General features: G+C 45.6%; 1 protein-coding gene across 1 annotated transcript in view; it reads left to right on the forward strand.

The window, feature by feature from the left end:
• Positions 1–71,673: 71,673 nt before the first annotated feature.
• The window catches only part of LOC146762975 (alpha-ketoglutarate dehydrogenase component 4-like), a 4,706-nt gene continuing 4,290 nt past the window's right edge, over positions 71,674–72,089 (forward strand). Inside the window, exon 1 of the mRNA XM_085571121.1 lies at positions 71,674–71,753. Coding sequence (XP_085427247.1) covers positions 71,715–71,753 — 39 coding nt within the window. The 5' untranslated portion in view covers positions 71,674–71,714. The remainder of the gene's footprint in view (positions 71,754–72,089) is intronic.

Below are 72,089 nucleotides of genomic sequence, written 5' to 3' on the forward strand. Positions count from 1 at the left end.
TTTTCTCTGACTGGTTGGGTGGCCTCACTTTTAAAAAGTATAATTGTGAACATAGTAATAATTTCTGTTATGATGCTTGCTTTAAGCTGCATAAAAAACATGATTGCTAATGCAACATGAGGAACTTATGTTAGTAAAAAAGCAAAGTGAGGCTTATGAAGGCTTGAAGGGAAGACAAGCTTCACAAGTCTCAAGGTGGGGGAAGGAATGCTGCCAGATGAAAAATTTTCTGTACCTGGTGGGCTAACACAATGCTTATTTTTCAAAAAACACTGATCTATGGAACTGCACAATGCCCATTGTGTAAGAAGGAGAATTAGAAAGCAACCAGCCCAGTTGTGCCAACTTTTAGCAGTTCACTGGGTAGTCAAGTATGACTTTGGGGTCACCAACCACCAGGACCCACCAAAGAGACCCCCAGCGCAGAAAAACATGTGTAAAGGGGAGGGAACATATGTTAATTATTTTGGGGAAATGATTATTGTGAAAAATGTTTTTGTGATCCATGTCAATTGGCAATGGAATCAGCAACTGAAACTTTCTGACTCAGTAGCCAAATAAAGCATCAAAATAGAAAAAGTATAGCAAAGAGATGAGGTAGCAAAATGACTGATGCTTAGAATAAAATAGAGGAAGTTGTGGTAAAGCTAAAGGGATATTGCAACAAAGCTACTAAAATGCTTATGTATAATAAAAAGCTTGATGCACTTGACAAAATCATGTAGCAGACACCGGTAAGGCTTCCCTCCAGACGACCACACGATGGACAGGAAGCCAATGACCACCTGGAGAGATTATGAAATTGCTGATTCCAGCTTATTGATATTTGCTGATTTGGACTAACCAAGCACATTGGAAAATGCTTTGTAGGGTTAAAAACAGTATATATACTTTGCCGAACTTGTAAGTGGTGTGTGCCATTAGTGGAGCGGTGACTCCCCGGCCACCCAGCACTGCTCGCTTGGTTTCTTTAAAAGAAAAGATATAGAAATAAAATTCAGTTTGGCTATCAAAATTTTATATCAGTTATATGTATATTTATTCTAGGAAAATCAAAGAATATGTGTGTAAAATACAGTATAGAAGCAGGAGTTTTTCTGTACTCAGCATGCACAGTATTTCAGAGGAAATATCCCCTCATGCATGCAGCTGTTACCAGATTTCTGAGAGAGACAGGACATGATTTATATTTAGAGTGAAGGGTTGAGCTACCCTGAAACTAGGCCTCTGATAAGCGGCCTTGGTGAGGCCTGGAAGCCTTTGACGCAGTAAGAAAATAGTTGTGGCACAGTTAGAAATTATGTTAAGGTGACCACAAAGTAATGAGCTATCTGAGTATGAATTAGTGTAAGTCTACAGTGTGAGGCTCTAACCACCTTAAGGCAAAAGTAAACAGTGTTTGCTGACCAATGATAGTGTGCTCACAATCTGTAAACTATATTGAAGTGTATATAAACTGCCATCTTATAGACAATAAATGGAGAACGTAGCTTTAACCATATTGTCTCGACCTGCATTTGTCCTGTCCAGCACTCCCTATTTTATAAGAAGTCCCTAGCTTCTTACAGCCAAATAAAGAATGCCTACTTCTTAATGCTACACTGGTGTTAAGGAATTTTTTAACTTTTACCGAATTTTTGGTAACAGTATTACACTGAAATCTTGACTGTAAGTCTCCTTTTTAATGCTTTAAAGAAAGCTTTGATGTCTGCACCAGCATTGGGATTGCTGGACTTAATGAAACACTTTGAGCTCTTTTTACATGAGTGGCTTTGTTTAGTCATGGGGGTGTTGACCCAAAAGTTAGGGTCATAGAAACAAGCTGTGGGATACTTTTCCAAACAATTGGACAATGTCAGTATGCCTTAAGGCAGTGGCAGCTACAGTTTTGTTGATTCAAGAAGCCAAAAAAAAATTACTCTGGAAAAAAGATCACTGTCTATGTGCTACACATGCTTACAGCTGTTTTAGAACAAAAATGGAAATAAATAATTGGTTGTCTGCTAACAGAATGCTAAAATATCAAGCTATTTTGGAACAAGACAATGTTGAATTCAAAGTAACTTCTGCTCTTAATCCATCTATGTTTTTAGAACCTTAGAAAACAGAAGGACACTGCCCTAGGGTGATGTTATGGTGTTTGTATCCCAAATCATGTTCTGTTTATGTTTGATATTATGTTCTGTGCTTTCAGAACTGACTCTGAAAGTGAAGGTTTGTTTTGTCTTTTTATCAGCCAGCTCACCTCCCCCCATGGTCTGTTGTCTAGAAGAGACTAGTGCTGGCTGGCTTGCTTGCTTTGCTTTGCTTGCTTGCTTTGCTTGCTTGCTTTTGCTTTTGCATTTGCTTTTGCTTTTGCTTGTTAGTTAGTTTAGCTGAACAGTCCAATTTTTTCCTGGACTGTTTTTTTTTTTTTTTCCTTTCCCTTTCCTGAATATCATTCCAACCTGCTCTGGACTGGGACCTGCGAAACACTGAGGAACACCGAGAGCCTGCTCTTTGTGATCTTCAGCAGCCATCCCCAGTGCCCAGAGCAATCCCCAGCACCCAGACCCGGACGACCACACCCAGGAGAGACTTTTCTGGATTTGTCATCGCTTCAGAGTGGTGAAAGAGTTTTTTTTGCCATCTGGTGTTGTTCATTTTTTGGTGCTGGGGAGTGTTTTGTTTGTTAAATAAACAGGTTTTTTTCCACTTCTCTTTAAGAAAATTCTTCCTGAACCAGGTGGGAGGGAGGGGCCATGGGGGTTTGTTTACTGGGGGCTCCTTCCAGAGGTTTTCTCCCAAATTTGCCCTAAACTAGGACAGAGAGTAATTACAACATAACTGTTTACAAACCATTGAACAAGGTTACTCCAACAGAAAGGATTTACAGAATGTTCCCAGAACAAATCCATATACTCTAGTAACTCATCGGTAAAATCTTGTCCCTTGCCTGCTTCTGTACAGACAACTGAACTTATTGTTTTACAGAAGGCATTGGAATTGTCAGAAGGAAAAATAACTCCTAGAAAATAATAAATTACCACCTCCAGGAATTACAAAGAAAGAAAATGGTTGAGGAGATTACTGGCAAATAGATTTCTCTGTATTGCCTCAACAGGAGGGATATAGGTATTTACTGGTGTTAGTGGATGCCATTTCAGGTTGGCCTGAAGCTTTCCCCTGTCACACCAATAAAGCTAAAGAGGTAGCTAAAATATTGTTAAAATAAATAATACCCAGATTTGGGAGCTCATTAGGAATGTCATCAGACAGAGGATTCCAGTTTGAAGCTGAAATTGTACAAACTTTGTCCAAAACATTAAGAATAGGGTGGTACATACATATTCCATAGTCACCACAACCTAGTGGGAATGCTGAGATAATGAATCAGAGCATAAATAGGCAAATGAGTAAAATTTGTCAGGAAGCATCACTTAAGTGGCCACAGGCTCTTCCCCTGGCATTGCTGAGAATTAGAATTCATCCAAGCTCTAAGGAAAAGGTAAGCCCATATGAAAGACTCCATGGGAGATCATATCAGGCTGTGATTATACCCAGGAAAGTCACATAACAGGCAACCACAATTTGTGGGAGTATATAATATCTTTGGGGAAAAAACTCTTATCTTTGCATAGGTTTACTGTTTTAGGATCACCTGTTACCTTGGATGCCCAAGTGCATCCCTTTCAACCTGGAGATTGGGTGTATCTTCTAACATGGAATGATGAATCTTTAAATGAAAGGTGGAAAGAACCATTTCAAGGTTTGTTAACCACCCATACAGCAGCCAAGCTTGTCAGAATCTGTCCATGGATTCATTACAGCAGACTTGAAGCGGCACCAAAGTCTGAATGGAAAGTAAATCAACTGGACCTCTACAATTAATGTCAATTAAGATCCCACATGAACTGTAGGTGGGAGAACTTTATGAGTCATTGGGAAATAACATGTTATGTTGGTTTTACACAGCCTGGTTTTTGGTAGCAGAGGGGCCACGGAGGTTGCTTCTGTGAGAAGCTGCTAGAAGCTTCTACTATGTCCAGCAGAGTCAGTCCCCAATGGCTCTGAGGATGGACATTCCACTGGCCAAGGCTGGGCCAGTTAGAGATGATGGCAATGTCTCTGTGATGACATATTTAAGAAGAAAATCAAAACAAAGTGGGGGTACAGGTTTTTTATTTTTTTTTCCTAGACAAAGAAGAGGAGGTGAGAACATGTGAGAGAAACAACATGGAGACACTAAGGTTAGTTGTGAGTTTGTGGGCCCCAAGTTGGGCAACTCCCTGGGGGCTCCCCTGGCAGGTGAGACCCTCCTGGAGCAGTTCTGTGTCAGGAACGAAAGACGCATTGGACTTTTTCAGTCTTCAGCTTCTGTTTATTGTTATCTTATCAAAACTTCAACACACTGTCTGCGCCCAGACTCTGCATGAAGGAAAAACAGCACAAAAATGGCTAACAATCTCTTGTTACAAGGCCTCTTAAGTTTAATCAAAATCTAAGCTACCCAATTAAGAAGTGACACCTAAATTATTTTCCTTTCTAACCAAATAACTGACCTTTAAAGACTCACAATGAAGATTTTTCTACCCAATTACAAGATACCACCTAAACCCAAGAAGACGAAGGAAGAAGAAAGAAGAAAGGAACTCAAGACAACACCCTGTACCCTCCATCTTTTGTCCATCTATAACATACTAAAAATCCTAAAACCTAAATTTCTCATCCATGTGACATACTCTCACCCACGTGACTACTGTCTACAATCTCTACAATCTATTTCACACTTTTGTGGTTTCTAGTTTACCTTGAGGCTTTGGAAGTTTTCTCCATGAATGAGGGTCAAAGTCAGTGCTCCCCTGGGGGTCAGGACACCCCAGAGCACACAGAGAAATATTCCCAGTGCCCTGGGTTTCCACATCTCCCCCTTCTCTTTGAACCATAAACACTCCTTTGACAACCTCATCAGTCATCCGTTGGATACATTGAAGTAGACATGGCACAAATATTAAAAGGACTACAACACCAATCAGTATGAATATACCTATCTTCACGAATTCTCTCCATGCTGGAGCAAGATTAAACCAATTGAACATGCCATCCAGCCATGACCCATTCTCTTCCCCGAGTTTGGCCACTCCATCCTCCAATTATTGTATACTTTCATGAATAGATTTTGAATAATCAGAAAAATTCATGCAACACATTCCTTCAAATTCTTCACATACATGTCCATGCACTAACAAAAGATAATTGATTGCTGCTCTGTTTTACAGAGTCACCTGTCTCACACCTTGAACATTAGCTAATAAATTGCTCAGTGCGAGAGAGGTAGCATGAGAATGCTTACTCAACCAACACCCCAATTGGTCCAATTGCTTCAAGGCCACTCTTGCAGCTGCCTGTGGCTGAAGCAGAGCTGTTATAAATCTTTGGCCTTTTTCCCACGCACTAAAACTGTCATCACATTTGGAGTCATATCAACTGACAGATCTTTTCCCTCTACATCTTTGTTCTCTGATCATTGTCATGTTGGGTATTAGCAAAGAAAGTTTCCCAATGCTGCATGGACCACCTTTGACATTGGATGGGATGGCGGGCCAAATTCTGTCCCCACAAATGAAAAAGATTCCCTGCGGTAATTGTAATGGAACCTTGTTGGACGGTGTGACCATCACTGTTGTGAAATTGCACCAAGATGTCACATTTCCATATATAATGAAATTCAGGGCTACATCTGTTATCTCATCCTTATTTTGTTTTGACCCAGGAAGACTAAATACTATACAAAAATCCATCTTCACTGAGCCGAGAATTTCCAATTCTTGAGGTTCATGAGGTGCCTCAGGGAGAAATTTCATCCAAACACCCCATTGACTGGATTCAAAATTAATTGTAACAGTCTTGAAGGGATGTTTTTTTTGGAATTGGCCATTTGTCTACCGGTAAACCGACTAAACATGTGGAGAATGGCTTCCTCGGCCTTGAGTGAGTCAAAGAAATGATGTCCAGACCTGATGCATTGGCCAGAGTCTCCCAAACATTTTCCCTTGTGTGGGAACTCAAAATGTCTCTCAGACATTTTTAGAGGTTCCAGGCCTTGGTCAGAAGCATTTTAGACCCTGGCAGACAGCTGAAAAACAACTGTGATTTTGAGTTTGAGCCATGGAATGAATTACCAACTTTGGAGGTGGAACAAGCAATCACAAAAGGTTAGATAGTATAGTGTAAGTAGTTACGAAGTAGAGGGGAAATTTTTTTAGTACTGTACAGGAGGGTTTTAACACATGTACAGGGGGGTTTTCACTTTGTACATGGGGGTCAGAAGTTCTAAGATGGAGGAAAGTGGGCTGATCCTGTTCTTCCTCCTTCTTCTTCCTTACCTCCATGTTCTTGGTGATGTTGGCACTCACAGATTGGTTTAGAGTAGAAAAACACTTGGCAACGTAGGTAGTAGGTATTGGGGAATAATTGTAAACATGTTATACGTAATATATCTTATAAAAGATAGCAGCAGCCCTGGGCGGAGAGAGAGACGAAGAGGACAGCAGATAGAGAGGATGTCAGGGTGTGTGTGCGCCTATACCCAGGCCGCTGATCAAATAGCCGCAGTCCAAGAACATAATCTGTTAGATAACTAGCAATAAACTGCCTTGAGACCGAACAGCTAAGCCTGCGGAGTTTTTCTTTGGAAGCACGGGTTGGAGGAGGAATTTCACCACCACATGAGGCCCCAAAGCAAGGCTGGGGTTCTCACATTTGGCGTCCCTGGTCGAGCATCAGCAAAAAGAAGAAAAAGAAATATCAAACAACTTCCAACCTTCATCGGCAGAAAAAGAAAGAAGAGGAAATAAAAAAAAAGGAAGAGCAGTACACACTCTCCGCATTTTCAAGAAGAGAGGGAGCGGAAAGCTCAAGATAAGAACCTGACCTTCACCAAGGCATTTCGTCTGGAGGACAGCCAGGAGGAGAGAAACTAGAAGCGCGCCTGGGATTCCTCGCCTGTGGCCTGCTGGACGATGGACAGTGCCATCTCCGGACTGACTTCATGCTGACTCAGCTTTTGGTGAGAATGGTCGAAATTAAGAGCATGGGGAGGGAAAGATTTTTCCCAAGGACACACCAAAGGTTTTTTTTTTTTTAGCCCTATAGGGCGAAACTTCTACCCATCAGGTAGAGATAGCCCAAATGAAATGAAAGCTTTGTTATCATAGGTGCGGTGTAGTCACTCGCACACAGATGTATATTTTTTCTTGGGATTGAATTTTTGGCAAAGGATCAATAAGTAACTTTATTACTGAGCCACAAAAGGACAAAAAGATAAGACTGCTGCAAAACTTTTGCTTTTAACAAGGACAATATTACAGCCAGCTCTACGGCACGTCCGGCCGGACAGCTGGGGTTTCTATGGGAGCACAAAGGGGGAAGATCGCCCAGCCAGCAGCTTGGGGCAGTTTTCCTCACCACAGATCCAGGGGAAGCAGGACTGCCTTCCATGGACAATCAGGGGATGGTCTGTCATCATGCCCTGTGTGTCCGGGTTCCCACTGTTCCTCAGTTTCCCTCGAACCTCAATCCCTGAGCTCCTCCAATGCAAACCCCCCGGACAGAGAGATAAGCCAAGCACAGCTGCAGCCCCCGGTGGGGGAAGGGTCCAAGTGCTGCTCGAGTCCAAATCCACGGTGAGAGGGGCAGCGGCGGCAGCGTCTTCGCGGGGGAGGGTGCAGAGGGAGTGCAGAGCAGAGAGGGAAGAGGAGGGGAGAGGAGAAATCTTTCGTGGCTGTTCGGGCTGGGAATTCAAAACAGCCCGCGGTGCAGGCGAGAGTTGGGGCAGCGGGAACAGCGCAGACACGGGGCGGAGGGGGCGCGGGTGCAGTGGCCAGGTGTCCTGAGCGTCCCGTGACGCGTTCGGTGTTGAGAATCCGTGAAGCCGCAAGAGCGGCCACCCAAGAGGCGGGGGGGCAGCTCCCGGACCGCGGCAGCCAGACCCGCTGAGGAAATAGCAGAGGGACAGCGAGAGGCGTCCTTCGCTGCAACTCAGGCGGCGGGCACGCGCGTGAAGGTTGAGCAAAGCCCGAGAGCCACGGGTGCAAGGAATTTCTCGCATCTGGAACGCGTGGGACGGGCGCAGGCGGGGCGGGGCCAGTGCGCGCGGGCTGTGGGTGCTGGGACAGTCAGGAGAGGGGCAAAGCGAAATGGGAGACATCAGGGCCGAAATGGGAACAGGAAGGTGATTACGTCAGCCCGGGGGGGACGGCGGTGGCTCTGAACCTGGCGCTGCGAGCTGGAGTTAGGTGAAAGCACGGCCGGGACCAGAGCAGGAGCGTCCACACCCCCGGGGTGACACAGGCAGGGACGGAGCGTGGCCAGGATGACTCAGAGCACGGGTCTGTCGCAGTTCCCATGGCAACAGCCAGCACAAACCCACAGCCACCCCTGTCAGTTTCAGACGGCCAGAAAAGAATAGTTATTGCATCAAGAATCAGTTACACATGGATCGGTTGTTAGAAGAAATGTTAGACTGAAAGTTTATCAGGAATTAATACCGGTTTTGCGAATATAAATCAATTGTCAGTAGTACATATTGGAGGGCGGAGTGCATGGAACCATGGCGCGGGGTCTTTCGCATCTCGAGCGGGGCACAGGCACTGACAGCGTCAGCGGCGCCGGCGGCCGCCAGCCAGCCAAGTGCCCACAGGCTGCGCGGTGACCGCGCGGGGGGGGAATCCCGAGCGCGGGACGCGGCGCGGGGCGCGGCAGTGGCGAGGAGCGGCGGTCGCGCGCTGATGACGTCAGCAGAGCGCCTAACCACGCTGAGCAGGGACAGACACCGGGGCCGAGCGGTACGACCCGAGCGGGACTGGAACGGTGCCAGGTTCAGTCGGGCGTGAGAGGGGACATTCCCGAGCTCACGGCCGTGGCCGGGGTCGGCGCGGCGGGGCACAGTCGGGGCTGGTGTTCCTTCTCTCGTTCCCATGGTGACACAGACAGAGATGGGTGAATCCAGAATGCACACTGCGTTTGCAGAAGTTAAAGCGAACGCAGAAGTGTCTGAGGGACAGGTTTCAGGCACGGGTCCAGCACAGCCGACACTGGGTGTGAACGGGGACTGGGCAGAGCCAAGGCAGGGATTTCTTTGGTCACTGCCTCTCCACAGCAGAGCTGCGGTGTGACAGATGCCGAGGCTTTTTCCACTGCAGTGCACATCCAAACATTAACAACAAATACACGGCACAGCTCAGAAACCACAGCAGTCAAAGTAAACAACTTTTTGCAATCACATCTATTACACCAAATGTCCCACAGCAATGATGAGATGGAATTCCAACATTCACCCGAAAAATAAGATACAGCTAAGTCGCCACTTGAAATCAAGGGTCTCCTTCAAACTTCTCCAATGTTTCTAAACCCTAACCCCAGATTTTTTATTTAGGTGACAGAATTTATCAGCACATGCACCCATCCGGTGTGGTGAAGAATATTGTTTATAGAACATAATGTGAAAAAGAGATATCATAATGAGAATTGAGATAGAGAATTGAATAGTATGAAACTTTAGTAATTTATTATGTTAAGGTTTAAGTTAAGTTGTATTTTAGCATTCTATTAATAATAGAATTGAATTTTATATATAGTTTAATTTAAGTTTAAGTTAAGTATTGTTTAATTAGAGTATATCACTTTAAGTTTATCTTAGTTTGGGCCCTGAAAAAGTTAAGTTTACAAGCGTTTAATTGATAATGGATTTATATATTGTTAATTCGATATATATATATAGGTTTCATAAAGTTAATATAATTTAGGGATTTTTTAACCAATATTTTATATGTTAAATTTAAGTAATGTTTAATTCAAAAAATTATTTTAAGTTTTTCAAAGGTTAAGTTTGTTTAATTAACAAAGTTTAGTTGTTTTTCTTTAAGGATAATAAGGTTTTAACTGAAAGAGTTTATGAGATGATAATGAATATTAAGTTAAAGGGAAAACAGTCTATCGGATTTTTGGTTTTATTTTAGTCTTTTCTGTTTTATTGTAAGTTTATCAGTGGATAAGAGTCTTGAAGAAATTTATTCTGAGTTTTTCTGAGATCGATTTCATTGTTTAATGATCACTTGTTTATTTTGTTATTTCTTTGTGTAATGATACAACGGATGGTTGTTTCCAAATTCTTTCTTTTGCATTTAACTATTTAAGTGTTTTATAAATGTTATTGTTAAGAAATTTTATCAAGTTATCAGGTGAAGCTCTGTTCTTTGTTCTTTCATAGCGAATTTTCGTATGTTTTATTGTTGTTTTTTTAATCTCATCCAGGTTACATGTCATTCTGAAGTTTCATTTTGGACTTTAACTATGTTGTGCATTTTTCTAGGTGAACTCTCTGGTTTGTTTTTATATTTCTTGTGAGTGGAATCATTGCATTTCTATTTTTTAACATTCTTGAATGTTTTTCAGAAAATCTCAAGAGACGGATGCCTGAAGCATTCTGACAATGTTTTGTTAATGTTTATCTTATGGTTTCTTTCAACTGAAAAAACATCTGTTTCCTTCAAAGGAGTTTCAAGAAGAATGAATCCTCGTGTCATTTGATCAATTTATCAGTTTGAACTTTGAGTGTTTATTTTATACAAAAATGTTATAATAAGTTGTTATGTTTTAGGTATCATATATGTAATGTTAGTATAAGCTTTGTTTAAGATAGTATGTTAAAGAGCATCACTCCAATTTAAAGTTTGGGTTTTGGCCAGGCCCTGACTTTAACTTGGACGGATGAGTTTGCCAGCAAAATTCAGAGGTTTTTGCACAAAAATGAATGTTATATAGATCATTTTGATCCATCAATTCGATCCTACGCATGTGACAGCTGACACAGCTTTGGGGTGAGACTTGTCAGCCCTGCCCGGGAAGGGATGTCAATTTTCACTGGAAACAAGTGTTTCAGCTGTTTGCAGACTCTGAACCACCGGCACAATGTTTCTGATAATTATGTTTTGTTCAATTTTATATATGTTATTTAGAATCTTTCTTTTGAACTCTTTTGAATTGTTACTGATTTTGATAAGTTTTCTGCATTTTATTATTAAGATATTTTGTCTTGTTCTATATTATGTTTTATATTTTAACCTTCTTGTTTCAAAAGAGAACAAGAGAAGGAGAGAAAAAAGAAAAATGGTGTAAAGAGAAAAAAGAAAAGAAGTGAAGAAGTGCCTGAAATAAGGCTGGAATAAGCAATGAAAATTTTGTATATTTTAATCTTTTGAGATTGTTCTTTTGTAGATTTAATTTTACTGATTGTCGAGGAAAATATGAGGAGAGTGCCAGACATTGGACAGATCAAACTGAAAAAATCAGTCAAGTTAATAACTTTGAGCAAGGATCGTGGTAATGTTTTCATAACGTTTAAAGTAGGTATTGTTTTTATCTTACAGGCCCTCAAAATGTGTTCTTACAGATTTATAGATAATGGCTCAGATCATTGTTAAGGCAAACACCAGATTGCTGACAATGTTAGGCAGAGATTTCTTAATCATTCATTTACATTTAAAGAAAGGAAAAATATTTTGAGTGGACAATCCAAAGTCACAAGATTTTTCAATCATGTTGTTAGAATACCCAGAAGTTTGCACAGTTCATTTTTTAGCTCACAATACGTTAATTGCAAAAAAAAGTTTTAGAGAAAAATCAAAAATAAGTTAAGAATTAATAGAAAAGATGACAGTGTTTACTGATAGTTCAAGGAAAGCTCACAAATCACATGGAAAATTCCAAAAATAGAGAAATGGGAATCAGATGCAAAAAATGGTAAAAGACTCACCACAAATTGTAAAATTAGTATCAATAGTCAGAGTTTCTCAGTTATTTCAAAAGCCATCAATCTGATCACAGATTCAGTGTATATTGCAAATGTGACCAAACAATTAGAGGAATCACTTTTAAAACATACGGACAATGAAATTTTATATTCATATCTATTATGTATGAAAATAATCCTGATAGACAGAGAACATTAATGTTTTGTTATGCACATCAGAATGCATTCTTCATTTCTGAGGTTTTTAGTAAAAGTAAATGTTCATGTAGACAGATTCACAGTGTCCATCTCACAAACACTGCCAGACATTTTTGAGCAAGAAAAATTGAGCCATGCATTTTTTCACAAAAGTATACAAACATTGATGGAATCCTTTCGCTTTCTAAAGGTCAGGCAAAGGAAATCATCAGTGCTTGTCAGAGTGTCAGTTTGTACAGCGTCCTGTATTTACAGGAGTGACCAATTTGAGAAGTTTGAAAAAGTCTTCAGCTGTGGCAAACTGATGTCACAAAATATGCATTTTTTGAGAAGCTTGAAAACATTTGTGTTTCAGTTGATATGTTTTCACATTTATGTTTCAGTTCACACATTTTCAAGAGCAATTTTTGGATCATGACATACAGGAGAAACCACAGAATATATCATACCTTGAAATCCATTTGGATAAACAGAAAAGGAGGAGGCAGGAGCAACATCTCACATGCAGTTGAACAAAGTTTTGTATGCGAATTGTCAGACATTTTACAAACAATGCACGAGCAGTGCTAAGGGAAAATACTTTAGTTTTGGTCAAAAACCCAGAGTCAGGACAAACTAAAAGTTCATTTACATTAATAACTTGGGGCAAAGGTTTTGTTTGTATTTCTATAGAACGAGGATCGAAGTGGGTGTCGGCAAGGCACGTGAAACCTTATCGGGTGCAGATGCCAGTGAACATGGACCAGAGAAGCAGAGAAGCAAGCACGCAGACAAAGATGGACAGCAACGCTGCAGACGTCTCGTCAGACAACGATTGGGAACTCAGAGACTTGGGGTTTTTCTGGGGAATCAAATGTTGTTTGGATGTTGCTGCATTGCGGGGTTTCTCACAGAGGTTGGGGACATGGACATGGGGTTCAGACAGATAGTGTTCATGTGCTTCATTCCTTTGCTTGTTGCCTTGGGCAATGGGACAGGCTTTCCCATGAGACAACCAAGGGAAAAGGTGTGGGAGACTTTGACAAAAGCAGCGGGTCTGGACAGCATTTGCCTGACCCATTCAGAACTGGGGAAACAATTTTTGACATGCTTGGTAGGTGTGCCAGTGAAGGAATGTCCAATTCCAGGGGACACCCCTCCAAAAAGGTGCTGAAGTCCTTTTCGGGTCCTGTGGAGGGATGGCATGTCTGGACACAGTTCCTTCCTGTGGCTCACTTTGAACCTCCAAAGTTGGAAAATTTTTGGATCGACAAAAATGGGATTTGGTACCGAATTAAATCCATTGAGAGTGGCAAAGATAGATGATCAGATAATAGATATCATTCCAAATCAGTTCTTTTATAGAAATGCCTGGTGCAATCACACCAAAGTGATGAGCAAACTATCCCTTCAACACCCAGCCAATTTACCGAAGGGAGTTTTTTTTTCATTTGCGGGGACAGAATTTGGCCTGCTATCCCTGCAAAAGTCAAAAGCAGTCCATGCAGCATTGAGGAGCTCTCATTGATAACACCTGATTTGAGAACTTTAAAGAAGCAGACACACAGGAAAGAGAAAAGATCCTTTGAACAATATAGCCAAATTGTGATAATGATGTTTGTACTTGGGACAAGGCTCGGAGAATTGCAGTTGCAATTTTCTCACCCCAAACAGCGTTGGGGGTGACCTTGACACAATTGGACCAAATAGCTTGCTGGTTGAGTAAACACAGTTGTACCATTTCGTCTGCACTGAGTGACATGTTAACAGATATCAGCAGTGCAAGACAAGCGGTGCTTCAGAACAAGGCAGCAGTTGGTTATTTGCTGCTGTCACATGGGCACAGACATGAAAAATTTGAGGGGACATGCTGCATGAACTTGCTTGATCATTCAAAATCTATTCATGAAAATATGAAACAGATGCAAAGTAGTATCAGCAAATTGAGAAAAAAGAAACTTACAAGATTCTGGAGAAATTATTTCATTGGCTTTTTAAATCTTTCACCATTGTGGAAAAACTTTTTAAAATAGTGTTATATATTCTTATAGGGTTTGTAGTTCTACTTGTTCTGCCATGCATTTTCATGTGCATTCGAAGGGCCTTGAACAAAGTGGCAAAGCAGGTGTTTTTGGTTCAAACAGGGAGGGGAGATGTGGGAACTCAAAATGTCTCTCAGACATTTTTAGAGGTTCCAGGCCTTGGTCAGAAGCATTCTAGACCCCGGCAGACAGCTGAAAAACAACTGTGATTTTGAGTTTGAGCCATGGAATGAATTACCAACTTTGGAGGTGGAACAAGCAATCACAAAAGGTTAGATAGTATAGTGTAAGTAGTTACGAAGTAGAGGGGAAATTTTTTTAGTACTGTACAGGGGGGTTTTAACACATGTACAGGGGGGTTTTCACTTTGTACATGGGGGTCAGAAGATCTAAGATAGAGGAAAGTGGGCTGATCCTGTTCTTCCTTCTTCTTCTTCCTTACCTCCATGTTCTTGGTGATGTTGGCACTCACAGATTGGTTTAGAGTAGAAAAACACTTGGCAACGTAGGTAGTAGGTATTGGGGAATGTCTTGGTTCGACAAGACAGGAGTCTGTGAAAGAGGGCAAAGCCTCCTGTGCAATGGAGAACGGCAACCCCCACTCCCTCTGAATTACCAGGATCTTTAAATTAAAAGGCTCTCAGGCAAAGATATGGGAATGGGAGTAACAATTCTTTACTAGGAGAAAACTAGACAACAATTTAAAAAGGCAAATGCAATCGGTACAAACAAAACCAGTGGAAAAGTCCAGAACCTGAGGATTCGGGGTGCCAGTATCAGTCCTGCTGGGATGATTGCTCCCCTTGCAGTGGTTGATGAATTGCAGCTGCAGTGGTGATCTTTAGAAGGGTATAGTTTTCCTCTGAAGATCTGGTGGCAGTGGGGCCGGTCTTCCTCTGCGCCGGGGTTGCCTCCGAGCTCCGCCGCCGTCGCCTCAGCGCGCTCCGGCTGCTTCGCTGCGAGTGCCGCCGAAGAGAGCTGCTTCTCTGGGAATCCCACGAAGAGAGAGAGCGAGCTGCCTCTCTCCCCAAAAGCTACCCCTTTATACAATAAAAGAGTGCTTGGCTTCCCCCTCTGGGTGGGACCCCTCACAATAGGATGGTGTTACATTTACCAGCCCGGCAGTGAGTCAGTCAATAGTGTATAAACAAACCATTGCCTCTACGGGGCAAAACATTGTCTTTGGGAGAGATAGCAAAACCTGCTCAACAGGTTTGCCTTCAACAGATGGCAAATAGAATACAAGCTTATCTTACAACCCAGGACAGGGAATAATTGTAAACATGTTATACGTAATATATCTTATAAAAGATAGCAGCAGCCCTGGGCGGAGAGAGAGACAAAGACGACAGCAGATAGAGAGGATGTCAGGGTGTGTGTGTGCCTCTACCCAGGCCGCTGATCAAATAGCCGCAGTCTAAGAACACAATCTGTTAGATAACTAGCAATAAACTGCCTTGAGACCGAACAGCTAAGCCTGCGGAGTTTTTCTTTGGAAGCACGGGTTGGAGGAGGAATTTCACCACCACATGAAGCCCCAAAGCAAGGCTGGGGTTCTCACACCCTTGGATGACTCACGGTCAAGGCCACGTTGCTTAAAGCAACCAGCGAAGAGATAAGGGAGAAGCACAATACCTGCTCAAGCTTCATGCTTATCCCCCGCAAAAAATCAAACTCACAACCTGTAGCAGTCAGAGGCCCTGCAAGGCCTCCCTGGCAGTCACTCACCTAAGATAAGAAATGCACCAAAGAAGCCCCTCTTACGCATTCAGAACCTTGTTATCTTTCTGTAAGGCTATAGGTCATATTCTCCTCAACCCTGACCATTGGACAATTTCCAATACCCCTGTACCCTATATCAACCCCCATCTCTGCCCAATTCGGCAGAAGAGCTGTCACTGCCCCCTTCACAGGAGCTCAAATTAAAGGACATCGCTGTGGAACTGCATACAGCCTTCTCCTCTCTCTACCCCTATGCATCTGCCCGAGGCACTGGTGAGCACAGAGCTGAAATCACTAAGAGCTGAATTTACCACAGTTGAAATCACTCCAGAGTTGCTTGCTAAGTTTACCTGTGGTTGGGAGCTAGCCTGAGGGACCCAGATAGGCTGAGCCTAACAGCCTGGCGCTATCTGGGACACCTACAGCAGCAGCAGCCAGGGGTTGGACAGACCCCCGAGCACCAAGCCGCATTACGTGGCTGCCCGAACAGGAGTACTGGCAGCCTGGCACCCCTGAGAGCAGCATTCCTTGTGAATCATTACTGCCTTGGCTGGCCATGTCCCTTTGAAGATAAGTTCTCTCTTATTAAAGAAGTTTTCTGAAGAGATGTCCAATGAACCTGCATATCGCCATCTGGGATGAGGTCCTCAGGAGTTGGACGGCAGACCACTCACCCAGCGGTCCTTTTGACTCATATTTGGCTGAAGAAGTGTAAATTTAAAGCAGCCTTTTTGCACGCTTTTACCTTGGTCCCTTTTTGGGTTTTTTTCTCATTTTTTTTCCTCCTATTTACTGCTGGGGGGGGCGGGGCAAGAGAACTATATTGCAATGGGATCAAAATTTAGCAAATTAAAACTGTGAAAAATGCATATTTTATGAATATCTTTTTGCAAATGTTACAATGATTATTATATGTGTAATGTTAGAAAGTTATGCTGTATTAATTCTCTTACGTAGTGTGTTAAATGTAGTATTAGGTTACAACATAATGTTAAAATAGAGACTATGTATGTGGGGGGAGTTTTTTTTTTAGGAATGAGTTACTCACTTGGAGAAACACCTAAATCTTCCAAAGGAGAGGAATTTATGGTTTCTTATCAGAAGAAGCTAATTTCTTCAGGCCTTGCTCAGACTCGAAGACGCCAGGGGATTAAAGGAAACAGTTGACATACAACAGACAGAGTTTCTTGTTTAGAATAGAATGTATGCATAACCATGAAGAATGTATGAATGTGAAACAGTGTATTGGTTTAAGGGTGATTCCTTTGTTCACAAGTCATGCTTTTCGTGACTTAGTGTCCGAGAGCATCTGGACGTCCATAATTCTTTGCTTTTTATTGTCTTGTAATTGTCCTAACTCTAAACTTTATTGCTTTAATTGTATTACTATTTTTATAACCATTTTATTATTATTAAACTTTTACAATTTTAAAAACCAAGTGACTGGTGTTTTTCACAATTATGGTAGCAGAGGATAGTTTCTAACACCTCTCTGCCAGTGCCTTAGGAGAGTCAGAGTGAAGAGACACGTCCTGCCCTGGTTAGGCAGCTTCGCTCTGTTCCCCTGGTGTTACCGACAGACACAGGTTTTGATGCAGGGACAAAAGGAGACAATAAAACAAAGAAAAAGGGAAAGGATTTCCTAAAACCGCGGTAATTAGCCCCTAAGATTAATGTGTACACAAAGAACAAAGACCCAAGGAAAGAGGATAGGTGAGTATTTGTTGGGATGGGGTGGATAAAGGGGGGATGAATGCGTGTGAATGAGAGGTGAGCTGGTTATCCCAGACTTGCCAAGTGAGAGCTGTAGTCTCCCATGCTGCATTTCCGTCTTTTTTGTGAGAAAAACGGCCAGTAAAGAGACGAAGCTAGTGAAAACAAGAGTGAGAGAACCCCCCCTAGGGAAACCGGGACTGGGTCTCCGGGAAGGAGTGGGACACTTTGGTGGGGGGGGGCGAATAGGAAATAAAAAATTAAAAAAATAAAAAGAGGGTTTTATTGACATAATTCATTGGGGAATTAAAAGTCAAAAAGAGGGTTTTCTTGGCATAATTAATTGAAGAAAAATAAAAGGGTAAAAAGAGAGGGTTTTCCTTGGAGGGGCATAAATTTGCTGGGTTGAGGGATTAACATCCTAAGAGCACTCAGAGTTGCCGGATTGAAGGATATCCAAGAGAATCTGGGATTACGGTTGGATTGAGGGATATCCAAGAGCACCGGAACTGGCCAGTAACACCTAAAAGTGTAATAGGTGTGTTAAAATTCTGCAGAATGGGGGGACATCCAAGATTAATAGAGAGACATCCTGGATGAAACCTGCTGGGTTGATGGATAAGGGTTACATTCCAAGAGCACTCCGTGGAACCAACCAGATTTCGAACAAAAAGACCAGAAATCCACAACAAGGAGAGGATAAAAACGGGCCCAGAGGTGTCAGAGCAGCAGCTGCATTTTTTTCACTCATAAAAAACTCCGTGCACGAAGAATCCACGTGGGAAAAGGAGCCATAAGTATCACATGGTTGAGTGGGTGTGACTGGCTGTGTGTGTGAGACGTGACCTAGTCACGAGGCATGAGCGGACCCCACGGCCGCAGTTCCACTATCCCAAGAGGCAAGTGGTCGGTTATGGGGGAAGCGAACGGAATTGGGCACATTGTAAAAAGCACGCACACAATCTCGGTTTGGAGAACCTTCAGGGAGCCAATCTCAAAGGGGATCGGTGAGGGGGATGCATTCCTGTGGGTTCGGGAGACCGGTAAACCCCTCCGATCAAGGACTCGGGGAGTCCAGGAAAAAACAGGTAAGAGAGCTCAAAACTTTACCAAGACTGAGCACCCACAGACTGGTTTGCTGTGGGATCAGTAGGTTGGTAAGGCACTGACCAAACTACGCGTGAAGGATCGATCACAGGAACACGGTAAGAAATATCTAGCAAAATATGGGACAAAGGAAAAGTAAACTTCAGGGAAAACCCCAAGAGAAAACCGAGGGAAAGTCCTTTGGGGTGGATGTTAGAACACTGGAATGATTGTTCTATGAGGCGGGAGAAATCTAAGGAGAAAATGATATATTATTGCATAGAGGCTTGGGGGAACATGGAAATAGGGAAATTTCAGTTTTGGCCTCCGCTTGGCACTTTTGAAACTACGCTCTGCCAGGCTTTATCGGACCATCTGTACGAGGAAGGTGGAATAGACAATGAGGAACTGGATTATGCCAGACTATGGGAATATGCCAGCACACGGCTATTCCCTGTTAAAACCTCTGGCAATAAGGTAAGTTCAAAAAAGACATGGGAACCCCTAGAACCCCTACCTCCCCCTTACCAGAACCCTCTCTCTCAAGCACAAGCCTCAGGGGCCGCCCCAACAGCACCCTTAGCTCCTTCAGCGCTACTGCCGAATGCACCACCGACAGCTACGGTAATATTAGACCCTCCGGGAACCTCTCAGTCCCTTCCCCACTGTCATGGTTTGACACTGGCACAATGCCAGTGCCTTCATGAAAATGTAATCTTTCTCTTGAATGCTGTGAAGTGGAATTGAGAACAGAGCAAAGCAGGCTTAAGCTTAATAATAGGGGAAAAAAAACTTTATTAAGCTACTATTATAAAAGAAAAAAAAAAGGAAAAAGGAAAAAAAAAAGTATACAAAGATGAAAGTGAAAACCTTGTAAAACATTCTTCTTTTCACTACTCAACTCTAACAAACTACAATGAGACACAATCTGGACCCCAATCAGGTTTCCACCCTCCAGACAATCGATACTCAGCCCATTGAGGAATACAGGAGTCTCTCTTGTGCCACAGACTCTTACAGAAACACAGCTAGAACATTCTGTGTTTCCATGTCACACATGGCACCGCCCGGAGAAAAGTTTGCCATGGTGATCCTCTCCTTTCCATGCACAGTGCTCTCACTAGTAATGTATGGATGGACAGACTGCTTTTAGGATTTTTCCTTTCAAGGATGCCCTGCCAAGAGGGGAGAAAACAACAGTTTAGTTTTTCATTTTTTGGGGCCACAGTCCCCCCCATTTTTCCTTTTTCCCCTGGGGCTGAGGGTCTAAGAACAGAGATCTTTTTCTCTTTTCTTTCTTTTGACGACAGGGGGCACCACCACAAACCCCCTAATTTTTTCTCTGTTCATTCTTCTTTTGTCTTTTTCCAGCTGAAGCAGGCCTCTTGATTCACTGGCATCCTCTCAAAATACAGTCTTTCTTGGAGGAGAAGATTGGTTCAGTTTGTGGCTAACACGGAAAAGTCTAGCTAAAAGCCACTCTTTGTCCCCCTCCCATCTAGAATTTTTCTTTCTAACATCCCAGGGTCTAAGGTGTCCCTCTTCCTCTTTTTTAAACTGAGGAGGGGAAAGGAAAATTCACAAAGCTTTCATTTTTTAAGGAAGGGTTAAAAGTTTAAATTCTCCAGATGGCTCGATGTCTAGACTCTGGCAACTCCCATGCAACTGGGCACCTTGCGCCCCCCCCTCCCCCCCCCCCCCTGCTGCTTCTCTACTGCTGCTGTCTCTTTCTCTCTCCCTCTCGGGAGAGAAACTCTGGGGGGGAACAGAGACATCTTAGATTTCTTCCACCCTTCCATCTGCAGGGGGCCAGCCTGGTTCCAGTCTTTCCACCCTTGGGCCTACCTCAGTCAGGCCATGGGCCTTCCCCTCCCCCACCCACCTACAGCTGGGCAGGGGAGAGGCTGCACTGCACGCTGACCGGAACCAAAAACAGCGAGTTCTCCTGAGAATTCTGCTTTTAACCCCTCTGTGTTCTCAGAGGCGTGTCCACCTTCAATTGGTCAATATCTAAATTGACCTCTTTATTCCGGAAAAAAATTTTTTTCCGTGTCAAACTACGACACCCACACACAGCACCCAGACACTCATGATCACACACTCCACGCAAAGGACCTCACATCTCCTCCTGCCAGTAGGACATGGCGGAAAACAAGGAGAGAAAACAGAGTAAAGCGATGATGACAAAGAAAGACCCAACCTGTACCCCTTAAGGGAAGTTCTGACCGCCCCTGGTGTTATCAGGTTCGTAAATGTCCCCATTAACACTGGAGATGTGAGAACCTTTAAAAAGGAAATGGGAAAATTGATGGATGACTCTTTAGGAGTGGCGGAAATGTTGGATGAATTTTTGGGAAACAGTATCTATTCATATGATGACATAACCGCTATAATGAGGTCCTTGTTTAATGCAGAGAAACAGGACATGATCAGACAAGCAGCCATAAAGGACTGGGAATTCAGGAATCCCCAGGGGGGGAGCGGGGCGGAGAGGTGGCCTGAGCAACGACCCTCCTGGGACGCACAGGCTGAGACAAACTGGACCAAGATGATTGGATTGCAGAACATGGTAATACAAGGTATTCGTGGGACAGTCCCAAAGGGACAAAATATCAGTAAAGCATTGGGAAAATGTCAGGGGAGGGATGAGACCCCCACGGAGTGGTTGGAAAGACTCAGAAAATGCCTTCAAATGTACTCAGGGATGGATCCTGATTCCCCGGTGGGGGGAAATCCTGTTAAAAACGCAATTTGTAGCAAAATCCTGGGATGATATCAGAAGGAAGTTAGAGAAAATAGAAAATTGGAAGGAGAAAAGTTTACAGAAATTCCTGAGGGAGGCCCAGAAGGTATACATGAGGAGGGAGGAGGAAAAACAAAAAACTCAGGCATGGGTACTGGTAGCGGCAGTAAGGGAAGTCCATAAGCAGGAACAAGCCAAAAAGACGGGAAAGCCGACACCGACCCAAAAGCAGGGACCTTCACAGAAGAAAAACAAACAGTTAAGTGCTCCTGAATGCTTTTACTGCAAACAGAAAGGTCGCTTCAAAAGGGATTGCAAAAAGAGGATGAAGGACAAGATCATGTTTCAGGAGGACTAGAGGTGTCAGGGGCTCTGTAATCTGAGGTCCAGAACATCCAGAGAGGCCTTGATAAAATTGAAGGTTGGACCCCAAAAACAGGAGGTAGTTTTCTTAGTAGATTCAGGAGCTGAAGAGACCACAGTTCAGCGACTGCCTCCTGGGTGTTCAAAAAGCAGGGAGTTTATGACAGTAATTGGGGCAAAGAGGGAGTCCTTTCAAGTCCCCATCCTAAAGGATATAGAAATTGAATCTTATAATAAAATTTCTTTGGGTGGTATTCTGCTGGTGGAAGAAGCTGATTATAACTTGTTGGGAAGGGACTTGATGGTGGCACTAGGGATAAGTGTGATTGCCAAAGAATCCCGGCTGATGGTAAGCCTATATACCTTAACCACTGAGGATGAGAAAAAAAATTGATCCCAGGGTCTGGCACACTCCAGGGGAAGCAGGAAAACTGGACATGGAACCTATACCTATAGAAATTGAGAAACCAGAGAATCCTATAGGGATTAAGCAGTACCCCATCCCTTTAGAAGGGAGAAGGGGGTTGAAACCAATAATTGAAGATTTATTAAAAAAGGGTACCTTAGAACCATGCATGTCCAGACATAATACCCCTATCCTGGCTGTACAAAAACAGGATGGCAATTATCGGTTGGTTCAAGACTTAAGGGCAGTGAACCAACGGACTAAAACCCTCTTCCCCATGGTGTCCAATCCATACACACTTTTGAATAATATCTCCCCGGAAGACACTTGGTAGTGTCATTGACTTAAAAGATGCTTTTTGGACTTGTCCTCTAGCCGAGGAAAGTCGAGACTTTTTTGCCTTTCAGTGGGAAGACCCGGAAATACAAAGAAAACAACAACTCAGATGGACCTCCCTCCCCCAAGGGTTTGTAGACTCACCTAATATTTTCGGTCAAGCCCTTGAGAAATTATTTAAGTGAGTTTGTGCCAGCTCCTAGGACCAAATTATTGCAATATGTAGATGATTTACTGGTAGCTGGTCCTAAGGAAGAGGATATCAGGGCAGGGACAATAGCTCTCCTAAACTTTCTCAGGGAGAAGGGTTTAAAGGTTTCAAAAGCTAAGTTGCAGTTCACTGAACCTGAGGTAAAGTATCTTGAGCACTGGTTAACAAAGGGAAGAAAGAAATTAGATCCTGATTGGGTGGCTGGTATAATCACCCTACCCCCACCAAAGACAAAGAGGGAAATTAGGCTGACCTTGGGGCTTTTGGGATACTGCCGGCAGTGGATTGAAGCCTACAGTGAGAAGGTAAGATTTCTATATGAAAAACTAACCACAGATAGACTGAAATGGACTGCCCAAGACGAGGAGAACTTTAAGAATTTAAAGGATACCCTAACAATGGTTCCTGTGCTAAGTCTCCCAGATGTAAAAAAACCCTTTCAATTGTTTATAGATGTCAGCAACCACACTGCCTATGGAGTCCTAACTCAGGACTGGGCAGGAACCAGGAAACCCATGGGATATTTGTCAAAGCTCCTTGATCCTGTCAGCAGGGGGTGGCCCACTTGCTTGCAAGTAATTGTGGCTGTAGCCTTATTGGTGGAGGAAGCCAAGAAAGTTACTTTTGGGGCCTCATTAATCGTCTATACCCCCCACAATGTAAGAAATATATTACAACAGAAAGCTGACAAATGGCTGACAGACGCAAGGCTCCTAAAATATGAAGCCATCTTGATTCACTCACACAAATTAGAACTGAGAACTACCTCTGCCCAAAACCCATCCCAGTTTCTATTTGGGGAACCCACAGGGACCCCCACCTACGACTGTGCCGAAATAGTCAAATTACAGACCAAAATAAGACCGGACTTAGAAGAAGAGGAACTCGAGGAGGGAGAGAAATGGTTTGTAGATGGGTCAGCAAGGGTCGTGAAAAGGAAAGGGAGATCTGGTTATGCAGTAATCAATGGAAAAACTGGGGAAGTGATAGAATCGGGACCTCTAGATGAAAATTGGTCAGCTCAGGCATGTGAACTATATGCAGTGTATAGAGCATTAGAAGGGCTGTAAGGGGAAAAGGGAACAATTTACACTGACTCAAAATATGTATTTGGGGTAGTACACACCTTTGAAAAAATCTGAGAAGAAAGGGGACTCCTAAATACCCAGGGAAAGGGATTAATACATGAAGAAATAATCAGAAAAATCCTAACAGCAATTAGGGGACCTAAAGCAATTGCCATTGTCCATGTAAGGGGACATCAAAGCAGGATGCAATTTAGAACCCGAGGGAATAACTTGGCAGATCAAGAAGCGAAGAAGGCTGCCTTATTTAAGGTAAGTACCCTGGAGATCGAGGAAAGGGAACCTCAGAAGTTTCCCCCCTCCCCTCCCAAAGGGAAATCAATGGCTATCAAGAAATTGGTGGATGTCTGGAGGATGGTAAGTGGAAGTTACCAGATGGGAGGGAATTATTATCAAATGAATATACACAGAAAGTACTAAAAAGATTGCACCAGCAGACACATTGGGGGGCTTGAGCACTCGCTGAACAATTTCTGAGGTTTTTTGGATGCAAGGGCATTTATGAGTTGGCAAAGCAAAAGGTACAAGGATGTTTAATATGCTGAAAGGTAAATAGGGTCAACTCCTGACAAGTAACTCTGGGGAGCTTCCCTGTGGCTTACCGACCCTTTGAAAGGATTCAAGTTGATTTTACCGATTTGCCAAAAGCAGGAAGATACAAATTTTTACTAGTAATAGTAGGCAAATTAACACGCTGACTGGAAGCTTACCCAAGCTCCCGGGCTACAGCCCAAACAGTATCTTGGCTTCTACTAGAAGAGATCATACCCCAATATGGGCTGGTAAATTACATCGACTCAGATCAGGGGACACATTTCACCTCAAAAATTATCAGAAATCTGGCTGATGCCCTGGGGATCCAGTGGGAATATCACACCCCATGGCACCCCCAAAGCTCTGGCTAGGTTGAGCGAATGAACCAAACTTAAAAAGCACAATTAGCGAAACTAATGTTAGAAACAAAAATGCCATGGATTAAATGCCTCCCCTTGGCTCTATTAAACATCCAGACCATGCCACACTCAGAGACAGGCATTTCTCCCTTTGAAATGCTGTACGGTATGCCCTATGCGCATGGGATGCCAGTTGGAAAGCCAAGATTGGAGGACAGGCAAATACAGCCATACCTAACCGCTTTGAACAAGAATCTCCAAGAATTACGGAGGCAATGAGTGATTACACAGAACAGTCCCCTCGGCTTTTCAATTCACAAAATACAGCCAGGAGACAAGGTACTCATAAAAACATGGAAAGTGTATCGGGGCGCGGCTCTCCGGTACGGAGGCTCCGCCGATACGGTGGTAATAAGAATGCGTACACCACGGCAGGTTGTCTCTCAGGCGCTGCTTTATTCGCTGAGGGCTGGGTGTCAGGGAGGATCCGCGACCCGTCCGCTCGGCAAGGGAGCAGGCTCCGAGAGCCCCGAATAAGGGGCGGGGTAGGGCTTATAACAGGTGGCAAATAGGAGGGACAGGGTACAAAGGGTCCAGTAGGAATGGGGTTCGGAGGAGGAGTTGGGATGGAATAATTGGGGTACAGCAAATGGGGATGAGGGAAGGGGGCGATAACCGGGGAAGAGCCAATTACAGACAGAGAACTTAGGAACATTCTGGAACTAAAGGCAAGTACAAAAATGATTGACATAAAGATGGACATAACTGACAGTTACATAACATAAGGGGAGTGGTAGATTCGATGGGCAGCTTGGAGGCGGGAATCTATACAACAGCCTCCTCCCAAGGCATATTCGGCGGGCTTTTCCCAAGTCCCCTACCACAGAAAGAGGCGACATTATCGCCTCATTGGAGGGTCCCTTTCTCATTCTTTTAACAACAGACACGGCCATCCAGACCCACGCCTCAAGAGCCAAGAAAATTGAACCGCAGGAGGAGACACCCAAGTGGAAGGTCACCTCCCCGCCTGGAGATCTGAAGATAAACCTGTGCCGGCCAAGTAAATTACTGAGAGCTTCTCCGTCAAGTGTACTGAGCCAGACTGCGATTTTTACCCCTTTGTACATTTTATTTGTGAATACTGTAATAAGGTGTGGGTTACACATTGTTGGGCAGGGATTCAACCCAGAGGGTTGTGTTTGAACCGTTTTGAACAGGTGCAGTGTGTGACTAACCGCTTTCTAAATCTAGCCACTAGGCTAGGATTAATTGAATTTGACTCACTAATCTGGTTTCGTCTATTTCAGAATGAGCTAAGGGGCAAACTGCAAGCTAAAGCCCAGATCATTACTGTTGAGTGCCGCAGATTAAATAAGGTACCTTGCAGTGTAGATCCTGTCGAGTTGTGCCGGTGGGGCATTTTTAAGCGGAGATATGCATCCAGGCCCTGGCATGAAACCACAGATGACGATTCCTGCTGCTGAGAAGATGGTCTGCCCTGCCACTGGCTGCACCCCAGTGGGTGTAGGGCTAGGCAGAGGGTTGTTAATGGTGGGAGCAGTCCTGAGGAGCCTGAATCTAGACATGTGCCTCAGTAATTTACCTGGCCCCGGGAGGCAGAATTCCGGCCATGAGCACGGTATACAACTCAATGAGGAGAGAATCAGGGGGTTAGAAGACCGTAACCTCTCTGACCCTAGGGACTGCAGCAATGGTAATCCTTGTGAGCTCGGGCTCGCGATTTACACTCAACGGGGGTTATCTAAATTGGGGAATAAAGTAAAAAGAAGCCCATTTCAGGCAAACTTTGAAAACAGTCAGTCCACACACTGAGTCCATAAAAGGGATGTTAACCCCGTGTCAATGCCAGGGTGTGATAAATGCAATTGCACAGTATGGATTGGGGGAAAAAGGGAATCAATTTTTGTTGCTTATTTCCAAGCAAATACGTTGTGTTATGACCCTGACAAATTAGAGATGTGTATGATGGGAGGGAAAACGTATTGGGTAGGAAACAATTTGAAATATGAAAAAAGAGACTCCCTCAGGAATGAGATTATCATCCTGAATCTTCTAGACGATCAGGATGACAGGGTTTGCTTACAGTATGAAAAGACATTTTGTTTATCAAGGGACAAGGAAGGAATGGACCCGGAAAATAAAATTAAACAGGTAACTCAAAAAATAAAAAGACAAGAAGCTGAAATGAGGAGGAAAAGGGTAGAACAAGAAAGATTAAAAATTCTAAGTGAACAATATGATCAATTGGAAAAAACAATATACAAATTGGGGCTTACCAGCCTCAGACCAAAACTTATTTGTGGATTTGATGCAGGAAATAGCTACCGAACTGGGTCTGTCTAACTGTTGGATCTGCAGCGGACTTAAGTCAGCCGAAAAGTAGCCCTGGAAGGGTGAGAGTTTAACCCCAGAACAATTACTAAATTGGAAAATTAACAAAGCCCCAAAAATTACCCAACGACCTGAAGGATGGGTTCTGGATACCAGAGTGATTGGGACTTTTTGTCTCAGCCAGGAGGGAAGGGAATATTCAGAGGTGGTGGGGCACACTCCGTGTGTCTCCACTTTATTTGTAAATTCTACTGGGAAAAGTAAAGTCTGGCAACCTGAAAGCCCCACTGGATACTGAAGTAAGGAGAGAAAGGACTAGTGTGAATGGAGTGAGAGGTTGGGACTTTGTTGGCATACAAGCCCTGGGGTAAATCCCTTCAAATCTTTAGGAGAATTAAGCAGGTACTGGGAAGAACCTGAAAGCATCAAAATGAAATGGGAAGCACCCAATGGTCTATACTGGATCTGCGGGGAAAAAGGCTTATGGCGAGCTTCCCCAGATCTGGAAGGGATCGTGTATGGTAGGACTGATAAGACCTGTTTTCTTCAGCTTGCCCTGGTCTGAAAGCAGCTCACTGGGGGCTCCCTTGTATGAATCCCTAAGCCGAGAAAAGAGGAGCTTAAAAAAGAAGTTCCCTCTCTTTGGCGAAGGACAAAATTGGGGTGGGGTACAATGGCCTGCTGAAAGAATAATTGAATATTATGGCCTGGCTACCTGGGCACAGGATGGGACGTGGGAGTATAGGACCCCGATTTACCTGCTAAATTGTCTCATCAGATTACAGGCTGTGCTATTGATTGTATCAAATCACACCTCTGACGCTCTCGAGTTATTATCTAAGCAACATTCTCAGATCAGAGTGTTCATCTATCAGAACAGAATAGCTCTCAACTATTTACTGGCTGAAGAGGGCGGAGTTTGTGGGAAATTCAATGAATCACAATGCTGTGTAGAAATAGATGATTATGGGGAAACTATCAGAAATTTGGCCACAGAAATTAAATGTGTAGCCCATGTTCCTGTACAAAAATGGAATTTGATTCTCCAGGCTTCCTGGTGGGATAATCTGTTTGACGGAGCCTGGTGGAAAAAGATTATATTCTTTATTCTATGTTCAATAGTGGGTCTCATTTTCCTACCCTGCATCATTCCTTGCTTCATCCAGCTGCTACACTCTGTGGTGCAGGGGATGCAAGTGGCGGCTATGCCTACAGATCCGGAATTGGCAATGGGGAAGACCACCCAAATATCAAAGATAATGAAATTAGGGGAAGGTAACCCCCACCACAGGGCAGCAGAAGCTCTGGCAAAATTTGAGGGTCAGATGAAGGAAGAAAAGACATATAAATTTTATCACAAAGTTTCAGACAAAGAAGGGGAAAATAAGATATGAATTTTTTTAACTTCTTATTGGTGGAGGGGAAAAAAAATCAAATGTAGTTATAGGTGCAAATTAAGGGATTAATGTAAAGAATTAATGTAAAAGGGAAGGGATTGATATAAATGGTTATAATTTGCACCTCTGAAATATTGTTATATTAAATAAGGAAAATATGATTCAATATATGTAATGTCTAGCTAGTATAAAAACACACGCCAGTACTGCAGCTAGCCATCGCCCCCCCATATTCGGGTTTCACCTAAGCCGAACAATGTCTCATTTGCAATCTAATACATGTGGCTTGCCCGGAGATGGGCTGTCCCAGGAGCTGATACTGGAACACCTGGAAGATGATCGTCCCAGTAACAACTCAAGATTGGGATTACTGGAAACCTCTGGGCTGATACATCTGAATGCCACTGTTCCAGTAACCTCATCAGTGAGATCGTCCACACCTGGACCTGGATTGTTCAAACTCAGCCTAGAGAAAAGAACTTTATGAATATGGGGGATTCTGAATGGAAAGAAAAGGCGGATGGCTGAAATCCTCGCCTAGGGCGGAAAATTTCCTATAAGAACTGAGGGGTCCAAGAGGCTGGTGTGGGTGTCCAGAGGAACCTCTACTGAGAAGCATCCTTTCTGTCACTCACCCAGCGTCGAACCTGGGCTTGACAATGACCTTTTTCCTTGTGGCTGGCGAGATAGAATTTGATCATAAATAAAATTCTTTTTATTTAATTTTTAATTTTGCCAGACAAATTTTCATTTATAACAACTTACTTCTAAAGTGACCCTGCCTGCACCAAAAAATTCAAAGCAATGCTAGTTAGCGCAATGCAATTTGCAACAAAACCAAGGTTTGATTTGGGAAGGGCATCTGAGGACACACAGTATGAGTTTTACCATTCTATATTTTGAAGAGGGAATGGACAAAATATGTATACAGTGGGGGGGACAACAAGCAAGGAATTTGTCTCTGTAATACTCTCTGTTAGCAAGCAGAGATCCCCCCCACCATCTTCTTCATATGTGTGTGTGTCCTGGGTTGTAAGATAAGCTTGTATTCCATTTGCCATCTGTTGAAGGCAAACCGGTTGGACAGGTTTTTTGTTATCTCTCTCAGAGACAATGGTTTGCCCCGTAGAGGCAATGGTTTGTTTATACACTATTGACTGACTCACTGCCGGGCTGGTAAATGTAACACTATCCCATTGTGAGGGGTCCCACCCAGAGGGGGAAGCCAAGCACTCTATTATTGTATAAAGGGGTAGCTTTTTGGGGAGAGAGGCAGCTGGCTCTCTCTCTTCGCGGGATTCCCAGAGAAGCAGCTCTCTTCGGCGGCACTCGCAGCGAAGCAGCCGGAGCGCGCTGAGGCGATGGCGGCGGAGCTCGGAGGCAACCCCGGCGCAGAGGAAGACCGGCCCCACTGCCACCAGATCTTCAGAGGAAAACTATACCCTTCTAAAGATCACCACTGCAGCTGCAATTCATCAACCACTGCAAGGGGAGCAATCATCCCAGCAGGACTGATACTGGCACCCCGAATCCTCAGGTTCTGGACTTTTTCACTGGTTTTGTTTGTACCGATTGCATTTGCCTTTTTAAATTGTTGTCTAGTTTTCTCCTAGTAAAGAATTGTTACTCCCATTCCCATATCTTTGCCTGAGAGACTTTTAATTTAAAGATCCTGGTAATTCAGAGGGAGGGGGGAGGGTTTTGCCTTCTCCATTGCACAGGAGGCTTTGCCCTCTTTCACAGACTCCTGTCTTGTCAAACCAAGACATGGTCACACGAGGGTCCCTGGTGGTCTCTGAGACTGAAGATCGTGGTCTTCCTCATGGTTGAACTTTTGATCTCTTCTTCTCTGCGCATGTGCTTTTGGTCTTTTGGTGCTTATCTGAGTACTGTCTGTTAATTTTGATAAGCTTGGAGACAGAGGAGCCTCTTTATCTGGGTTCTTTGTATTTTCAGTCCTTTTTGTTATTGTTCTTTATGCAAGAAGCTTCAATAATTTGCATTTTTTATGCCCTTTTGTACCTTGGCAGAGGTTTCTTAAGTAAAAGGTCAAAATTCAACATATAACTCTAAAAGCTAGAATTAACTTAAGTGAATTCCAAAAATCTCTTTTTCGGTCCCGTTACCATTCCTGCCTGCCTGCCCGCTGCAGCCCTCGCAAATCTCTCTGCACCCCCTGTGGTGCCTGCGGCAGCAGCTCTCCCCAACCCCACCACCTCTTCTCCCCCGCTTTTTCCTTACCTGCATTCCCAAGTGCTGCATCCACCCACCCACCCTCCATGCCCCTCTAACGACACCTCCAAGGCCCCCCACGGTGGCACCCTACTTCTCCACACACCACAGCCCTGTGTTGGCTGCATGACACGTGATGCTGCCATTACCCTCCCACTGCTGCCTCCCTCTAGCCAAGCCCATCCAGCCGCCCCCTCAGACTCTGTCCAGCCCCCCATACCCCTGAAAAATGTCACTCCAACATGCCTAAAAAAGCACAGTGAACCTCTTGCTCACTCTCACTGCTCATCTTAGGACAGTGAGTGAATCTGATAGTGACATAGAGGAAATTGACCCATAGGCCCTAATCAAAATGGAAGTGACTCGGGCAGGGGATTGGAAACTAGCTCAGAGAATTACTGCCTTCCCAGTAATTTATATAATGGGGAAAAGAGTGGAGGGGCACCACTAAAACAATGTGGGACCCTAACACAAATAAAGAACTGATACAATTATGAAATATAGCCAAAGAACATGGTAGAATCTCACATATTTTCAGAAATTTCCTGGAAGCCCTTTTTTCTGCACACGTCCTGGTACCTCACAACCTTAAAAACATTGACAACTGCCTTCTTTCCCCAGCAGAATATATGCAATGGGAAAGGCATTGGAAAAGACAATTAAAAACTTTATCAGACACTTATGCTCAAGATGCAAATAAGACAGATTTTACAGTCCAACAGCTGGCTGTAGAAGAGGATTTACAGAAACCCTCTGACCAAGCTAACACCTTACCTAAGGCAGCACTACAAGACTTGGCTATTGCAGCAAAAACCTTCTTGCTTCTTACCCCAGATGACTCTATCCCTACACAACACTTCTCTAATATTAAACAAGGAGTAGATTAAAGCTTTATCAAGTTTGTAGACAGAATTAAAGATGCTCTGGAAAAACAGATAGAGAGCATAGAGGCAAGAAAAGAACTGTTGTGCAAGCTTGCCTTGTCAAATGCAAACAAACAATGTAAAACAGTTCTGAGGGCTCTACCCTTGGATACAGAACCCACCATAGAGCAAATGGTGGAAAGCTGTACACATCATTTGTCCACTGAAAGCACAGTGGCCCAAGCAGTTGCTAAGGGTATTGCAGAAGGAGTTTCTGGTGCAGTTGCAGTTGTAGCTTCCAAAGACCAGGTCCGCTGCTATCACTGTGGGGAATTTGGACATTTTATAAAGGACTGTCCAGACAGGTCACCTAGCCAAAACCCCCATAACACCTACCAGAGACCCCAGAATCAGCAGCACTACCAACAGCATTCGGGAAACTTCCAGTGGAGCGCAGCCAGGCCCCACGCAAAGACAACAAATCAAAAGCCATCCAGATCTAGCCACGCATCATCCCAGGAGATTCCAGGCCACATGGAGAGGATCCAACCCACAGAGCAATACAGATGGGAACACAATGCCAGTTGGTAACTGCTTTGTCCATTGACTTTAATAATAAGGATGTTTATTGTGTTCCCACAGGCAAGCATGGGCCAAAAGGTGGTCCTTCGGACATCTTAATTATAGATGACACTCTCCATGGACCAGAGGAAATCTTTGTTGTTCCAGAAGTACAAACAGTGCACCCAGGACAAGAAATCTCTGTCCAGCTGTGCTGCACAGACTTTCCATTTTTCCTTTCACAGGGAACTCCAATCGCACAAGACTTTCTACTCCCAAAGAATCACAGGGAACAGCTTCTTCTCAACCCTACAGCAATGTAGGCACAAGTTGTGGGACCAAGTAAGCCTACCATCAAGTGCAGTCTATCCTACAGAGGAGAAAAGATCCACCTACCAGGGATGCTGGACACTGGTGTGGACATGACCATCATCGCTCACTCAGAATGGCCAGCACACTGGGAACTACAACCAGTAGCAGGCATGATTTCAGGGATTAGTGGATCCACAGTGTCTGTGCGAAGCAAGCACAACATCCTCGTCAAAGGGCCTGAAGGCAAGTTGGCAACCATCTTCCCATTTGCGGTAAGGGCCCCCATCACCCCAATGGGGAGCTTCCCTACGTATTCCCAGTCGGGATTTCTGACTGAGGACACTGAGGAGTGCGCATTACCAGATACCTCTCAGCTCACCTGGAAATGCCAAGACCCGATCTGGATTGACCAGTGGCCCCTCTCTAAAGTAAAACTGCATGCACTACAAGCCCTTGTGGAAGAACAGCTCACCAAAGGTCACATCATCGAGACCACCAGCCCTTGGAACTCCCCAGTCTTCGTACTGCAAAAACCTGGATCAGACAGGTGGAGGCTCCTCCACGACCTTCGCAAAATTAATGAGGTCATGGAGGACATGGGCCCCCTCCAGCCCTGCCTGCCTTCACCATTGATGCTGCCTTGAGACTGGACACATGCCATTATAGATATTAAAGACTGTTTCTTCAGCATTCCGCTGCACCCCCAGGATGCTCCACAGTTTGCTTTCTCCGTTCCCTCTCTTAACAGAGAGGCCCCACTCAAAAGATACCATTGGTTGTATCTTCCCCAAGGACTAAAAGTCTCGCCTACTATATGCCAGTGGTACGTTGCTCACATCCTGTCTCCTGTTCAGAACATATTTCCAGATGCAATCATCTACCACTATATGAATGATATCTTGGTCTGTGCATCAGAAAAAACTTACTTAGGAAAAGCAGTTAAAGGGACAATCGAAACCATAGAAAAAGCAGGGTTCGAGATCTGTGAGGATAAAATACAATATACCAATCCATGGACTTATCTTGGATTCCTGATCCAGGAAAGGACCATTGTACCCCAGCAGCTTGCCATCCGAGACGACCCAAAAACCTTGAGAAATTTACACAGTCTGTGCGGATCCATCAACTGGGTACGTCCCCTGCTAGGAATTACAACAGAAGACCTTGCTTCCCTGTTCAACCTTCTCCGTGGCAACGAAGACCTAGACTCTCCATGCACGCTCACAACAGAAGCCCGAGACGCCATCACCAAGGTCCAAGAAGCCCTGTCTGCACACCAAGCCCATCGCTTCGAGCCCAAGCCGCCTTTCCAGTTCGTCATTCTCAGAAAAGCACCCCGATTCTATGGACTGATTTTCCAATGGGATCTTCAACTCCAAGGCCCTCTATTGATACTGGAATGGATCTTTACAAACAACCAACCTTCAAAGACAATTTTCACCTTCCAGGAAATCATGGGACATTTAATACAAAAAGCCAGAACTTGCCTCCACTCCCTTTCTGGGTGTGAGCTCACATGCATATACTTGCCACTGACCACTGGGGACCTGGAGCATTTGCTCCAGACCAGTGAAAACCTCCAATTTGCCCTAGACAGCTATACAGGCCAAATTTACATCTATATCCCAAAACATAAACTTTTTAATGCAGTCTTTAATCTGACCCCAAAATTAGTCCAAAGTAAAACACCTCTCAAAGCTCTAACAATTTTTACAGATGGCTCAGGGTCATCCCACAAGTCTGTAATAACTTCAAAGCACCCTAAGACCCAAAAATGGGAATCTGACATCCAAATAGTGGAGGGATTCTCACAGATTGCAGAATTAGCAGCTGTTGTCAGACCCTTTGAGAAATTCAAAGAGGAACCCTTTAATCTGGTCACAGATTCTGCATATGTTGCAGGTATAACTATGAGAACAGAACATGCTCTTCTCAAAGAGGTTTCCAATCCAAAGTTGCACCAATTGATTTTGGCATTAACACACTTAATGTCTCACAGAAAGCAACCTTACCATATAATGCATGTGAAGTCACACACCGATCTCCCAGGTTTCATCACAGAAGGGAACAGGAAAGTGGATGCAGTGGCCATGACAATAGAAACTGCTAACATCCCTGACATCTTTGCCCAGGCAAAGTTGTCACACGCATTTTACCATCAAAATGCACCTGCCCTTATCAGAATGTTTGACCTTTCAAAAGATCAAGCAAAAACTATTGTTGCCAAATGCCCAAACTGCCAAAATTACCAGATACCATCCATGGGGACAGGAGCTAATCCCTGAGTCCTGAACAGCTGCCAGCTGTGGCAGACAGACGTAACTCACTTCTCACCTTTTGGAAGGTCAAAATATGTGCACGTATTGGTCAATACATTTTTGGGAGCAATATTTGCATCAGCTCATCCAGCAGAAACTACACAACACACCATAAAGCACTTCCTCCTTGCACTCGCTACTCTGGGAGTACCAAAACAAATCAAAACATGTTGGAACTCAAAATGTCTCTCAGACATTTTTAGAGGTTCCAGGCATTGGTCAGAAGCATTTTAGACCCTGACAGGCAGCTGGAAACAGCTGTGATTTTGAGTTTGAGCCATGGAATGAGTTACCAACTTTGGAGGTGGAACAAGCAGTCACAAAAGGTTAGATAGCATAGTAAAAGTAGTTACAAAACAGAAGGCGACATTTTTTGTATTGTACAGGGTGGGTTTAACACTTGTACAGGGGTTTTTTTACTTTGTACATGGGGGTCAGAAGTTCTAAGATGGAGGAAAGTGGGCCGATCCTGTTCTTCCTCCTTCTTCTTCCTTGCCTCCATGTTCTTGGTGATGTTGGCACTCACAGATTGGTTTAGAGTAGAAAAGCACTTTGTAATATAGGTAGTAGGTATTGGGGGAAAACTATAAACATGTAATACGTAATATATCATATAAAAGATAGCAGCAGCCCTGGGCGGGGGGAGAGAAGAAGAAGACAGCAGACAGAGAGGATGTCAGTGTGTGTGTGTGCCTCTGCCCGGGCCGCTGACCAAGCAGCCGCAGCCCGAGAAGACAATCTTTTAGATAACTGACAATAAACTGCCTTGAGACCAAACAGCAAGAGCCTGCACAGTTTTTCTTTGGAAGCACGGGTTGGAGAAGAAATTTCACCACCACATGAGACCCCAGAGTAAGCCTGGGGTTCCCACAAAAACAGACAATGGACCTGCCTATACCTCTCAAAAGTTAAAAGAGTTCTTCAAGGAATGGGGAATAGAACACAAGAAAGGCATATCAGCAAATCCCACAGGACAATCAGTTGTAGAAAGTACACATCAAACCCTCAGAAGAGTCCTCAATCAGCAGCAAAGAGAAACAAAAATCTTATCTCCAGTTGAAAGACTTTGCAATGCTCTCTACGTCATCAACTTCCTAAATTATACAACATCAGAGCCTGACCCACCAATACTTTGCCACTTCGCAAATACCACCCAAGCAAAGCTCACTGAGAAACCACCTGTGCTAGTGAAGGACCCAGAAACACATCAAATTTCTGGGCCTTTCCAGTTGATTACTTGGGGTAGAGGGTATGCGTGTGTTCTACTACCATCTCGTCCAAGATGCTACCCAGGAAAAAACATAAAAGCATACCTAGGCAATGCAAACAGGACTCCCACAAACAGTGACAAGAACTCCCCTGAGTCAAATACAAGACCTCCTCAAAATCAGACAAGTTCTGCCTGGAGACAAAGATATCGCCAAATGTCCACACACAGAAGAAAAACACGTCCCATCACACGACAGCAGACAAAACAGAAAGTGGAACAACATTCTGCTGTAGCAGTCAAGCCATAAGCTAGACACAGCCTGAACACAAATTGTTCTCTGAATGACTTTATTACCCTTTGTTTACCCTAAAAAACCCTATTGCTTTCCTTTCTTAATTCTTATTAAAAAACCCTAACCTTATACCCACTCCCCCATCCTTAGCTTGTATATAAAGAAAAAAAAAAGAAAAAAAAATGGGGAAGGGAGAGAAAGGAGGAAAGGAATAAGGGAGAGAAAGGAGGAAAGGAATAAGGGAGAAAACCCTCTCCTCCCACCATAAAGATATCAAATTTTGCTTATATTCCCTATCAGAAGCCCCATCTTTGTCCAAAGATGAAAATTATCTCCGTTGGTGCTGTCCTCACTGATGCCTGGATGCTCTTCACCGTACCGTATGCCTTCAGCTGGATTAGCCCACAGCCTAGACACAATGTCTGGGTAACCCTAGCAAAAACATTAAAACAGGATAACATGTGCTTATTCATGGGAAGCCTTGATAACCCACTTTCCACATGTTTGGTAAGGATTCCATTTGTAGCAGATGACTGGCCCATCTATAATTCAGAGCTCCTTCGCACCATAGGTAAGAGACCCAACCTGGTAGATATTTGGGACGAGTGGACAAAAATGTTGCCCAGTGCTCAAGAGGAACCCCAAGAATTGGACCTGTTGGGGTCCTCCAAGGCAACATACTGTGTCAAATTTTACTTTAGACGTCCAAAGAACAATTGGCCAGAAACTGACCAGACAAAAAACACATACAGAAAAGACATATCACCCATTAACAAAGCTTATAACTATCCAGATTGGTGCAATTACACTGCTCGGGTGATCTCTGTATCCTCTCTCCACCCCAAAGTATTACCCAAGCGAACATTTCTCATCTGTGGTGACTGAGTATGGGCTGGGATCCCCTCCCATCTTCAGGGAGATCCCTGTAGCCTTAGGAAACTTTCTACCCTCACTCTAAATATCACCTTGTTACATAATTAGAAAAAAGAAAGCTAATTAAAATGCCACAAAAGATCATACACAGAATTTGATGAAAATTGCAATCCAAAATTATATGATTGGAACAACCCAAAAAAGATTGTGGTCTCCCTATTCCTACACTGGGTAGCTGCAGCTAAAGCCCTTGGCGAAATAAATCACTTAGGGTGCTGGCTCAGTAAGCAAGCCAACGCTACCTCCGCTGCCCTAAGCGGTCTTTTAAAGGATGAAGAAACCACGAGACATGCATCACTTCAAAATCGAGCAGCGATCGACTTCCTACTGCTAGCCCATGGACATGGCTGAGAAGATTTTGAAGGGATGTGTTGCTTCAATCTCTCTTCACACTTGGAATCCATCCACGCAACCATCCAGAAACTGAAGGAACTTGTGAAGGACTTAAAAGTAGAAAACAACCCAGACGGGGTCAATGACCTTTTCGGTCAATGGGGATTAACAGGATGAGTTGCATCTTTGGTTAAGGGAATTTTGTGAATTTTCATTGTAATTGTAATTGTATTAGCAAGGTTCTCGTGCCTTGTCCACTGTTTCAAAAGAACTTTAGGGCATGCCTTTTTACTAAATACAGAAAGTGGAGTTGTAGCAGTCAGAGGCCCTGCAAGGCCTCCCTGGCGGTCACTCGCCTAAGATAAGAAATGCCTAGTTGTGGGAATCCAGGGCATCCCTCTGGCTGCTCTGGAATGTCTGGGACCCTGGCAAGGGGGTTAGGAAGCCCCCTGTACAGAGCCCCGAGAGACACTGTCTCTGATCTCTGTCCATGGAAAAGAGTTTTCAATCTTACAGGATGAATTACAAGCTCTGAGTGTTTGATATAAGTAATAATTAGTGTAGCACGGGTGCAAAAGCAGAACTTTAGGATTCTAGATAAGGGGTTCAAAGGAGGCAAGATGGAGGAAATTGGGCATGCCTTGTCCTTTTCTTCTTCTTCATGCCCTCCATGTTTCACTGTAGTGTTGGCATTTTTCTATTGGTTTAGACTGGGGACACATTGTTCAACATAGGTGATAGATATTGGCACGTTATTGTAAATATAGCACACTTAGTTTCTGGTATATAATGTTTGTAACATCCCACTGAGGGGCAGAGCCCCACACGGTGCCCTGCAGGACAGACCTGCTGCAGGTCAGACAGAACATGTTATAGATAAGCAAGAATAAACAACCTTGAAAACCAGCACAGATGAATTATGACTTCTTCTTTGGCAGTGGGGCTGAAAGACAGAGACTTTCTACAATCTTGGGATCATTTAAATATCACAGATTCCGACACCTAGTCATGATGACTGGACCAAAGAAGTCCCTCTTCTGCATTCAGAACCTTGTTATCTCTCTGTAAGGCTATAGGTCATATTCTCCTCAACCCTGACCATTGGACAATTTCCAATACCCCTGTACCCTATATCAACCCCCATCTCTGCCCAGTTCGGCAGAAGAGCTGTCACTGCCCCCTTCACAGGAGCTCAAATTAAAGAACACAGCTGTGGAACCGCATACAGCCTTCTCCTCTCTCTACCCCTATGCGCCTGCCCAAGGCACTGGTGAGCACAGAGCTGAAATCACTAAGAGCTGAATTTACCAGAGCTGAAATCACTCCAGAGTTGCTTGCTAAGTTTGCCTATGGCTGGGAGCTAGCCTGAGAGACCCAGATAGGCTGAGCCTAACAGCCTAGCACTATCCGGGACACCTCCGGCAGTGGCAGCCGGGGGTCAGATGGACCCCTGAGCACCAGGCCACATGAACAACCTTCAGATTATGAGGCTGATTTGGGAAAAAATCTGCAAACCTCAACACAAAACCCCAGTCCACAAATTCTGCATGCAAGATGAAAAGATGACTGATGTCTGGGATGTCAGCCGCAATCTTTGCACTGGTTCACATCTGCGTGCTCGCTTCTGTGCTCCCAAGGTCACCACCTGCTTGTTTCTGGACTCTATATGCTTTCACGCGTTTTGCCGGAATCCACTTTGGTCCCGCACCTGTGGAGACACAAGCACACCCCCCCCGCCCCCCCCTGCCCCAGGTCACCAGCCGGAATGGGCCCTCAATCTGCCCCATCTCCAGGTCTCTGATCAAAATAAAGGATTCTCCCTCACCTTTGCCTGTGTGCTATTCGAAAAATGCCTGACAACTGGTGCAGCAGGTTCTGTGAAGGAACTGTTCAGGAAGTTTAAAACATACAACGCTTTGTTCAACCGCATCTGAGGTGTATCCTCTACCTCCCCCCTTTTCTGTTTATCTAAAAAAGATTTTAAAGTGTGGTGTGTCCTCTCAATTATGGCCTGGCCCATAATAGAATGACGGATGTCGAAACTATGACAAACACCCCAATTTTTCAAGAATGTATCAAGGGTTTGTCCTTTATAAGTTGGGCCATTGTCTTTTTTGACTTCTTGAGGAACACCTAATGATGCAAATGCTGGCAAAAAATTTCTGACATGCATGCTTTGCTGTTTCACCTGTGTGCAGGGAGGCAAAGACTGCACCTGAGAAAGTGTCCACTGACACATGAATATTTTTGAATCTCCCAAAGCATGGGTATTTTGTGACATCTGTCTGCCACAACTGCAGACTCTGCAATCCTCTTGGATTGACTGCTCCTGTAAAAACAAGAGGCTGCATGAGCTGACACTCAGGGCAAGCACTTATGATGGCCCTCACTTGATCTTTAGAAATGTGAAATGTGCGCATGAGTGCTTGTGCATTCTGATGAAAGAACGTATGACTCAGTTTTGCCTGTTCAAAAATGTTCATCAAGGTGTTTGAAACTATCACGGTCAGTTCATCTGCTCATGTATTTCCCTCTGCTAGGAATCCTGGAAGGGAAGGGTGCGCTCTGATGTGGGACTCTCCGCATGTATTGGAAAGGATGGATAAATATAATTTCCTGGCAAAAGATTCACAATAGTACAGCCAGGATGAAAACAATTCCCCCTACTGGCTGGACAATACCCTTACCTACAGATAGGTCCAAAAGTCAAATGGACTGTTCCATCTCAACCCCCAAAATGTATGGTTCATCCCACACCTGTAACCCTCCCCTGAAGCATCAAGTGTCTGTGAGCCCATTGGCCTAAGTCTTGTTCCAGCCCACCTTGAAGCCCCCTGATAAGGGGTCTCAGAGGGGCCAGACGCCCTCTTGGATCTTCCCCTCTCTTGGATCTTCCCCTCTCTTAAATCTTCCCCTCTCTTGGATCTTCCCCTCTCTTGGAACCCCCACCCTCTTAGAATCCCCACTCTCTTAGAACTTCCACCCTCTCCTAGAGCATCCTCTCTACCCCTTGTCTCTGCCATCCCCCATCCCCTCAAGCCTTGCCACGTGCTGCGTCTGGCAGCTCCAAGCAAGACCTTTCTCCATCCCTAATAAACCTTATATTCTAAGAGCAGCCTTCAAAGATCTCTCATCTCCATTCATCAAAGCCGTCCTGGAGCACAGCCATCCCTACACGAATGCTTACAGATTAACAGTACAAATCCTCATTATCGACTTTTTTCAGAAGTGACCCTTCTATTCTTTTGACTATGCTTGCTTACAAAATGATTTGATAAAATAAACAAACACCTGAACAATTCAACAATGCAACCTGTGAATCCTCTGATCTTTGCAATGCCCAATCAAGATAATCTTTTTTCAAAGGCAGGTAAATTTTTGTGAATTCTTTGCCTGCCATTGCTAACAATCTGGCTCTGGCCCTGATTATAATCTGGGCTGTCATGTCTAATGAAAATAGTTTTGGGAGATCTGAAATTCTACAACATTACTGATTCCCACACCCATGAAAAAAACCAAAGTCCACAATCTTCTGTGGGTGAAACACAAGGGTTGGAATCTCTGTGCAGTCCACATCTGTGTGTCTTCTCTGCTTGTGGAGAGGTCAGAACTTTCTTGAATTTGGTAGATTCTTCACTGAAATCCACCTGGACTTTGTACCTGTTAAAACACAAACTCAACATCCCCAGAGGGGATTGGAGGATTTTCTCAAGATCCTGGAAGTGAAGAATGGATCCTGATGTGAAAATAAAACATTGGTCAGTTCTGCTTTGCAAAATTGCATAGAGAAATGTGAGATAACGACATAAGTTGCTATAGCTAACATTCTTTGTTTAGGAATGTGAGAAAACATCAAGAGCAAAACAATGCATGTAGTAAAGAAAAAACTAACAGCAATTAGGAATCAATCAGATAATACACATAATCAATATCACATATTAAATCACACAATTGTCAAGCACTACAACACTGAATTGCCATCTCAGAGTCTGCGGCAGCTGATAAACCTTAAAACAACAGAGAATTGGAGAAATCATGTCCACATTCATGTCTCTCCAAACTCCCTTTAAACATAGGCTCAGCTGTCATATATGGTCAAATTGCCAAGCCAAAAGGACTTGAATAGTTTTTGATGCAGAAAACATCTGGGTCAATCACTCCATCCAAGTAGAGCTAGAGCTTGGCCAGAGCCCGAACTCTAATTGGAGGATATCACTTAACACATTTTAAAACAAAACTCTTAAAAATAGCAGTTACGAGTAAGAAACCTTAGGGTTAAAAACCAATCAAACCATTAAGTAATTGAATCCATCAGAAATTTCCTTCAGGACAGAGATTCTTCAAAGACAGCAAACCTCTTCTTCAGAGATCTGAAAGTGGTTACAGTCAGGATTGTGAACCAGGATCTGGACACTAAGAGTGTGAAAGTGGAGGAAGTGCAGCGACATGAGAGACTGATTACCTAGTATGAAACTAAAACCCAAAAAAGAAGTTAATGTTACAACTGGACTCTGACGGAGTACTTCTGTAATAATAATTGAGGAAGGCCACGAGACTAGTAGTCTGGATAAAGAAAACATATGAGTAGTTAAGAAACAAAAAGCAGAATCCTGAAGAGACACGTGTCTTGTAGGTGATCACACAAAGAGATAGTAAAACACATGAAAGCCGTCTGTAAATACTACAACAATAATACCTTAATAATAATTCTTATCACAAAAATTAGAGAATTCACATTATATGATCAACTTATCAAAAGGAAGTGTTTGAAAGGGGATAAGACAATCTTTTTAAAGCGTTCATATAACATTAACAACAATCACTATTTATCAATATTACCTATAAAATCCCAAAATACCAAAGGTTACAAACTCGATACCAACAATCCCTAAAACTCTGAATCATTGTGGAATCAGCTGATTGTGGAGTTGCGTTATGTATATGTTTTATTATCCCTGTATTATGTATTGGTTTATTCCTTTGTACCCCCGTGTGCAACTTGGTTTATCCCCAGTTTTCCCGCCTTGTCCGCCCTTCCCGCCTTCCCAGTATCTATCCATCACCCTGAAAGAGGCATTTTACCCCCCCCCGGGTGCCTTGTCTATCACTCGGTGCCCCTTCCCATCCATCCAGAAGCTTCTACTCAGGGCACCGGGTGATTGGGCGAGGACCTGGGGCTCCCCCCATATCTTTCCCCCATTGGACCCCACCATATCCCCCCATCCCGGAGCCACCCCCTATCCCTATCCCCATTGGTCGTTAGATACCCCTCCCTTACGGTTTATAAGCCAGTGCAAGCACCTTGTGCTTGTTCTTGTTGGCTGGCACCGTTCTAGGATATTTGGCCCCGTTGGGCTACAATAAACTCGGACTTAGCCCCCAGCAGGATCCGCTCTTCATTTACCACCGCGAGGCTTGCTAGCGCTGCTCGGGACCCACAAAGGCACTCTCCAAACCCCAGCTGGGAGCGGCGGAGGGTGCCTCCATCGCCCGCCCTCGCCCCACAAGAGCTAGCCGGGGCTGAGAGAAAAGGGATTTGGGGCGGGAGCGCGGCAGCTGGCGCCCAACGTGGGGCCCCGTTTTTGCGGCGTTGGACCCTCGTTTGAGGATTTTAGGGTCGCGCAGACCTGAAGAATCGTCCTCCTGGCCGTCAGCTACCCCGGCGAGAGCAGACCCACGTTTTAGTGGGTGGCACTCTTGGGGACAGGATCGGCAGCTCTGGAAAGCACCTCCGGAGTCGATTCTCTCGCGAAGAAGCCCTGCGATTGGTTTTTCTTTTCCACCCTTCCCTCTCGGACCCCTGTGGTTTGTGAGTATAGGGGCCCCTGGGGCTTTCCCGGTCCTTTTTTTGGTTGGTTCCTTTCCCCTAGGTTTTAGGGGAAGGATCCCTTTTTGGTGGGTTTCTTTTTCCCCGGGGTTCGGGGAAAAAATTCCTGTTTTTGGTGCTTCCCTTTCCGGGCAAGAAGCTAAAGGACCGCGACAAAGCCGGAAGTGTGGTCTTTTGTTTTTCGTTCGTGTTTTCCCAATCGTAGGCGCTGCAGCACGATTTAACATCTAACAGCCATGGGTGCAAGGCTGTCCGTGCCGCAGAAGAGCATTTATTCCCAAGTTGTGGGTATCCTTTTAGTGGGGGGAATTAAGGTTAAAAAATCTGAAGTAAAACGGTTCGTTCAGTGGTTGTCGCAAACTTTCCCTGACATTTCGCCAGCTAAATTATACCAAGCCCCTTTTTGGGAACAAGTAGCGGAGAAGATCCTGCGACAGTCAGATCTCTCTCTCTCCATATTCACCCATTTGGCTCTCCAAATTCGCGATATAATTAAATATCGCTACGAAAGTCTGCCACAGCCAGCCGCAAACAAACCGATCCCCAGTTCGGCGGGTAGTTCATATAACCCTACTCCGCTTCCCTGTCCCTCAGCCCGGTCGCTGCAGTACGATGCGGCAGCCGCCGCTGCGGCAGAGCGCGGGGCGGCTGCTGTCGCTGCTCCCGAGGCTGCGGCTGCGGCAGGGCACGGGACGGCTGCTGTCGCTGCTCCCGCGGCTGCGGCTGCGGCGGGCGCTGCGGGAAAACTGCGGCAAAACTCTCCCTCTCTCCCGAAGTCGGGTATTATCAGACAGGCATCCCGGCATTGCCCGCAGGCAGATTCTGGCCCCTCTGAGAATACCCTAGACACCCCGCAGAGCGGTGCAGGCACTGTCTCTGCTTCTACCCGTTCCCCTTCTTCCCCGCGCTATACAGCCCCGTCCCGTAGAGACTCCGTTCGTTTTCAGTTATCCCAGACCCCCGAATATCCCTCATCCCCCATCCTCCATCCCCAAACCCCACGAAATGGCTCCCCTTCTTCCCCCTTCCCCAGGACACAAGATGGAGGTGACCGCGTAGATTTTCCCGCCACTCGTGCTCCTTCTTCCCATGATCCCTGTCCTCCCCCCTCCCATAATCCCTTCCGGCAGACCAACCCCTTCTGCTCCCCGGATTTCTCCGCCCACCTCCCTCCTCCACCCCCCGTCAACTCCCCCTCCCTTGAATTATTCAACACCCCACCCCTCAGCTCCACCCCCGGGGAGGGGAGTCCCCACCATACCACTCCTCCTGCTCCAGACCACGCCTCGTCCCCTGGTTCCCACGACCCCACTTCCAGTTCCCACGCTTTCGGTTCCGGGGAGGGGGAGCGTGGGAACCCCGATCCACCCCAGTCCCTACCTGCCTTCTCGGCCGCACCTGTCACCTGTACCCCGCGGCAGGGGGGTAGGCCCCTTGCACAGTGGTCCCCCATCCCCCAGCAGACCATCAAAGAGCTCTGCAAGGCCAAGAAGGGGTTCGGAATGGAAAGCGAATACTTCCGAGGCTTATTAAAAGCAACCCTCTCCTCCAAACAATATGTCCCAGCAGACATGCGAACTCTCTTCTCCTGTTTAATTACCCACGGAGAATTCCTCATCTGGGAGTCCGAGTGGAAGCGGGAGATCAGAGAGGTGTTACCTGACCTCTGGGCCAATGCAGATAGCTCTAGGGATGAAGATGGGGCTGTAATATCGCTAGACCACTTGTGCGGGGAGGGGGATTGGAAAATGGGGACCAAGCAGGCGGAAAAAATCCCCAGAGAGGCGCTGCAAGTCAGCACTAGGGCAGCAGAAAAGGCGTTTTTTAAGTTAAGACCCAGCGGTACGGTTATTAACTTCTTGTCCCTAAAGCAGGAATCCCTAGAACCTTTTGTCGCGTTCGTGGATCGCTTGCATCACGCGATGGAGGCTCAGGTCCCGGACGAGAGGCTGCGAGAGGGGATGCTTGCCACAGTTGCGAGGCAGAACGCTAACGACGCGTGCCGGCAAGCAATCCTCAGTCTGCCCCTGGACCCTGAGCCTACCCTTCAAAGCATGCTACAAGTCTGTGCGAGGAAGGTGACAGTTCCTGCTAAAGACATTCCAGAGACTCCTAAACCACCCACAAAGAGAGTAGCCTTCGTTGAAGCCGTGACACCGCCAGCCACCCCTTCTCCAGATCGCCGCCCTACAGGAGCACCCCCGAGGGGACAACAGCACCATCAGGCCTGCAATCTATGTAGGCAGAAGGGACATTGGGCTTCCCAATGCCCGCTGAGGGACGAGTTTTTTAAGTTTAAACAACAGCGACAAGAAAAGAGTGCCCCCAACTCGGGGGGAAAACAAAAAAACTGAGTCATCAGCGCAGTCCCTCCCTGCGCGAGGACATAAATATGGTGGGTTCTATAACATCAGAGGAGGGGAAGGACGACTACCTGCAATGCCCACCTGAGGACATTTCACTAGACTTGACACACCAGATTATGGCTGACAAACCAGCCTATATGAGAGAAGATGTGGATTTCATTCCCACTGCTTGGCTGGGTCGAGGCCCAAACCAGCCCAAGCCGATACTTAACATCGTATCTGGTTTCTCCCCATATAGGTTGGCCCTGACTGAGGCTCTGCACCTAAGGGACAGCGACTGGCACTCCATCGCTGTCGACACAGAGGACCCAAGAACCTGGAGGAACCTCCACAGTAAGTACATCGTTCTTGGGGACACAAAATTCACGCCTCTCGAAGTCACTATTGCACCATCCCTGACATCCAGGAACACCGAGCGATTAGTGGTGTGGCTGCACTGCCCCCATCCTCCAGTCTTCCTTCCCAAGGGCCAAATCATCGCCCAAGCCATTCCAGCATCTGGGCCTCTGGCACACCCTGAGGATCTATGGAAAAAGTCAGCGAAGAAGAGCTACCAGGTGTGCCAGGCCCAGGTCATAGGGAAGGAAAGACCAAAGCTCTCCTGCTATATGCGGAAGGATGGGGAGTACAAACACCTAAGCGGTCTCCTAGATACAGGAGCAGACGTAACAGTCATTCCCGAACGAGATTGGCCGTCACGCTGGGAATTGCAAAACGTGGCAGGGAAAATTCAAGGTGTAGGGGGTTCTCAATTGGCAAAGCAATCAAAAAACATCGTAAAATTTGAGGGGCCGAACGGACAATCGGCCTATTTACGCCCGTTCGTATTAGATTACACAGAACCCTTATGGGGGAGAGACCTGATGGCCCAGTGGGGGGTCACAATTAACATCCCGACCCCCCAGGTTTTTCGGGCAACAGTCACTGAGGAGCGTCCTACCCGAAAACTTAATTGGCTCACAGATACACCAGTGTGGGTAGAGCAGTGGCCGCTCAATAAACAGAAATTAAAAGCGCTTCGGGAGCTCGTGAAGGAGCAACTCGCCAAAGGGAATATCCAGGAAACAACATCCCCCTGGAATTCCCCCGTCTTTGTCCTGAAAAAACCTGGCAAAGACGAGTGGCGCCTCCTTCATGACCTTCGCACCATCAACAATGTAATAGAAGACATGGGTCCTCTCCAGCCAGGAATGCCGTCCCCCACGATGTTACCAGAAAATTGGGAATTAGCTGTCATTGACATCAAAAATTGTTTTTTCCAAATTCCCCTACACCCTGATGACGCACCACGGTTCGCCTTCTCGGTTCCTTCCATCAACCGAGAAGCCCCAATGGAGAGATACCACTGGAAAGTTCTTCCCCAAGGCATGAAAGTCAGCCCAAGCATTTGCCAGTGGTACGTCTCTTCATTGCTGTCCCCTGTGCGTGCAGCCACCGAGGGCGTGATCATCCAGCACTATATGGATGATATTCTTATTTGTGCCCCCAACAGCGATCTACTTACACACGCGCTTGAACTGACAACCAGTGCGTTGGTTGCTGTAGGGTTCGAGCTGCGAGAGGATAAGATTCAAAGAATGCCACCTTGGAAGTACCTGGGTTTGGAGATAAACAAGCGGACCATTGTTCCGCAGAAATTGGCCATAAAAAATTCAATTAGGACTCTAGCCGACGTGCAGCAGCTGTGTGGGTCTTTAAACTGGGTGAGACCCTGGTTAGGTATTAACAACGAAGACCTAGCCCCTCTTTTCAATTTATTGAAAGGGGGGGAAGAGCCTAGTTCTCCCAGAGAACTCACTCCAGAGGCCAAAGCTGCTTTGCAGAAGGTTCAGGAGGCAATGTCTGCCAGGCAGGCCCACAGGTACGATCCGGGCCTGCCCTTCCGATTCATCATATTGGGCAGACTGCCACACCTCCACGGTGTCATCTTCCAATGGGCAGACACCCTAGGAAAGGGCAAGGATCAGGACAAAAGGGACCCACTCTCCATCATAGAGTGGGTATTCCTGAGTCATTCACGATCCAAAAGGTTGACACGGCCACAAGAGCTGGTGGCAGAGCTAATCCGCAAAGCGAGAACGCGGATTCGGGAGCTGGCGGGGTGTGACTTTGATCACATCCACATTCCTTTGAAATTAGAATCGGGCCAATTCACAAAGGCAATGTTAGAACACCTGCTGCAAGAGAATGAATCATTGCAGTTTGCACTGGACAGCTACACCGGAAAAATTTCTGTTTTAAGACCGGCCCACAAAATTTTCAATTCCGAAATCCAATTCACTCTGTCAACAAAACAAATTCAGAGCAAAAAACCCTTAAAGGCTCTAACAGTTTTTACGGACGCGTCCGGAGGGTCCCACAAGTCAATAGTGACTTGGAAAGATCCTCAAACTCAGCAGTGGGAGGCAGATGTTGTTGAAGTAGAAGGATCCCCTCAAGTAACTGAGTTGGCCGCAGTCGTTAGAGCTTTTGAGCGGTTCTCTGAACCTTTTAATTTGGTAACTGATTCGGCCTATGTAGCAGGTGTAGTGTCTAGAGCACAGGATGCAATCCTGCAAGGTGTCTCCAACGATGCCCTTAACAGGTTGCTCTCTAAGCTGATAAGGCTAGTCTCCCACCGAGAGCAACCGTTTTATGTAATGCATATCAGGTCACACACCGACCTGCCGGGGTTCTTGGCCGAGGGCAATCACCGTGCCGATTCCCTCGCTGCCGCCCCCGCACAGCTGGCGCCGCTCCCGGACAAGTTCCAGCAAGCAAAGATCAGCCACCAGCTTTACCACCAGAATGCGCCTGGTCTGGTCCGGCAGTTCCATCTAACCCGGGACCAGGCCAAGGCCATTGTGGCCACATGCCCGTCCTGTAAGTCGCTCCCACTACCATCAGTGAGCGCAGGGGCTAATCCTAGGGGTCTGAGGTCCTGTGAGGTGTGGCAGATGGACGTTACTCATATCCCCTCCTTCGGGAGGATGAAGTACGTCCATGTCTCCGTGGACACCTTCTCTGGAGCAGTTTTCGCCTCTGCCCACACAGGGGAGAAGGCCAAGGAAGTAGAGAAACACCTGATACAAGCCTTCTCCATGCTAGGCGTCCCAAAACAGATAAAAACAGACAATGCCCCCGGGTACACATCCAAGGAATTCGCAGGCTTCCTGCAGCAATGGGGAATAGAACATAAAACTGGCATCGCCTATTCCCCGACAGGTCAAGCCGTGGTAGAGAGGACTCATCAAAGCATCAAAAGGATGCTTAAACAACAACAGTCGTCAGCTAAAAATGAGTCCCCCCAGGTTCAGTTAGCGCGGGCCCTTTTTACCATCAATTTCTTAAACTGTTCCTTCGAGTGCCTCAACCCCCCCATCGCGAGGCACTTTAATTCCTACGACCAGAGCAAGGTCAGGGAAAAGCCGCCAGTTCTCATTAAAAACCCTGAGACCTGGCGGCAGGAGGGACCCTATGACTTGGTCACCTGGGGACGGGGGTACGCTTGCGTATCCACGCCCTCAGGCCTGAAATGGGTCCCTTCCAAATTCGTCAGACCATATGTCCCTAAGACCCAGAAGAGAAAACCGGACAGTCCTCAAATTGGGTACGCCGCCCTCCGACGGCGGAAAAGGTCCCCCTCACCTGGTCCCCCCTCTTCCCTCCCTGGCTCCTGGAATTCTCTGTTCCCCTTTGAGTTAGACCTCCCCTACCTCGACTATTAATTTCAGTTGCTTTCTAAAGAAACAGGACTTTTGCTGCTGCTGGGACTCATTGTGTTTATTACAAGCTTTAACATAATAATGAACTGAAACCCTTGAACAAAGAAGGGTTTCAAGAAGAAAAATTTCCAGAAAAAGGAAACATCTAATTTCAAAATGAGCCCAGTGACTGTGAAGCCCCCGTTTAAAGACTTACTTTATCCTCTTCACCTTTCTTTCTTTTTAAACAAAAAAAGGAGGAGATGTGGAGTTGCGTTATGTATATGTTTTATTATCCCTGTATTATGTATTGGTTTATTCCTTTGTACCCCCGTGTGCAACTTGGTTTATCCCCAGTTTTCCCGCCTTGTCCGCCCTTCCCGCCTTCCCAGTATCTATCCATCACCCTGAAAGAGGCATTTTACCCCCCCCCGGGTGCCTTGTCTATCACTCGGTGCCCCTTCCCATCCATCCAGAAGCTTCTACTCAGGGCACCGGGTGATTGGGCGAGGACCTGGGGCTCCCCCCATATCTTTCCCCCATTGGACCCCACCATATCCCCCCATCCCGGAGCCACCCCCTATCCCTATCCCCATTGGTCGTTAGATACCCCTCCCTTACGGTTTATAAGCCAGTGCAAGCACCTTGTGCTTGTTCTTGTTGGCTGGCACCGTTCTAGGATATTTGGCCCCGTTGGGCTACAATAAACTCGGACTTAGCCCCCAGCAGGATCCGCTCTTCATTTACCACCGCGAGGCTTGCTAGCGCTGCTCGGGACCCACAAAGGCACTCTCCAAACCCCAGCTGGGAGCGGCGGAGGGTGCCTCCATCGCCCGCCCTCGCCCCACAAGAGCTAGCCGGGGCTGAGAGAAAAGGGATTTGGGGCGGGAGCGCGGCAGCTGATGACCCTGCAGATAGAATCTGACTGTCATTTCCCAAATGCTCTGTTTTCAGAGACATTTTTGGTGGTTAAATCATTACTAATATTTTATCTTTACACGGCAGTTTCCCTCCCTATGAAGCATTTTTCACGGTAAAAGATTTCCATCTATATCATATTTGAAACAACATTGATTTACATAGTGTTCCCCTTTTTTACATCTTGGACAATGATTTGGTGCTGCTGTATTTTCTGTGGAGTTGCATTTTCTGTTGAGAAATTGGTTAAAATGCTGCGAGAGCTCTTGAAAGTTTTTCATCCTGCGTTTGAAGGAGTTTCCTAACCTGTTCTCCCCAAACATCTTCTTGAATTGTTGCAATGTGCTGAGGTGTGGTCACCTCACTGCATGTCTCTATCATTTGAGTCATAGTGAGTTGTGTTTCAGGCATGGCATTGTCATTTGCAAAAGCAAGACTTCGAAGCAAGTGTGGCTTTGCTGTTTCATCACTAACTTGTCACTTGTCAGTCCACTGCTTGTGTGAGACGATTGATAAATGAAGTGAAAGGCTCAGAGAGACCCTGTTTTACTTTTGTGTAAATACCTTCTGGACACTCCTACCCCTCTTGTTTGAGGCATGGGGAGGAGCATCTGTGGTTGTGCGCGTTGGGAAAATGAGGGCGCAATGGCTGAACCCGCCATCATTGGCATTGCAGATGGCATCAGGGTAGACATATAGGGAATATTTGCAGAGGATGCAGAAAGGGTGCTGCCATCTTGCTCTAGAAAGGAGGTTTGAAGAAAGTGTCCATTATGTCGTGGTCAGAATTCTTGAACATATTTCCTTGAGTTGGAAGAAAAGCTGTCATAAAAAGTCTTTTGAAAATGGAAAAACGTGGATAAATCATGGAGCTGGTCTGTTGCCCTGGAAAGTAAACGCTTTGGGCAGGCAGGTGAAATGCTGGAGTCTTGCTTGTTGTTTGCCAAAAGCAGAGTAGGATCTGTGATGGCATAGGAATGTCTTGTTTGGCTGTGATGGAAATAACATTTTCATTGTGCAATATGTAATATATGCTATAAAATAATTTGTGCTAAATGAAATTAAAAACCACAGCATTTTGTGTACTAAAACCAGTGTCAGGCTACAAGCAAGCTAAGTGATAGAAATTCAAAACACCAAGAAGACACTGTCTCCAGAAATGTATGTTCCAAGGGATTTCTCTCATCTGACTAGACCCCTGCAGGAGGCATTCTGATAGGCATCATCAGAAGCTTATCCCGGAAATTTTCACCTGACAGGACTCCAGCAATTTTCCACTGATTCTGGGAAAACACGATAATATGCTAAAGAAGACCCCTTTCCAAAGCCCGAGAGACTGTATAAAAATGGACCCCTTGGAACTGACCCTCGGAGACCTACGGGGACTTTGGTGTGATAGAGGCCAAGTCCTAAGTCTCCCTGAAACTGATCGCCTGGCTCAGAGTCTAATTGCTTGTGGCTTTCTTTTTTTTCCAAATTTATACTTTGATAATTTAATAAATTTCTTTAATTATTAAATTTGAGCATTTATTTATAACAGTCGCTAGCATCTTGCGTTGCAGGGAATTGTCGTTATTATGGCTCATCAGTGTCTTGAGCTGTGGCTTCCAGTTTTGGAAGTGCTGTGTCATGTCTGGCGATTTCCCATTTACCTGGGAATGAACTGTGGTTTCCAATTTTGGAAGTGCTGTGTCTTGTCTGGTGATTTCCCATTTACCTGGGAATTTAATTACTGTATTCTGTTCACTTTAAATGGAAACTTGAAAAAATGTCTTATGATTAAACTGGCTGCAGTGGTGTTGTTGCTGGATAGTGTTATTGCATGGAACCCAATACAGGTCCAGGCTCCGCTGGTGGTGTCGGTCTGCTGAGCCCTGTGCTCGGGCTGTAGCAGGCAATGCTGACTCTGTGACCGTGGGCAGTGCTGAATTCAGGGATAGAGCCGTAGTTTTGGCTCCCCGCAGCCCGCGTGAAGCAGCGGCGGCTTGGATTCCCGGAATGGGGGGGCACGGCTGTTGCCGTGCGGTCTGTCAGCGTTTGAGAGAAAGCAGGCAGGGAAGGGAGACTCCACGCAGCTGCTATGAACATTAGTGAGCACCGAATGTGATTTTGGGGTCTGTGTTTGCAACTCCCGGTCCGCAATCCGGACCGTGTTCCCGTTCGCTCGTTACGAGCGGTTTCTGTTCTCTCACAACCTCCGTCTGACCCCAGCTCATCTCCGCCGGGCTCTGTGAACCTGCTGAAAGCAAAGCTGTACCTGTTACGTTTAAAACTTGCCGCGGAGCCGCTGAGCCCGCCCCGCTGGCACTAAAAGCAATTCCATTCGCACAGGCCTGTGTTACTTCCTTATTTTCCGCTGTTTGTGGTGGCTGCGCACTTTGCGTAGCCTGAACTGTCTGTGCAGCTCCAGGCTGCACAGATTGCGTATCTTGTACACTTTTCGCGGTTACAAGCTGTCGAGCACCGGGGAGCGATCCGCCCACTCTTGGGCTGGTCCCCAGTAATTCAGGGGGTCCCCTGTCTGTGGAGAGCGCCTCCTCTTGTCGAAGACGGAGTGGAGCGGGATGTGCATCCTCAGGAAACGATGGCTGCCCGAACTCGGCGATGCTTGACCGCATCGGCTGCCGGCGAGGCACGGCCGCCACTTCAGTGGAGGAAGGGGGGAGGCGGCTGTGGCTCCGATGGAGACAAAAGGGGCAGCAGGTTGGCTTGGGTGTGCGCAGGGAGCATGCGCTGTGGCTGGCACGGACTGAGCCTGCACGGACCGCTGGGAGGGGCGTGTGGTGACGTCAGACCCGCCTGCTGTGACTCCCACCCTCCATGCCGCGTTTCGGGCTCAGGAGTGGGGGTGGGAGGGGCGTGGATGGCGCCGGCCGGCCCCGGGGCCTCTCTAACCGAGCGGGACGTGCCCTTGTGATGTCTTTTTCGGAGGCTGGGTGGTGACAGAGGCTGTGGGCGGCCTGCCGAAAACCGAAGGCGTTGCCACTGAAGCCTCGGGCGCCTGTGACGCCTCCCAAGGCGTGGAAAGGGGCGGGGGAAAGTGGCAGGGGGAAGGGCGGCTCTTCCAACCCCCCTTCCCCCCCCCCGCCCAGGAACATGCAGAGACGCAAGGAAAGCGAAAAATGACACATCGTCTCCCGTCTCCCACCTCTTCACCGAGGAGCAGCTCAAAGCTTGGGACTTTTTGCCTCTCCCCCTCCCCCCCGGGAAAATCCCCTTCATTCTCAAAGGGAGTGGCTTCCTCCGGGAATTGGGGGAGGCCGCGTGGGGGGTCACGAGTTTCAGGGGACAGCTCTGGAATCCGGGTGCTGGGACACCCGGCTCCCCTGCCCTTCTGCCCCTGGGGAAAAAGTCTCAGTTGCCCTGGGGGTCTGCGCCCCTGCATTTGGGTCCTGTGAGGTGACGCAGTCATATAATTTCATGCTAGCATCTTCCCATAACCAGGGTTCAAATAAATCTTTTCTGTAAGAGCTAGGTAAGTTTTTCTTGCCCACAGCAGCAGGAATTTAAAGTCTTTCTCAGGGATCTTAACTGGGTGCTGTTTCAGTAAGAGTTCTAGTTTCTGGAATGCATCTGCCTCTTTTTTTGAGAGTTGTCTGCCGCGCTCCCGCCCCGGTTCCCTTTGTCTCAGCCCCGGCTAGCTCTCATCCTGGGGCGAGGGCGGGCGATGGAGGCACCCTCCGCCGCTCCCAGCTGGGGTTTGGAGAGTGCCTTTGTGGGTTCCGGGCAGCGCTAGCTAGCCTCGCGGTGGTAAATGAAGAGCGGATCCTGCTGGGGGCTAAGTCCGAGTTTATTGTAGCCCAACGGGGCCAAATGTCCTAAAACGATGCCAGCCAACAGGAACAAGCACAAGGTGCTTGCACTGGCTTATAAACTGTAAGGGAGGGGTATCCAACGACCAATGGGGATAGGGATAGGGGGTGGCTCCGGGATGGGGGGATATGGTGGGGTCCAATGGGGGAAGGATATGGGGGGAGCCCCAGGTCCTCGCCCAATCACCCGGTGCCCTGAGTAGAAGCTTCTGGATGGATGGGAAGGGGCACCGAGTGATAGACAAGGCACCCGGGGGGGGTAAAATGCCTCTTTCAGGGTGATGGATAGATACTGGGAAGGCGGGAAGGGCGGACAAGGCGGGAAAACTGGGGATAAACCAAGTTGCACACGGGGGTACAAAGGAATAAACCAATACATAATACAGGGATAATAAAACATATACATAACGCAACTCCACAGTTGTCCCTGCCATTTTGGTCCCTTTGGGAGTTTACCAAATCCAGGGTTCAGCTATCAGTCCCGAGGTCCGTCCAGCAGAGCACGGGATGCTACTCCTGTGGCCACAAGGAATCGAGATGTTGAACAGCTGAGTTCTTTCACCTCCGGAGGAATTTTGATGGATCTGGCTCCGTTCCAGAGACTTCCGTGGGATGATTTCTTCAGAATTTGATTTCATTGACACGGGGGCACGAAATAACCCTTAAAAGCAATAGTCTGTTGCATATTCATATATCTCACTCATGATGCACAAATTCCTTGCAAATTAAGAACTTTTCTGGGTTTTGTCAACTTCTTCCCCTTAATCCTGGTGCTTCCCTAAAGATGGAGAGAAGGTGGAAGAATGTCTTTTCTGATAAGGAGGCTGTAACTCTTCAGGTTTTGAGTCGCTGTTATCTCTGTGCAAAGAGTTTCTTGATTATCTTATCCCTTTCTTGAGCTAGTAAAAAATATCTTGCATCACAGAGTTTCTATTTTAACATTATGTTGTAACCTAAAACTATATTTAACACACTACTTAAAAGGATTAATACAGTATTACAAAATAACCCTCCATAATACATATAGAATTCAATTTAATATTTGCGAAAAGCCAATCATAATCACATCTGGTATCTGATGTCTAGCCAAGGTCAACTCACCAAAGTAATATTTTAAATTAAAACATCGGCACTCTTTATAAGTGAGAGTCAGCTTTTAAAATGTAGATTGGCTGTATCTTGATCAAATTCAAATAAAATGCAGAGCTACTTGAAGCTTTTTTTAAATTTTAATGTTGTGGGAAAACACAGACTGAGGTATTGTTTATTAAGATATATATAAAAGCTAGGAAACGGATTTGTGAGAAATCACAGACTGAGGATAGGAAGTGGAGTGTGAGAAAATACAGACTTCTTACAGACTAAGGTATTGATTAGGAAACGAGGATACGCAAATAGCCTGCAAACACAGCATTTGCAAGATAAGAAAACCACAAACACACCTGGGGACTGAGGATACAAGATAAAGATAACCACAATTACTCACAGACTGCTTACGTAAACAAAAGGAAACTGCAAGATAATCCAGGAATTATCTTAAACAAAGGAGACCCCTCGGGACTTCATGGAAAGAATGGGATAAAAGGAGGACTGTTTGGATGAATCGCCGCGGCAGAGAGGGAGCAGAGACTCCCCGGCCGTCCAGCGCTGCTTTTGCTCATATCCTACTTGCTGTAATTAATAAAATTCTAATTGGATTATGATCCATTGTGGCGTAAATTTATAACAATTTCTGGTGCCGTGACTCGGATAAGGAATGGTGGGCTTTGGTCCTCCGGGGAGGCGCCCCGTGACATTTCGCGGTCCCGCGACCAGTAGCTTACCCTGACCTTACCGACGAACCTAAAGCCTAGGATAATGAGCAAAGGAGAGACCGGTAAAATCTCATAAAATTTCTGTGCATGAGAGTCCGGACGAAGACACAGGAAGCGTAAGTAGTGAAATTATTCGCAGAGCAAAATTGTTCGCGGCGAAATTTTTCACGGGTTTTCTGTTCGGGCGGGATTGGGTTTCCTGGAATATAATGAATGAGAGGTTCGATATACTGAGCCAAGCAAGTGTGGATTCTTAAGTACTGCATTTTCCATCTCCCGCGAGGGACTGGGCCAGGAACAAGAGGAGCGAGTGCGTGTGTGTGTGGGGATATTCCAGAAGATGGGGGCGAAGGGCAGCAAGCCTTCGACTCCCATGGGAAGGGTACCCACTGTACCTAAGGATACCCCTCTGGCATATATCTTAGATAATTAGAAATATTTCCCTGGAACCCTAGGGAAAGATAAGCAAAAAATGATAGAATATTGTACTAAGATATGGGGAGGGAAGAAGATTTCTAAAAATGTCTTTTGGCCAGTCTATGGGTCAGAAAAAGATTGTGTAAGACAGCAGTTAAACCTCTGGGTAAATAATAAAAAACTCCTTAACCCGGAGGAGAGACAATATGCGGAAGTGTGGCTGGAAAGACCGGGAGCTGGACTTTATCCACTGAATGAAATAAAAACTAAACATAAGAAAAAGAAGGAAGAGTTAGACTAAACCCTTCTAACCCTCCCTCCTTACATCCCTCCTGTTCCCGCAGCCCCTCCAGAGGTCCCCAGAGCACCCACTCCCTCACCAGAGTCAGAACAAGGGTCTCCCCCCCCTCCTAGACGCGTAACTAGAAGTCAAAGAGGGGAAGCTCAGATGTACCCCCTAAGGGAAATACCCATGGGGGGACCTCAACCTGTGATCGGATATATTTCCGTCCCCTTAAACTCAGCTGACCTACGAGATTTTAAAAGAACCGAGATGGGAAGCTTAATTGAGGACCCACTCGGAGTAGCAGAAAGACTAGATCAATTTTTGGGACCAAGCCTTTATACTTGGGATAAGATGCAATCTATCCTTGGTCAATTATTTAATACCGAGGAAAGAGATATGAATAGACGAGCAGGAATGAGACTGTGGGATGCTCAACATGCTCAGGGACCTCAAGAAGATATTAAATGGCCACTCCAAAGACCTAATTGGAATAATCAGGATCTGGCACATAGAACTCATATGCAGGACCTGAGAACTATAGTCATTCAGGGAATTAGAGGAGCAGTACCCCGTGGGCAGAATATTAATAAAGCATTTAATGAAATGCAAAAGAAAGATGAAAGCCCTACTGAGTGGCTGGAACGACTAAGGAAAGCTCTTCAGCTGTACTCTGGGGTAAATCCAAACGACCCTTTAGGGCAAATCCTCCTCAAAACTCAGTTTGTGGCAAAATCATGGGAAGATATCAGGAAGAAGATTGAAAAGTTAGAGAACTGGCAGAATATAGGGTTAGATGAATTATTGAGGAAAGCTCAGAAAGTCTACGTAAGACGGGAAGAAGAGAGCAGCAAGCAACAAGTAAGAATGCTGGTAGCAGCAGTCAGAGAGGATCGCAAAGGGTGAACTGGTGAACACAGATCTGCTAGGATGAAACAAGGGGATGTAATAATAGAAAAGGAACAGAGGTGTTGTTTTTACTGTAGAAAGAAGGGACATATAAGGAAGAATTGCAGAGAAAGGATCAGGGATGAGGGAATATTGAAAACAGAATAGGGGAGTCAGGGGCTCTATATCTTAGGGGACCGGAGTCATCATGAGCCCTTAATAAAATTAAAAATAGGTCCCCATAAACAAGAGTTCACCTTTTTAGTAGACACTGGGGCTGAGAAATCAACTATTAAGCAGATACCTGAGGGATGTAAAGTTTCCCCTGAAAAAGTACAAGTAATTGGGGCAAAAGGGGAACCCTTTAAAGTAAGCAAAATCAAAAATGTGGTATTCGAAACTGAAAATAAATTTGGAATGGGTGAACTCTTGCTTGTCCCTGAAGCAGAATTTAACCTGTTAGGACGAGACTTAATTATTGAATTGCAATTAGAAATTAAAGTGAAAAATCAAGAGTTGGCAGTGTCTGCTTATCCTTTGACCGTGGATGATCAAAAACAAATTAACCCCAATGTCTGGTACTCTCCGGACACAATTAGTAGACTGGAAATGCCACCGATTAAAATCCAAATTTCTGAACCCCACATACCTGTGAAGGTGAGGCAATATCCCATATCCTTAGAAGGACAAAGAAGATTGAAGCCAGAAATTGGTCGATTATTGGCACAAGGAATCTTAGAGCCCTGTATGTCACCCTTTAACACCCCCATTTTGCCTGTAAAGAAACCTAATGGGAAATATCGGCTCGTACATGATCTAAGGGAAATAAACAAAAGAACTATTACTCAGTTCCCTGTGGTAGCAAACCCATACACATTGCTAAGCAAACTAGGACCCCATAATTCCTGGTATAGTGTGATTGATTTAAAGGATGCCTTTTGGGTCTGTCCACTGGCAGAAGAATGCCGTAATTATTTTGCCTTTGAATGGGAAGACATAGAGACGGGCCGGAGACAGCAATTAAGATGGACTGTGCTCCCTCAAGGGTTCACTGAATCCCCTAATCTGTTTGGACAGGCCCTAGAAGAGCTCTTAACAGAATATCAAGTACAAACGGGGAATGTGCTGTTACAATATGTAGATGATCCGCTCATAGCGGGGAATAATAAGGAGAATGCAAGAAAAGAAACCATTCGACTCCTAAACTTTCTTGCACAAAAGGGACTACGGGTATCACAAGAAAAGTTACAATTTGCGGAGGAAAAAGTAAAATATCTGGGACATTATCTGTTTAACGGCCAGAAGATATTAGATCCAGAGCGTATTAAAGGAATTCTGGAATTTCCTATGCCTGTCACTAAGAGGCAAATTCGGCAGGCATTAGGGCTATTTGGGTATTGTAGGCAATGGATAGAGAACTACAGCTTTAAAGTTAAATTCCTATATGAACAACTGCTTAAAGACAAAATACCCAAGTGGACTCTTCAGGATCAAGAGCAGTTTGCCAGCCTCAAAAGGGAGCTAAGCCAAGCACCAGTTTTAAGTCTCCCGGATTTAAAACGGCCATTCCATTTATTTGCTAACATACATGAAGGAACGGCATTCGGAGTATTAACTCAGGAATGGGCCAGACAAAAGAAACCGGTGGCATACTTATCAAAGCTGTTAGACCCTGCAGGCAGGGGTTGGCCGAGTTGTTTACAGATCATTGTTGCTGCTGCCTTATTGCTTGAGGAAACAAATCGCATTACTTTTAATGGAGAAGTTGTCTTATATGCGCCTCATAACATCAGGGGAGTGTTACAACAAAAAGCAGAAAAATGGCTTACAGATAGCCGATTATTAAAGTATGAGAGAATACTTATAGAATCCCCTAAATTATCTTTAAAAACTACTGGAGCAGTTAAGCCCGCTGAATTTTTGTACTCAGGAGAAGGTAATGAACCATTACACGATTGTTTTCAAACAACTGAACAACAAACACGCATTAGGTCAGACTTAGAAGAAGAACTACAATGTGGAGAAGTATTATTCATAGATGGGTCATCACGAATAGTAGAAGGTAAACGATTGTCCGGATATGCCATCGTTAAATGGGAAAAAGGGGAATTTAAGACAAAAGAATCGGGCCCCCTGAGTGCCAGTTGGTCGGCTCAAGCCTGTGAGCTATATGCATTGTGGAAAGCATTAGTGTTACTGAAGGGAAAGGATGGGACTATATATACAGACTCACGTTATGCGTTCGGAGTAGTACACACCTTTGGGAAAATATGGGAGGAAAGGGGATTTATTAATTCCCAGGGAAAAGAACTGATACACCCGGAATTAATTCGGCAAGTTCTGGGGGCATTGAAAATGCCAAATAAAATAGCAGTTGTACATATAAAAGGACACCAGTGAGGTACAAGTTATCAAGTTAGGGGAAATAATGCAGCTGATATAGAGGCAAAACGAGTGGCAGGCAATTATAATATAATTTTGACTATGCAACAAGTACCTATTAGTAAAAATTTGAGTTTTGAGTCTGCAGAAAAAGAAAAACTAGAACAAATGGGAGCTAAGGAACGGGATGGGAAATACATATTGCCAGACGGGAGAGAAGTCTTGCCAAAGGGCATAGCACTTAAAATATTTTCAAAAACACAGTAAAACACACTGGGGAACTCAGGCGTTAGTTGATCATTTCAATCAACAGTTTGCCTGTATAGGCGTATATAATATAGCAAAGACAGTCACGGCAGCCTGCGAGACCTGTCAAAAGGTTAATCGAAACAACATAAAACAAAGACCTCTTGGAGGACGTTCCCCCGCATACAGGCCATTCTCACATATACAAGTAGATTTTACTGAACTACCTAGGGTGGGGCGTTACAAATATTTATTAGTAATGGTGGATCACTTAACACATTATGTTGAGGCTTTTCCTACCTCCAGGGCAACCGCTAACCAAGTCACTAAAGTGTTACTTGACAACGTTATACCTCGATATGGAGTGCCTGAGGTAATCAACTCAGACAGAGGAACACATTTTGTGTCAAAAATTGTTAAAGATCTGACAGAAAACTTGGGTATAAAGTGGGAATACCATACACCATGGCATCCACAAAGTTCAGGAAAAGTTGAAAAGATGAATGGAGAAATTAAAACTATTTTGACTAAAGTAATTATAGAAACCAAATTATCATGGATTAAATGCCTACCCATGGCACTATTAATTCTCAGAACCAGACCCCGAGCAGATGTAGGAATATCAGCATTTGAAATGGTGTATGGAATATCCTACAGAATTGAACGCCCACAAACAAATGTTTTAATTAGAGACCGTGTGATTAATGAATATGTTTCACAATTAGCAAAACATCATAACCAGCTTTGGAAACGTGGACTGATTGTGCAACGACCCCCATTGGACTTAAAAATACACAACATTAAACCTGGGGATTGGATATTGATTAAAGTGTGGAAGGAAGAAACCCTAAAGCCCAATTGGGAGGGACCTTATCTTGTTTTGTTGACAACAGAAACAGCTGTCCAGACTGCTGAGCATGGATGGACTCATGCCAGCCGCCTTAAAGGCCCAGTAACGAGACCTCACTGGAAAGTAATCAGTACCCCAGGTGACACCAAGATAACCTTGAAAAGATAACATAATGATAAAGACGTTATTTGATTTTTTTGCTGCATTACCTTTTGGTATAAAGTGTGTATTGCTGTTTATATATGCTATAATTATTCCTTTTTTTATCTATTATATATGGAAGCATACAAAGTGTATTGAAGGAAATTGCTAGACATATGTAGCCACACCATAGTGAATATAGAAGGTATGCTGATGTAAATAATATATATGTACTCTAAATATACGAAATTGTGGTAATGATATAAACTGTAATTGTTATCCATTTGCTTGTTTTAGGTATAAGGTATGCCAGGATAAATGGTGGACACACTGTGAAGGTGGATACCTTCAATATCATTGTTACCATTCCAACGAACCAGTCCCCCTTTGTGGTTGAAATCTTGGCTATAAAGTGTAGAGGGGAAGTATTAACTGTGTCTTGCTTTGCCCCATTAGTTCAAGCTGCAAAGTGGGAAGCCTATATAAAGAGGCAGAAATCCCGAAACAGCTGTTCTCCTGAAGAATTCCCTTGCTGCTGAGAAGATGATACCCCCCGTGACTCGACGTAACCGAGTCGACGGGTGAGGCAGAAGAGGAACAAACTGTGGAGAAAAGAACCAGAACAATAGGACGCAGAGGCAGCAACGGCCGAACTTCCCCAGGATTAGTAAAAATATACTTAAATTGGCAAAATTGACAGACACCCTTTTTCCTGGTATACCGTTAGTCTTGATATTGAAAATAACCCAGGCAGAAGGGGGAAATCCTCATGAACCATTTAAATGGGAACTAATATCTTGGGAAGGAACGAGAACAATAGCCACTTTTAGCAACCCAGGTCCACCTGAATTTATAGTACAACTTTGTGATTTAGTACCAATACATTGTGAAAAAGGACCTCCATTTTATATATGCCCGGCCTCTGGACCGTCTTACTTTAATTATCCCGGACATTATTATTGTGGTTATTGGGGATGTAAAACAATAGCCTCAAGCTGGTCGATAAAGGCTCCTGATAAATATATAAAGGCAACCTAGACTCCTAACAAATGTGTGCCTGAACAAACAGGCGTAGATCTTACAGGTCTGCGTAACGTAGATTATGTAGCTCCTCGTGACAAGGAAGTCTGTACCCGCATCAAATTTCAAGTATTACATCCCCTAGAAGACAAGTAGTTAGTGGGACGAACATGAAGAATACGGGTCTATGGAGAAATTCCTAAAGACTTGGGAGGGCACTTTCTCATAATAAAAGTTAAAATACCACATGATTCACTCCCTGTTGGGCCGAATAAAGTATGGAATTTACCCACTTCCCCTACAAAAAAGATTGTCCCCGCAAGTGCTATAACCACTCGTCCAAACTCCCTATCAGTAACAGATCGAATAACAAATGACAGGGTGTCTTGATTCGACAAGACAGGAGTCTGTGAAGGAGGGCAAAAGCCTCCTGTGCAATGGAGAAGGTAAACCCCCTCCCTCCGAATTACTAGGATTTTTAAATTAAAAGGCTCTCAGGCAAAGATATGGGAATGGGAGTAACAATTCTTTACTAGGGGAAAACTAAATAACAATTTAAAAAGGCTAATGCAATCGGTACAAACAAAATTAGTGAAAAAGTCCACAACCTGAGGATTCGGGGTGTTGGTAGCAGTCCGGTCGAAATGGTAGCTGCTCCTCTTGCAGTGGCTGATGAATTGCAGCTGAAGTGGTGATCCTTAGAAGGGTATAGTTTTCTCTGAAGATCTGGTGGCAGTTGGGCCAGTCTTCCTCTGCGCCGGGGCTGCCTCTGAGCTCTGCCGCCGCTGCCTCACCGCGCTCCAGCCGCTTCTCTGGGAAATCCCGCCGAAGGAGCTGCTTCTCCGCGAAATCCCGCAAAGAGAGAGAGAGCTGCTTCTCTGGGAATCCCGCCAAGAGAGAGCTGCTTCGTCTCCCCAAAAGCTACCCCTTTATACAATAAAAGAGTGCTTGGCTTCCCCCTCTGGGTGGAACATCTCACAATGGGATGGTGTTACGTTACCAGCCCTGCATTGAATCAGTCAATGGCCCATTAACAAACCATTACCTCTTCGAGCAAACCATTGTTCTTGAGAGAAAACAAACCTGCCCAAACTTCAACAGATAGCAAATAGAATATAAGCTTATCTTACAACCCAGGACATTATCCACCCCTTATTCTATTTCTATCTGCACACCATGAAATCTTACACCCAGTTCTCACTTAAGACCAAGTTTCCCTGTGGTACACAGCGGGTCTCCCCATCTTTCTGCATTACCCACCAAGTGTAACCAGGTCCTTGAGCAAAGACAATCCCACGAATGGGTTGGTCTTTGCCTGAGGTGGGATTAATCCAAACAGTTTTCCCTAAAATACCTTTCATATGTACTACAGGGACCTTATCTCCATCTACTGTGTGTAAGGGTTCTGACTGGGCAGGGCCAGCTCGATTGACAGACCCTCGGGTGTTGACCATCCAGGTTGCTTATGCCAGGTTAATTTCCCAGTTTCTAAATGTTCCCCCACCAAGTGCCTTTAGGGTAGTCTTAAGGAGTCCGTTGCACCGTTCAACTTTGCCGGCAGCTGGAGCATGATAGGGAATATGATATATCCATTCGATACCATGTTCTCTGGCCCAGGTGTTGATAAGGCTGTTCTTGAAATGGGCGCCGTTGTCAGACTCAATTCTCTCAGGTGTGCCGTGTCTTCACAGGACTTGCTTTCCCAAGCCTAAGATGGTGTTCCGGGCAGTGGCATGAGGTACATGGAAAGTCTCCAGCATTCCAGTGGTGGCTTCTACCATGGTCAGCACGTAGCGCTTGCCTTGGCGTGTCTGGGGCAGTGTGATATAGTCAATCTGCCAGGCCTCCCCATACTTGTACTTGGACCACCGCCCACCATACCATAGGGGCTTCACTCTCTTGGCCTGTTTGATGGCAGCACACGTCTCACAGTCATGGATAACCGGAGAAACACTGTCCATGGTTAGATCCACCCCTCGGTCTCGTGCCCACTTGTAGGTGGCATCTCTGCCCTGATGACCTGAGGCATCATGAGCCCATCGAGCCAGGAACAACTCCCCCTTATGGTGCCAATCTAAGTCTATCTTTGACACCTCTATTTTTGCTGCCTGATCTACCTGCTCGTTGTTTCGGTGCTCCTCATTAGCCCGACTTTTGGGGACATGGGCATCTACATGACGGACTTTCACCGTTAGCTTTTCCACTCGAGAGGCAATGTCTTTCCATATATCAGCAGCCCAGATTGGTTTTCCTCTACTTTGCCAGTTGGCATTCCTCCATGTCCTGGGTTGTAAGATAAGCTTGTATTCTATTTGCCATCTGTTGAAGGCAAACCTGTTGGGCAGGTTTTGTTATGTTTTCCAAGAACCGGTTTTGCTCCTAAGAGGTAATGGTTTGTTAGTGGGCCATTGACTGATTCAATGCAGGGCTGGTAACATAACACCATCCTATTGTGAGATGTTCCACCCAGAGGGGGAAGCCAAGCACTCTTTTATTGGATATAAAGGGGTACCTTTTTGGGGACAGAGCAGCTCTTTACTTTGGGGGATTGCCAGAGAAGCAGCTCTCTTCGGCGGCACTCGCAGCGAAGCAGCCGGAGCGCGCTGAGGCGACGGCGGCGGAGCTCGGAGGCAACCCCGGTGCAGAGGAAGACCGGCCCCACTGCCACCAGATCTTCAGAGGAAAACTATACCCTTCAAAAGATCACCACGGCAGCTGCAGTTCATCAACCACTGCAAGGGGAGCAATCGTCCCAGCAGGACTGATACTGGCACCCCGAATCCTCAGGTTCTGGACTTTTTCACTGGTTTTGTTTGTACCGATTGCATTTGCCTTTTTAAATTGTTGTCTAGTTTTCTCCTAGTAAAGAATTGTTACTCCCATTCCCATATCTTTGCCTGAGAGCCTTTTGATTTAAAACTCCTAGTAATTCGGAGGGAGGGGGTTTACCTTCTCCATTGCACAGGAGGCTTTAGCCCTCCTTCTCAGATTCCTGTCTTGTCGAACCAAGACACTCCACCTTCCCAGCCAGCCCCACAGAGCATTGGCTACCATCAATGAATCAGTATAAAGGTAGAGCATTGGCCACTTCTCTCTTTCAGCAATGTCCAGACCCAGCTGAACGGCCTTGAGTTCAGCGAGTTGGCTTGATCCACCTTCTCCTTCGGTAGCTTCTGCAACTTGGCATGTGGGGCTCCATACGGCTGCTTTCCACTTCCGGTTCATCCCTACAATGCGACAGGAACCGTCAGTGAAAAGAGCGTAGCAGGTCTCCTCTGCTGGTAGTTGGTTGTATGGTGGAGCCTCTTCAGCCCTTGTCACTTGTACCTGCTCCTCATCATCAGTGAGACCAAAGTTTTCACCTTCTGGCCAGTTCGTAATTATCTCCAAAATCACAGGGCGATTCAGGTTTCCAATACGGGCGCGCTGAGTGATGAGGGCAATCCATTTGCTCCATGTGGCATCAGTGGCATGGTGGGTAGTAGGAACCTTTCCTTTAAACATCCACCCCAGCACCGGTAGTCGGGGTGCCAGGAGGAGTTGTGTTTCTGTGCCAATTACCTCTGAGGCGGCTTGAACTCCTTCAAAGGCAGCCAAGATTTCCTTCTCTGTGGGAGTGTAGTTGGCTTCAGACCCTCTGTAACTTCGGCTCCAGAATCCCAGTGGTCGGCCTCGAGTGTCTCCAGGCACTTTCTGCCAAAGGCTCCAGGACAACCCATGGTACACGGCTGCAGAGTAGAGCACGTTCTTGACCTCTGGTCCCATCCTGACTGGGCCAAGGGCTACAGCATGAGCGATTTCCTGCTTGATCTGGGTGAAGGCTTGTTGCTGCTCAGGGCCCCAGTGGAAATCATTCTTCTTTCGGGTAACCAGATAAAGAGGGCTCACAATCTGGCTATACTCAGGAATGTGCATTCTCCAGAAAACTATGGCACCTAGGAAAGCTTGTGTTTCCTTTTTGCTGGTTGGTGGGGACATAGCTGTGATCTTGTTGATGACCTCAGTAGGAATCTGGCGCCATCCGTCCTGCCATTTCACTCCCAGGAACTGGATTTCTCGGGCAGGTCCCTTGACTTTGCTCTTCTTGATGGCAAAGCCAGCTTCTAGTAGTATCTGGAGGATCCTCTCACCTTTCTCAAACACTTCTGCCGCTCTGCTCCCCCACACAATGATGTCATCAATGTATTGCAGGTGTTCTGGAGCCTCACCCTTTTCTAGTGCAGTCTGGATCAGTCCATGGCAGATCGTGGGGCTGTGTTTCCACCCCTGGGGCAGTCGGTTCCAGGTGTACTGCACGCCCCTCCAGGTGAAAGCAAACTGAGGCCTGCATTCTGCTGCCAGAGGAATGGAGAAAAACGCATTAGCAATATCAATGGTGGCATACCACTTTGCTGCCTTGGACTCCAGCTCGTACTGGAGTTCCAGCATATCCGGTACAGCAGTGCTCAGTGGCGGAGTCACTTCATTTAAGCCACGATAGTCCACAGTCAATCTCCATTCTTTGTCAGATTTGCGCACAGGCCAGATGGGGCTGTTGAAGGGTGAGTGGGTTTTGCTGACCACCCCTTGGCTCTCCAGCTCCCGAATCATTTTGTGGATGGGGATCACGGCATCTCGATCCGTCCGATACTGCCGGCAGTGCACTGTCGAGGTCGCAATTGGCACGCGTTGTTCTTCCACCCTTAAGAGTCCTACTGCAGAGGGGTTTTCTGACAGTCCAGGCAAGGCGTTCAATTGCTTAATGTCTTCTGCCTCTACAGCAGCTATTCTAAAAGCCCACCTGAGTCCCTTTGGATCTTTCTAATAGCCGTTCCGGAGGAAATCTATGCCTAGGATACACGGAGCATCTGGGCCAGTCACTATAGGATGTTTCTTCCACTCCTTCCCAGTCAGGCTCACCTAGGCTTCCACCAGAGTCAATTGTTGTGATCCCCCTGTCACACCAGCAATGGAAACAGGCTCTGCCCCCACATGTCCCGATGGTATCAGAGTACACTGTGCACCAGTATCAACTAAAGCATCATATTTTTGTGGCTCTGATGTGCCAGGCCATCGGATCCACACTGTCCAGAAGATCCGGTTTTCCCGTGCCTCTCCCTGGCTAGAGACAGGGCCCCTCTAACACTGGTTATCATTCCTTTCCTGGGCATACATACTAGAGGTCCCTTCAAGGGGGTCTGACAGATCGTACCCACAAGCTTGGTCACGGGAGGTTGAGGCTACCTTCACTTTGGTGGAACTCCCGCGGTTAGAGTTTCCCTCGAGTTGATGGACCCGTGCTGCCAGGACAGAAGTGGGTTTCCCATCCCACCTCCCCATGTCTTCCCCATGGTCACGCAGGAAGAACCACAGATTAGCCCTTGGGGTGTACCCTCTCTCTCTAGCTGTGGATTGTTGGGCGCTGATTCTGGGGCCTGTGACTCTCATGGGTGCTGCATTAACCTTCCTCATCTCCTCCCTCATCTCCTCTTTAAACTCCTTAATCATAGCTGAGATATGAGCCTGCATTGGGCCATTAATCATACTCTCATAATTCCTAAATTTGTTGGCAACAGAGCCCACTGTCTCCCGGTGAGCGTCAGCATTGATTGTTGCAATGAAAGTGGTGTATTGAGATGGCCCAAGATTTGCTAGACTCCACAGCATTTGTCCTGTACACCTGACCTTGTCGGGATCATTATTGTGTCGTCCATCCCTCCCAAAGAGTACCTCCAATACTGCCACTTCCCTCAGCTGTTGGATCCCTTCCTCGAGGGTCTTCCAGCGCATTCTGTGATGTTGCTCCTGCATTCTCTCTCTGTGGACAAACCTCTCCCTGACACTCATTAAGAGCCGCTCCCAGAGAGAAAGGGACCCTGGTTCCCTTACAAAAATCTGATTTATACCCGAGTCCTGGGTCAAGGGTCCCAAGTTTCTTGCCTCACCACCGTCCAGCTGCACGCCTGTACCCATAAGATCCCAAACCCGGAGTAACCAGGTAGTATAAGCCTCATGCCCTCGTCGCACAATGTCTTTATGCAGATTACAAAGACTTTCGTTCGTCAGGGACTCGGTGATGATAGCAATCTCTGGCTCCCCTGTGGGTTGTGAGGTTCCTCCATTCCTGTCCCTATCTGCAGGGTGCTCTGCTTTCACCTTAGACTTCCTTGTTTCTACCGGGGCAACTGCTGCTGACCGTGACTGCCTTTGTGGTTCAGCTGGAACCTGGACAGTTGTAACATTTGTGGGTTCCACAGCTGTACTATTAGACTGTCCCTCCTCAAGGCAAAGGGCCGGTTTCTCACCAGCTGGGGAAATGCACTCCTTCAGCATCTCTCGTATCTCCTTAACCAGAACCCTCACCCAATCTGGGCGGTTCATTTCTGAGGTCGGCTGTGGGGCAGGGTCAGGCTCTGGAGCAGCAGCATCTCGAGTCTGTGGTGTAGGTGTGAGGGTAGTTATCCAGGTTAATCTTCCCTTATCTCTGAGTGCTAAATATAACAGGACTATCAGCAACACCACCCATTGTATGGTATCATTAGCACTTAGAGAGGATCTTAACCTTTTGAGAACTGGTGGAGCAGACCCAAAAAATGGTTGAAAGGTTGGGAGAAAGTTTCCCCAGGTGCTATTTCCTTGCAGTATGTACCGTTATTAAAGTAACCCCAAAAACATACAGTTAGTGTGTGATAGCTATGAATCCATGTACCTGCCTTCCAGAGGAAATTAAAGATCCATGAATTCCTCACCCAATTAACCCAGAAGCCAAACTTGATAACAGACACAGTAGCCTTAGTTATAGGACCCATTTTTAGATAAGGGTCTGCAAATGGGAAAAGTATAGCTACGAACACATGCCACCCAAAACAAGGTAAACTAGACCGCATGGTGATGCTTAAGATGTTTCTACACACAACAAAAAACCAAATTACTTAAGAACTGTTAATCCTTTTTTTCCTTTTCAATGCCCTCGAGCCCCACGTTGATGCTCCAAAAACTGTCTTGGTTCGACAAGACAGGAGTCTGTGAAGGAGGGCAAAAGCCTCCTGTGTAATGGAGAAGGTAAACCCCCTCCCTCCGAATTACTAGGATTTTTAAATTAAAAGGCTCTCAGGCAAAGATATGGGAATGGGAGTAACAATTCTTTACTAGGGGAAAACTAAATAACAATTTAAAAAGGCTAATGCAATCGGTACAAACAAAACTAGTGAAAAAGTCCACAACCTGAGGATTCGGGGTGTTGGTAGCAGTCCGGTCGAAATGGTAGCTGCTCCTCTTGCAGTGGCTGATGAATTGCAGCTGAAGTGGTGATCTTTAGAAGGGTATAGTTTTCTCTGAAGATCTGGTGGCAGTTGGGCCGGTCTTCCTCTGCGCCGGGGCTGCCTCTGAGCTCTGCCGCCGCTGCCTCACCGCGCTCCAGCCGCTTCTCTGGGAAATCCCGCCAAAGGAGCTGCTTCTCTCGGGAGTCTTGCCGAAGGAGCTGCTTCTCCGCAAAATCCCGCAAAGAGAGAGAGAGCTGCTTCTCTGGGAATCCCGCCAAGAGAGAGCTGCTTCGTCTCCCCAAAAGCTACCCCTTTATACAATAAAAGAGTGCTTGGCTTCCCCCTCTGGGTGGAACATCTCACAATGGGATGGTGTTACGTTACCAGCCCTGCATTGAATCAGTCAATGGCCCATTAACAAACCATTACCTCTTCGAGCAAACCATTGTTCTTGAGAGATAACAAACCTGCCCAACCTTCAACAGATGGCAAATAGAATATAAGCTTATCTTACAACCCAGGACACAGGGTGACAGGGATTCAGGAGTGTCAAAATCCAAAGACCCTTTATGGGATTTAATGTAAGCCTCTTATCGTGCCCTTAATGAAAGCAAACCAAATATAACTAAGTAGTGCTGGTTATGTTATAATGTTAGACCACCATATTTTGAGGCAATTGGAAAACCAGATCAGATTCAATGATCTAGTGGTTCAAACCCATGAGAATGCCCATGGAATGACCAAAAAAACCATACGCAAGGAATTATTCAATTAGTAACAGGTCAAGGAAAATGTATCGGTACAGTGCCCAAAGATTATCAGCCTCTGTGTAACCAAACAACAATAATCACTACAAAAACTATAGAGAGACACAAGAAGAGAAATGACAAATGGGCTATCCCGGCACCAGGAGTTAAATGGGTTTGTTCAGACACCGGAGTAACGCCTTGCCTATCCCTAAAAGTGTTTGATCAATCTCAGTTTTGCGTACAGGTGATTATAGTTCCTCGTCTGATCTATCACACCTCTGAGGAGGTGTTACGCCACTTTGAAGGAGACCTGAATATACAAAAACGAGAACCAATTACAGTGGTAACTTTAGCTACACTGCTGATAGCGGGTGGAGTTGGAACAGGTAGAGGCATAGCCTCCCTAGTAAAAAGTCAGGAACTACAAAATTTACAGATGGCTGTAGATGAAGATTTAGCGAAAATAGAACAATCTATCCAAAATTTAGCCACTTCAGTAAAGTCTTTATCAGAAGTAGTACTGCAAAATAGAAGGGGATTAGATCTGTTATTCCTAAAAGAAGGAGGATTATGTATAGCTCTCAATGAAGAATGTTGTTCTTTTGCTGACCATACAGGAGTAGTCCAAGATACTATGTCTGAACTCCAGAAGAGGTTAAATCAACGTAAAAAAGATCGTGAGGCGGGCAGGTCATGGTATGAAAATTGGTTTAATGTTTCACCTTGGCTAACCACTTTGTTGTCTGCCTTAGCAGGACCACTGATTATATTGATTCTGGGACTTATATTTGGGCCTTGTATATTACGCTATATTTTACACAATGTTAAACAACGATTTGACATAGCTAAACTACTTATTTTAACTACGAGGTCAGGAGCAAAATATAAAAATGCATCTATTAATGAGGATGAAGATTGTTGTGAATGTGTTGTGCCACGTAGGGGCTACACCTATTGTAATTGTAAAGTATTACCTTGTGAGTGCTATGATAAATGTTGGGATTGTGGAAAAAGGTTTATTTGCAATGCCGAGAGTGAAAGCAGTGTCTAATAAACAATAATGGGATAAAACAAGAAAATGGGGGTATTTGTGGGAAACCACAGACTGAGGTATTGTTTATTAAGATATATATAAAAGTTAGGAAACGGAATTGTGAGAAATCAGAGACTGAGGATAGGAAGCAGAGTGTGAGAAAATACAGACTGCTTACAGACTAAGGTATTGATTAGGAAATGAGGATATGCAAATAGCCTGCGGACACAGCATTTGCAAGATAAGAAAACCACAAACATTTACACCTGGGGACTGACGATACAAGATAAAGATAACCACAATTACTCACAGACTGCTTACATAAACAAAAGAAAACTGCAAGATAATCCAGGAATTATCTTAAACAAAGGAGACCCCTCGGGACTTCATGGAAAGAATGGGATAAAAGGAGGACTGTTTGGACGAATCGCTGCGGCAGAGAGGGAGTGGAGACTCCCCGGGCGTCCAGCGCTGATTTTGCTCATATCCTACTTGCTGTAATTAATAAAATTCTAATTAGATTATGATCCGTTGTGGCGTAAATTCATAACAATGTGTTGCCCCTTTATTTTATTTGTATTTTGGCACTGCTTCAAACAGCCCCTTCTCTGGGCCCCGCTCATAATGGGCGTGGCCTGGTATTGCTCCTCAGGCGCTGGGATATGGCGTAACCATGGGCAGTAAGATGGCAGCTGCCACTAGAGTGGTACAGGTAGCGGTGTGTGGCCTGCGGACCGGGAGGCGGCTGGGGCGGCTGGGGCGGCTGGGACCGGGAGCCTGGGGCCTGGAACCTGGAATCTGGCGCGGGTGGCAGGCCTTGCTTCGCCCGCGGCCGCCGGTCCTAAGGTGGCCGATGCCCGAGGAGGCGCTGGAGAGGCTGGTGTCCTTGGTACGGGGGAAGAAGCATGCGGCGGGGCCGGCCCGGTAGAGCCAGTCATTAGATTCCTGGTTCTGGTTCTGGTACCAAAGGATGTTACTGAGCAGTCTGCAGGCTGCCCCTTTTCGGTCGCTCTTCAAGAGGGGAGGGCGCTAATCAGTATTTCGTTTC

Source organism: Lonchura striata, chromosome W (genome assembly GCF_050655825.1).
Source record: "Lonchura striata isolate lonStrDom1 chromosome W, ASM5065582v1, whole genome shotgun sequence".
Lineage (NCBI taxonomy): Eukaryota > Metazoa > Chordata > Aves > Passeriformes > Estrildidae > Lonchura > Lonchura striata.